Source organism: Triticum aestivum, chromosome 4A (genome assembly GCF_018294505.1).
Source record: "Triticum aestivum cultivar Chinese Spring chromosome 4A, IWGSC CS RefSeq v2.1, whole genome shotgun sequence".
Classification (NCBI taxonomy): Eukaryota; Viridiplantae; Streptophyta; class Magnoliopsida; order Poales; family Poaceae; genus Triticum; species Triticum aestivum.
The window spans coordinates 613,703,661-613,775,749 of NC_057803.1; the positions used below are offsets into that span (position 1 = coordinate 613,703,661).

A 72,089-nucleotide genomic window follows, 5' to 3' on the forward strand; every position below is an offset into this window, starting at 1 on the left:
TTGGTGCGCCCCCCCCCTTGGGCCCCCCATGCGCCTAGGGTTGGGAACCCTAGGGGAGGGGGCGCCTCCACTTGCCTTGGGGGGTACTCCACCCCTTGGCCGCCGCCACCCCTAGGAGATCCCATCTCCTAGGGCCGGTGCACCCCCCTAGGGGGCCTACATAAAGGGGGGAGGGAGGGCAGCCGCACCTCGAGCCTTGGCGCCTCCCTCTCCCCTGCTACACCTCTCCCTCTCGCAGAAGCTCGACGAAGCCCTGCTATGATCACTGCTGCATCCACCACCACGCCGTCGTGCTGCTGGATCTTCATCAACCTCTCCTTTCCCCTTGCTGGATCAAGAAGGAGGAGACGTCATCCGCTCCGTACGTGTGTTGAACGCGGAGGTGCCGTCCGTTCGGCACTTGGTCATCGGTGATTTGAATCACGGCGAGTACGACTCCATCATCCCCGTTCTCTTGAACGCTTCCGCTCGCGATCTACAAGGGTATGTAGATGCACTCTCCTCTCGTTGCTAGTTGACTCCATAGATTGATCTTGGTGAAATGTAGGAAAACATTTTGTTTTCTGCTACGATCCCCAACAGTGGTATCAGAGCCAGGTTTATGCGTAGTTACTATGCACGAGTAGAACACAAAGTAGTTGTGGGCGTCGATATTGTCAATTTGCTTGCCGTTACTAGTCTTATCTTGATTCGGCGGCATCGTGGGATGAAGCGGCCCGGACCAACCTTACACGTATGCTTACGTGAGACCGGTTCCACCGACCGACATGCACTAGTTGCATAAGGTGGCTGGCGGGTGTCTGTCTCTCCCACTTTAGTCGGATCGGATTCGATGAATAGGGTCCTTATGAAGGGTAAATAGAAATTGGCAATTCACGTTGTGGTTTTGGCGTAGGTAAGAAACGTTCTTGCTAGAAACCTATAGCAGCCACGTAAAAACTTGCAACAACAATTAGAGGACGTCTAACTTGTTTTTGCAGCAAGTGTTTTGTGATGTGATGTGGCCAAAGGTTGTGATGAATGATGAATGATATATGTGATGTATGAGATTGATCATGTTCTTGTAATAGGAATCACGACTTGCATGTCGATGAGTATGACAACCGGCAGGAGCCATAGGAGTTGTCTTTATTTTTTGTATGACCTGCGTGTCATTGAGAAACGCCATGTAAATTACTTTACTTTATTGCTAAACGTGTTAGCCATAGTAGTAGAAGTAATAGTTGGTGAGCAACTTCATGGAGACACGATGATGGAGATCATGATGATGGAGATCATGGTGTCATGCTGGTGACAAGATGATCATGGAGCCCCAAGATGGAGATCAAAGGAGCTATACGATATTGGCCATATCATGTCACTATTATTTGATTGCATGTGATGTTTATCATGTTTTTGCATCTTGTTTACTTAGAACGACGGTAGTAAATAAGATGATTCCTCATAATAATTTCAAGAAAGTGTTCCCCCTAACTGTGCGCCGTTGCGACAGTTCATTGTTTCGAAGCACCACGTGATGATCGGGTGTGATAGATTCCAACGTTCACATACAACGGGTGTAAGACAGATTTACACACGCAATACACTTAGGTTGACTTGACGAGCCTAGCATGTACATACATGGCCTCGGAACACAGAAGACCGAAAGGTCGAGCATGAGTCGTATAGAAGATACGATCAACATGAAGATGTTCACCGATGTTGACTAGTCCGTCTCACGTGATGATCGGACACGGCCTAGTCAACTCGGATCATGTTATACTTAGATGACTAGAGGGATGTCTATCTAAGTGGGAGTTCATTGAATAATTTGATTAGATGAACTTCATTATCATGAACTTAGTCTAAAATCTTTACAATATGTCTTGTAGATCAAATGGCCAATGTTGTCCTCAACTTCAACGCGTTCCTAGAGAAAACCAAGCTGAAAGACGATGGCAGCAACTATACGGACTGGGTCCGGAACCTGAGGATCATCCTCATAGCTGCCAAGAAAGATTATATCCTACAAGCACCGCTAGGTGACGCACCCGTCCCACAGAACCAAGACGTTATGAACGCTTGGCAGACACGTGCTGATGATTACTCCCTCGTTCAGTGCAGCATGCTTTACAGCCGGGGCTCCAAAAGCGTTTTGAGCGACACGGAGCATATGAGATGTTCGAAGAGCTGAAAATGGTTTTCCAAGCTCATGCCCGGGTCAAGAGATATGAAGTCTCCGACAAGTTCTTCAGCTGTAAGATGGAGGAAAATAGTTCTGTCAGTGAGCACATACTCACAATGTCTGGGTTGCATAACCGCTTGACTCAGCTGGGAGTTAATCTCCCGGATGACGCAGTCATTGACAGAATCCTTCAAGTCGCTTCCACCAAGCTACAAGAGTTTGTGATGAACTTCAATATGCAGGGGATGGAAAAGACCATTCCTGAAGTATTTGCAATGCTGAAATCAGCAGAGGTAGAAGTCAAAAAGGAACATCAAGTGTTGATGGTGAATAAAACCACTAAGTTCAAGAAAGGCAAGGGTGAGAAGAACTTCAAGAAGGACGGCAAGGGAGTTGCCGCGCCCGGTAAGCAAGCTGCCGGGAAGAAGCCAAAGAATGGACCCAAGCCCGAGACTGAGTGTTTTTATTGCAAGGGAAGTGGTCACTGGAAGCGGAACTGCCCCAAATACTTAGCGGACAAGAAGTCCGGCATCACGAAAGGTATATGTGATATACATGTAATTGATGTGTACCTTACCAGTACTCGTAGTAGCTCCTGGGTATTTGATACCGGTGCGGTTGCTCACATTTGTAACTCAAAGCAGGAGCTGCGGAATAAGCGGAGACTGGCGAAGGACGAGGTGACGATGCGCGTCGGGAATGGTTCCACGGTTGATGTGATCGTCGTCGGCACGCTACCTCTACATTTACCTAAGGGATTAGTTTTAAACCTCAATAATTGTTATTTAGTGCCAGCTTTGAGCATGAACATTGTATCAGGATCTCGTTTAATACGAGATGGCTACTCATTTAAATCCGAGAATAATGGTTGTTCTATTTATATGAGAGATATGTTTTATGGTCATGCTCCGATGGTGAATGGTTTATTCTTAATGAATCTCGAGCGTAATGCTACACATGTTCATAGTGTGAATACCAAAAGATGTAAGGTTGATAATGATAGTCCCACATACTTGTGGCACTGCCGCCTTGGTCACATAGGTGTCAAACGCATGAAGAAGCTCCATGCAGATGGACTTTTAGAGTCTCTTGATTATGAATCATTTGACACGTGCGAACCAAGACTCCGTTCTCAGGAACAATGGAGCGAGCAACCAACTTATTGGAAATCATACATACTGATGTGTGCGGTTCAATGAGCATTGAGGCTCGCTGTGGCTATCATTATGTTCTCACCCTCACTTATGACTTGAGTAGATATGGGTATGTCTACTTAATGAAACACAAGTCTGAGACCTTTGAAAAGTTCAAGGAATTTCAGAGTGAGGTTGAGAATCAACGTGACAGGAAAAACAAGTTCTTGCGATCAGATCATGGGGGAGAATACTTGAGTCACGAATTTGGCACACACTTAAGAAAATGTGGAATAGTTTCACAACTCACGCCGCCTGGAACACCTCAGCATAATGGTGTGTCCGAACGTCGTGACCGCACTCTATTAGATATGGTGCGATCTATGATGTCTCTTACCGATTTACCGCTGTCATTTTGGGGCTATGCTTTAGAGACTGCCGCATTCACTTTAAATAGGGCTCCGTCGAAATCCGTTGAGACGACACCGTATGAATTATGGTTTGGGAAGAAACCTAAGCTGTCATTTCTAAAAGTTTGGGGATGCGATGCTTATGTCAAGAAACTTCAACCTGAAAAGCTCGAACCCAAGTCAGAAAAATGCGTCTTCATAGGATACCCTAAGGAAACCATTGGGTATACCTTCTACCTCAGATCCGAAGGCAAGATCTTCGTTGCCAAGAATGGATCCTTTCTAGAGAAGGAGTTTCTCTCGAAAGAAGTAAGTGGGAGGAAAGTAGAGCTTGATGAAGTATTGCCTCTTGAAGCAGAGAGTAGCACAGCTCAGGAAAATGTTCCTGTGGTGCCTGCGCCAATTAGAGAGGAAGTTAATGATGATGATCAAGATACTTCGATCAAGCTCCTACTGAACTTCGTAGGTCCACAAGGACACATTCCGCACCAGAGTGGTACGGCAACCTTGTCTTGGAAATCATGTTGTTAGACAACGGTGAACCTTCGAACTATGAAGAAGCGATGGCGGGCCCAGATTCCGACAAATGGCTGGAAGCCATGAAATCCGAGATAGGATCCATGTATGAAAACGAAGTATGGACTTTGACTGACTTGCCCGTTGATCGGCGAGCCATAGAAAATAAATGGATCTTTAAGAAGAAGACAGACGCCGATGGTAATGTGACCATCTATAAAGCTTGGCTTGTCGCTAAGGGTTATCGACAAGTTCAAGGGGTTGACTACGATGAGACTTCCTCACCCGTAGCGAAGCTAAAGTCCGTCCGAATCATGTTAGCCATTACTGCATTCTATGATTATGAAATATGGCAAATGGACGTCAAAACGGCATTCCTTAATGGTTTCCTTAAGGAAGAATTGTATATGATGCAGCCGGAAGGTTTTGTCAATCCTAAGAATGCTGACAAGGTGTGCAAGCTCCAACGCTCGATTTATGGGCTGGTGCAAGCATCTCGGAGTTGGAACATTCGCTTTGATGAGATGATCAAAGCATTTGGGTTTATGCAGACTTATGGAGAAGCCTGCGTTTACAAGAAAGTGAGTGGGAGCTCTGTAGCATTTCTCATATTATATGTAGATGACATACTTTAGATGGGAAATGATATAGAACTTTTGGACAGCATTATGGCCTACTTGAATAAGAGTTTTTCAATGAAGGACCTTGGAGAAGCTGCTTATATATTAGGCATCAAGATCTATAGAGATAGATCAAGACGCCTCATAGGTCTTTCACAAAGCACATACCTTGATAAGATATTGAAGAAGTTCAATATGGATCAGTCTAAGAAGGGGTTCTTGCCTGTGTTGCAAGGTGTGAAATTGAGCTCAGCTCAATGTCCGACCACGGTAGAAGATATAGAAGAGATGAGTGTCATCCCATATGCATCAGCCATAGGGTCTATTATGTATGCCATGCTGTGTACCAGACCTGATGTAAACCTTGTCGTAAGTTTGGTAGGAAGGTACCAAAGCAATCCCGGCAAGGAACACTGGACAGCGGTCAAGAATATCCTGAAGTACCTGAAAAGGACTAAGGACATGTTTCTCGTTTATGGAGGTGACGAAGAGCTCATCGTAAAGGGTTACGTCGACGCTAGTTTCGACACAGATCTGGATGACTCTAAGTCACAAACCGGAAACGTGTATATGTTGAATGGTGGAGCAGTGAGCTGGTGCAGCTGCAAGCAGAGCGTCGTGGCGGGATCTACATGTGAAGCGGAGTACATGGCAGCCTCGGAGGCAGCGCATGAAGCAATTTGGGTGAAGGAGTTCATCATCGACCTAGGAGTCATACCCAATGCGTCGGGCCCGATCAAACTCTTCTGTGACAACACTGGAGCTATTGCACTTGCCAAGGAGCCCAGGTTTCACAAGAAGACCAGGCACATCAAGCGTCACTTCAACTCCATTCGTGAAAATGTTCAAGATGGAGACATAGATATTTGTAAAGTACATACGGATCTGAATGTCGCAGATCCGTTGGCTAAACCTCTCCCTAGAGCAAAACATGATCAATACCAGAATTCCATGGGTGCTCGATTCATCACAATGTAACTAGATGATTGACTCTAGTGCAAGTGGGAGACTGTTGGAAATATGCCCTAGAGGCAATAATAAAATTATTATTATATTTCCTTGTTCATGATAATTGTCTATTATTCATGCTATAATTGTATTATCCGGAAATCGTAATGCATGTGTGAATACATAGACCACAATGTGTCCCTAGTGAGCCTCTAGTTGACTAGCTCGTTGATCAACAGATAGTCATGGTTTCCTGGCTATGGACATGGGGATGTCATTGATAACCGGATCACATCATTAGGAGAATGATGTGATGGACAAGACCCAAACCTAAGCATAGCACAAAGATCGTGTAGTTCGTTTGTTGTAGCTTTTCTGAATGTCAAGTATCATTTCCTTAGACCATGAGATTGTGCAACTCCCGGATACCGTAGGAGTGCTTTGGGTGTGCCAAACGTCACAACGTAACTGGGTGACTATAAAGGTACATTACAGGTATCTCCGAAAGTGTCTATTGGGTTGGCACGAATCGAGACTGGGATTTGTCACTCCGTATGACGAAGAGGTATCTCTGGGCCCACTCGGTAATGCATCATCATAATGAGCTCAATATGATCAAGTGGTTGATCACGGGATCATGCATTACGGTACGAGTAAAGTGACTTGCCGGTAACGAGACTGAACAAGGTATTGGGATAGCAACGATCGAGTCTCGGGCAAGTAACGTACCGATTGACAAAGGGAAATGAGTACGGGATTGATTAGGTCCTCGACATCGTGGTTCATCCGATGAGATCATCGAGGAGCATGTGGGAGCCAACATGGGTATCCAGATCCCGCTATTGGTTATTGACCAGAGAGTCGTCTCGGTCATGTCTGCTTGTCTCCCGAACCCGTAGGGTCTACACACTTAAGGTTCGGTGACGCTAGGGTTGTATAGATATGAGTATGCAGTAATACGAAAGTTGTTCAGAGTCCCGGATGAGATCCTGGACGTCACGAGGAGTTCCGGAATGGTCCGGAGGTGAAGAATTATATATAGGAAGTGTAGTTTCGGCCATCGGGAAAGTTTCGGGGTCACCGGTATTGTACCGGGACCACCGGATGAGTCCTGGGGGTCTATCGGGTGGGGCCACCCATCCCGGAGGGGCCCATGGGCTGAAGTAGGGAGGGGAACCAGCCCATAGTGGGCTGGTGTGCCCCCCCTTGGGCCCCCCATGCGCCTAGGGTTGGGAACCCTAGGGGAGGGGGCGCCTCCACTTGCCTTGGGGGGTACTCCACCCCTTGGCCGCCGCCCCCCTAGGAGATCCCATCTCCTAGGGCCGGCGCACCCCCCTAGGAGGCCTATATAAAGGGGGGAGGGAGGGCAGCCGCACCTCAAGCCTTGGCGCCTCCCTCTCCCCTGCTACACCTCTCCCTCTCGCAGAAGCTCGGTGAAGCCCTGCTGCAATCACTGCTGCATCCACCACCACGCCGTCGTGCTGCTGCATCTTCATCAACCTCTCCTCCCCCCTTGCTGGATCAAGAAGGAGGAGACGTCATCCGCTTCGTACGTGTGTTGAACGCGGAGGTGCCGTCCGTTCGGCACTTGGTCATCGGTGATTTGAATCACGGCGAGTACGACTCCATCATCCCCGTTCTCTTGAACGCTTCCGCTCGCGATCTACAAGGGTATGTAGATGCACTCTCCTCTCGTTGCTAGTTGACTCCATAGATTGATCTTGGTGAAACGTAGGAATTTTTTTGTTTTCTGCTACGATCCCCAACAGCTTCCGGGTATGAAGATTCTCTCTCTCTCTCTCTCTCGTTGCTAGTATCTCCTAGATTGATCTTGATGACACGTAGGAAAATGTCGAATTATTACTACGTTCCCCAACAGCATATTCCCTAAATTTCCCTCAATACTAAAAAATGTCACGAACATTTTAAAATGCAATATACATTTTTTAGATTATGAAAATATTTATTACAAAGTTTAATCATTTTTAAATGCGTGTACATTTTTTTAGTTACACAAATATATTTTTACCGTGTTTACAGATTTTTTAAATGTCACATAATTTATTTTTGTAAAGCATGAATATTTTGAAATATCAAAAAAGCAGAATATAAGTTATGTTCTTACATAAAACAAAATAAATAAGATCGTATACTATGTTTATCCTATTTAGACATCTTTGAATAAAAGAAATAACAACATGCTATCTACAATTATTTACTTCAGTCTTCAGTGTTAGGTCGGTGACGATGTGCTGCAACCCACCGGCTCTGGGGACCTCCTATTTGACGCGTCAAGTACTCGGGAACACCTCGGCCCATTAGACGCTGGATCCTACCGAGTGATTTTCTTCTCACCATTTTTCTCTTCTGGTTTAAACAAACGACTGTTGCATTTTTTAATTAAAAAAATTAAAAGGTACAAATGTCATAAATTTTAAATTTTCTCTTGAATGAAAAAATCTGTTCACAAATCATAAACTCATTTGTGAATTTCAAAACATTCCTGAATTAAACTACTATTACTGTTTTCAATAAAATTATTCACAAATTTGAAGAAAAAATATCTGAATTAAAAATTGATCGTATATATAAAAAAAATTCTCAAAATTTGAAACCAATTCTTAAAGTAAAAGAATATCTATGTTATTAAGAAATTTTCTTGTTTTTAGAAAATGTCCACAAATTTCGCAATTGTTCTTGGGTGTATACTATTTTTATCTATTTTGGAATATATTCTCAAATTTTAATAATATTAAAAAATTTATTATTATTATTTTTGAAAATTTATTTAAAATAAATAAAAATGCAGCAGAAACCCATAGAAAGCTGATGGAAAATAAAAAATACTAGAAAAATGGATAAAACATCTGGAAATAAACACAAAAAAAGAAGAAAATTACCCAGGAAGGAAGAGAATCACGAACTGAAGAAAGATTGCAGAACGACGTGAAAGAGAACCAATCTGGGCCATCGGAAAACGCATGTGCGTTTCTTTGCCGTTATGATGCAGTAAATAGCAAATAGGACGGACCGTGGGCGCCAACAATTACCAGGTACATACTTAGCCCGTATTTTTTAGATGAAAGGATCGAATCGAGCCTGTGTAGGGCTCGATCTTCACCCGGCTTTGAATTAACAAAGTCGTCAACCGGCCAGAATTATAAGAGCACACCGTACAACCGAAGATAAAAAGGAAAACGGGGATGCAACCCCAGGTAGCAGATACAAGGCACCGATGAGGCTAAAATCTACGACCAGAGACTAAAAAGAGTAAAACTTGGAGACCTAACAGGGGCTAGACGGGATTGCGCCAAGGAAGGAGCTTGCCATCGACACGCCGAAGGCAAAGCGGAGCTGCTCTCGCCAGAGCCAGCAAGAAAACAGGGCAACCACTCAAGCACACCCGAAGCCACAAATTGCAACTCGCACATGAGGAGCAGGCCACGGACAGTAGGCATAGGAACAGAGCACTTCAAGAAGACACAGCGAGCAATGGGCAACGACGCCACCAGGAGGGCCGAGCCACACCAAGACCGGCGATACTCCTCCAACAACGCGAACAGATCACTGTAGAGGGGACCACTATCCCCTCTCGCCCAGGCCGAGGGCGTCGACCCACCGGACAACCGAACCGCGCAGAGGAGGAAATGAAGTAGCTTGAGGAGGACATCGATCCTCCATGGTAGGAAGTCACCGCTGGACGAAGGATCCGCCGCTAACTAGGACATCAAAGCCTTGCCGCAAGCCACCCTCCATCCCACAACCCAAAACGAGCCTTCAAGAAGGAGGTGCAGGAGCACCGTCGCCGCCCAACCAAGGTTGTGGATTTTCACCTGGGAGCAGGGGAGGAGGAGGGGAAGGAGATGGACCTCAACATCGCCTTCGGGAAGGAGAGCGGCGCCCGGAAGGCCACCGACGATGTGGCCGCCGCCGCCGGCCAAGAGGTTACCCCGATCCAGGGCTCCCCACCCCACCACCACGACGTCGTCCATCGGATCCGGCAAGACATGGCGTAGGAGAGGCCGCAACAGGAGCCAAAGGAGGCTCTTCAGATCTGGAAAGGCCGGACACGGGGACCCGACCACCAGCCACTCGGATCCACCGCCGGCCTGCCGCTCACACGGCCGGGCTGAGGCGGCACACCGCGCCAAGGAACGCTGCACCACCTGGAGCCGCCGCCCCGAGCCCTAGCCCCCTACCCAGCGGCAGAGCGGCAGAGAACCCCGCCGCCGCCCTCATCAGCGCCTGCGCGGGGAGCCCGGCGACGGCAGGAGGGGAGATCCGAGAAGGGGGGTTGGCGGCGGCCGGGGAAGGGAACCCTCGAGTCGCCCTCGGGAGGGTGACACGAGGGGAAGGGGGAAAAGGTTTCCTTCTAATAATTAATATATATGGTTGTATGCATCACAATGATCATACCCGTATCGATTCATTGTACGAATCGCTTGGGAGCGACGACTAGACGGTCACCTTATTTAGTCTTCTCCACACTGTAGCTTTGCTTTGTTCTCTTTTTCTCTGTTTTTCCTTTTATTTGGTTCTATTTGTTTTTTCACTGGTAATTTTTCCTTTTCTCTTCATTATACTTTAATTTTCTTTGTTTTTCTTAATTTCTTCGTTATAGTTTAGTTTTCTTTACATTTTTCTAATACATGAGCACATGTTTTAGAAAGGTGAGAATATTTCCAAAAATGTCACGTACATTTCTTTATGGTACGAATTAGATTTTTACATTATGCAAACATTATTTTATGTGGTACCCACATTTTTAAAAAAAATTGCATGCATTTTTTCGAAAGTGGGGACATTTCTCACTGTCACGAACATTTTGTTTTTAAATTTATCAACATATTTTTAAACCACGCAAACAAAATGGTTATACTATGTTGACATTTTTTCCAAAGTCATGGTTTTCAATATCTTGAGTGAATTTCAGCTTATGAAATATATGCATTTATAACATAAAAAATAATTTTGTTTAATTGTGTATTTATTTTAACACAGTACAGACGGAAGCCCTCATATGAACACACTCACACAACCCTATGAACACCTCGGAGAGACTGAGCCGGTATATCATCTTTAGATTTTACGAAGTCACCGTAGGTCCCTCGTAGTCGACAGGAACGTCTCCTCCCACTAAACATGCATCACCATTAATCCTAAAATAAATCCAGGATAAATGCAAGCACCAGGGTTTGTACCCTGGTGAACTAGGGATATCATTGTCCTCCTAACCATCTAACCGCAGATTGGTTCGCATTTCATTTTATATTGTAAAATGTTCATCATGTATTAAAACTATTCTTCATGTACTTCAAAATTCAACTTGTATTTAAACCATGTTCATGGTGTATTTAAAATATATTCATTCTGTATTACAAAAAATTCATCGTGTTTCAAAAGAATCATTCTTTATTTAAAATGTTCACCATATACTAAAAGTGTTTTATGTATATTTTTTATAATGCTTATATATTTGTAAGAAAGAAGACAAAAATTAAAAAATGGCGAAAATCAAAAAGAATATTCACATAGTTTTAATGAAAATAAATCTTTGTGCTATTTTGTTTCAATGTTCGTGATATTAAAAAAAATATTCATGTACTTCTAACTTTTTATAATACAGGATGGACATTTCAAAAAATGCACGATAAACATTTCTGAAATGCAGCACAAGCATTTTCTAGATAAACAACCAGCATTTCTTAACATGCACGATGAACATTTTAGAAGTCTGAAATAAATTTTTTACAACAAAAACATTTTAAAACAGAATCAATATTTTTTTGAACATGATGGACATTTTAAAAACACACTTCATGTATAAAAAATATCTGCAAATGGAAAAGAATAAAACAAAAAGGGAAATAGAGAAAAAGATTTTTTTTGAAAGAAAATAAAAATAAAGAAAGAAATGATAAAATAAGGAAATAAAATATGAATAGAAAAGAAATTCAAAGTAAATAATTGGACACGAAAACCAACAAAAAATGCTAGGGAAACAAACCGACAAGAACCTGGTCTGAAAGAAAATCATAGGAAACATGCTACTCGGCCATGGCCTACGACGAGGACGCCCATAGGTGATTGGGGCATATATGGCATCTCTAACACTGATCCCCAAATTAGAGACCGTATTCGTCCGTGGACTGGTGGGGAGTGGAGAGTGATGCAGGAGCCGGTCGATCCAATCGTGGTCATATCCATTTCAAAACAAGTTTGAATAAATTTTACAAATTTTATCGAACATGATGTATTTCAGTATAGTTTGAACATAATTTACATAAAACGGATTTCGGCGGTCAGTGGGAATGCCATGATATGGCCGGATCTGGCTTTTCAGCGTCTCTGGCCAACAACAAGGGTTGTGGTGGCTCCTGAATGATAATGGCGCGGTTGCTACGTGGGAGGTGTGCAGGCTAGCAGAGGTGTGATGCATGGAGGTGTGGTGTTCGGCGGTGCTCCAGGTGAAAGCTTGCTGGCCTCACCAACGGCGGAGATGTCGTGGACGTCATGGCACCTACTTGGAGGGTGCCCTCAAGGAGTCCACCTCTATACACCCTTGGATCCAGTACTTCTGGTGAAAGCCTAAGGCCCGGTCGAGTTTGGCGACGGCGTTGGCATCATCGCTTCCCTCTTTGGGGCATCGTCTTGAAAACCTTTGGACCCCGTTTGCGCTCTCCATGTGTTAGACGCGCATGGCATTGCGGTAGGAAGGTGCCCGGCATGCAATGTAGTGGTGTGGCGTGTACTTTGGTCGAGATGATGATGGCCAACAATGGAGGTTCGCCGCAAGGCTTCGGTTGTCTGTTATTTCCCAGTGTACTCAACAAGTCTCTCCTGGGTCTCAGCATGCCATCGTGGAGTCAGAGCTGCCCTTGAGGGGCCTAGGTGGTGACGATGACAAGTGGCTATTAGTCTTCGAGGAGGTGTTGGTTGGCACCAACTCTGGACATTTCTCCCGTGTTTTGTAGTTCTCTTAGTTGGAGTTGTCTGGGTGACTGCATTGGTGGCCAGCTATTTGGCATGGGCCGACATGGGCTTCGATGTTTGTGGTGATGAGAGCTTCAATGGCGGAAGTCGATGGTGAAGTCGGAGTCGTTGGCTCATGGAGGAGTGATGACGATGACACTTGGTAACAACCTCTATTTTGTGTTTCTTCTTTGCAGCGTGTGTGTATCTTCGTTTGGGTGGCCAAGTCGGCCAGTTTTGCCCTTTATGGTCGGTTTTGACAGTTTTATCCCGTTTTCCCATTAATTAACTGGGCAACCTCTTATGTTTAAAGAAAATGAGATCCTAGGGGCCGAGTTTGAAAAAAAAACTGAGTTTTGAGAGGTTTTTTTATGAAGAGTTAAAAATTAAGGAGACGGACTAGAAATGCTTTTTTAGGGGAAACCTGTTGGCACTTTATTCCAAGGATGAAAGTGTTACAGCATTGAGTACATGCGGTAATAAAAAATCTGGAGGTTCATCATCCCATAAGTAAGACAATTGGGAATCATAAGCATGTCTAGCTAGTAAGTGTGCCAATTGTTGGGGAACGTAGCAGAATTTTAAATTTTTCTGTGCATCTACTCCTCTCTCCCTCATTGCTAGATGACTCCATAGATAGATCTTGCTGATGCGTAGAAAAATTTAAAATTCTGCTACGTTCTCCAGCACTGGCATCATGAGCTACGTTCCCTTGTCGGCCAAGGGGTCCTTCCTGGGCCCCCATAGTGGTGGACGCGCTAAGCGCGCGACAGAGTTGGGCAGTACAAGACCTAGTGCGGCCCTAGACCTTGTCCGGAGGAAGAGGGTCGGGCAACCCACAGACCGGGGGCCAAGGCGTGTTGGGAGCCACCTCCAAGGATTCCTCGGTGGCCCTCGCTCTAGCCATCGCGAGGCAACCCTCCAGTACCTCCTTGGCCTGGATGACCGCAATCAACTCTAGGGCAGGGCCTTTCTCCCCTCGAGAAACAATGGCAGAGTCCACCGCAATTTTGGCTAAGTGGCCGAGAGGCACACCCGCCAGGACAGAGAAGTCGGACACATCATCATCAGTCAAAGCAGGAAATAAAGACGGCGAATGAGACGGACCTGGGTCGAGCTTGCGTGCCGCAGCACGCCGCAGAGCCTTCTCCACCACGTTGGGCGAGCCACCAACCGTCGCCACCGCCACGCCCAGGCGAGCGCTCTTACGCGTGAGCGTGGCAGGCGGCGAAGATGAGCGCGGATGCCCCTTGCTGCGTGGAGGACGACTCGGCGGCGCCGACAACAGAGCTGCCGAAGGAGGGACTGGCGAGGTAGGCAGGGAGACCGTCGCGGCCACGGGCGACGCTAGCTCTGGCGAGGACGGGGGGCATACGTCAAGGCCGACGTTGCTGGTGTCACTCTCGGCCCCCAAACAACCACCCACATCGCCGATGGGGCCGGAGGGCTCGGGAGAGGCATGGAGCAACGCGGCCGAGGCACCAGGGGGAAGGGTCGACTCCTCCAGGAGTGCAGTGATCGCGATCAAGTCATCCACCCCTAGGTCTTCCGTGGGCACCGCCGGTCCCGCACCCTGCGACGAGCCACTAGAAGCCAATCTGGCCCCGAGGACTCGTCGTCATCGTCCTTGGAACCAGGAGAGCTGGAGCAGTCCCGACGAGAGCCATCTTGGCCGTCACCATCCGCACCCGCGGGCCCGTCCGTAGAGCGTGCCTGGCCATCGGGCGGACCGGATGCATCCGCAGTAACATGAAAGCATTCTCATCTATGAGCAAAGATGAACATATGCCCAGAAAGGGTAAGGATCCTAAGTCATCTGAGGGACTAGAGGGAGAAGAACCTGCACTAACAGAAGGAACTGGGGGAGTGCTAAGGAGGGAATAACCAAAATCAAGGTAGCTGGATGGATAGGGACATGGAAGGTAAGGAAAGAGCACATCCATTGGAGTGGGGGTAGAACATCGGCAAATAAAAGAGAAGGTAGGTGGGCAAAGGCATGAGGAAGAGAATGGAGAGCTCTTTATGAAGGGTTGAGGAAGCATGCAACAGTCCATTATACAGTTCAGCAGCTATACGCTTAAACGACCATTATACAGTTCTTGTATATGTCAATACGCATGCAACAGTCAAATTTAGTTCGATTATTACAAAAAGAGTTTGCCAATCCGTGTATTCATTATCTTATTGTATGGATATTCATGTCATAAAGTGAAATATAGTTTGCTAGCGCTGACTTGAACCACAAGTATTACAAAATGGCTAAAGTGATTAGCCTGAAAGGAACAAGCTAATAACCCTAACAACAAAAGTGATTGAGCTACCTATACTTGTAGTAAAGAATGTTCATGTAGTAAAGTGAAATATAGTTTGCTAGCTCTGACTTGAACCACAAGTATAACAAAATGGCTAACTGTAGGTCAATTGAGCTGACCGCCTGAACATAAAATAAAATAAAATAGATAGCACTAACATGTATTTTCTAGATCATAATCATTACATAAACAGCGCCGTGCAAGCATCAGAATAGAACGCTAGAGAACATCGTCACTATATTTTGAAAGGTCGTCAAGCAGCAAAAGAAAAAGAAGTAATATGTCACTGCTTAAAAAGTTAAAATTGTTAGCTTAACACGAAAGGGTGTGCATGGTAATTCCTTGAATCAATTATCACAGTTATAACTGAGAAGAAGTAACTGCCGCTCCCTAAATCCAAGTCCGCAGGCACAGGTATCAAGGATAGCCTCTTCCTATCAAGATCAAACTCAAGAATCCCAACCGAATTGAGCAACCAGTAAATGAAATCCCCAACCATCACATCAGTCTTGTTGACAGAAACAATGGCATGCTTGGATGGAAGCGGTGTCGAGATGGGATCGCCCCACGCACCAGTTTCCGACGAGTAAACGTAGGCAACCGCTTCTGTAATTTGTCCCTCCTCACCATCAGTGCCTACCAAGACCACCTGGAAGTGGTCGTCGTCTCCGGCACCGCGAAGCACCGTCCCGCTGATCGGGGCTCCAACAGTTTTGAGCCCCGGTGGAACGGCGACGCGGCGCCGGTCGCCGGTGACAGGGTCCCAGACCAGGACCTGCGTGTGCGCTCTGTTGAGGAGTAGCAGTCGTCACCCTTGTTCCATCGCCAGGAAAGGCGTTCGGGTGGGATCCGATTTGGGGCGTCGAGGGAAGGCTCGAAGCGGGGCTCGAAGCGGACCCTCAGCTCCACGCGGAAGAAACCGAGGAGGGGAGGGTTGAGGCGGTGGTGGCGGCGGAAGCGGCGCGAGAAGGCCGGGTCGGAGGCGACGCTGCGCCAGCGCTTGGAGACGAGGGATGCGCGGGGGAGGGAGGACGGCTGCGGGGGGAGACGGAGGAGGATCTCCGGCAGCAGGTCGTCGTCGTCCAGCAGCTCCGGCGCCGCCGACGGCGAGCGGGCGCTGCTCATCTCGCCCTACTCGTGCGGCTGCGGGGTGTGTGTGGTGGGCTGAGGACCTGAGGCTCGTCTTGCCCTAGTGAATGAAACGTAGTGCAGGCCGTGAAAGCGACGACAAAGCCCACGACGATGGATTTTTATAACTAATAAAGAAGAAGAAAATAATTCTCAAAAAAAGTTGATCAACACTTTAACTCGCCGGCCCTTTTATATTTTATTTTTTTGCGGGGAATATGACACTATTATTCCATAATTAGAGGATTATTATAATCAAGAGGTAAAAGTTCATCTATACAGGGGGTCATCTATGTAGCTAAAACAGGGGTGCTACATTCGTTGCCGCTGTGATTTGCCGACTGATCTGCAACTATATTATGTTCCCGTCGAAGCTTTCAGGGAATAAACTCTCTTCCAACCATCAAACTTTTGATCTCCGCATTTGCATGGTGCCCATAGGCTGAACGGTTCAAGCCATCATCATCTGGTAAAAGTGGGCGTCAAACGATCGGAGTGACATTAAAGGCCTAGAGATTTTTGCTCATCAGATCTTTGTGGAAAAGCAGGCCATCAATGAGAAGATATTCCAAAGATCGCTCTTGATGTCTGGTGTCATAATTCTCTTCTCTAGTGACCTAAAGAGACCTAAGCTGGCAACCGGCGGGACTAGTAGGAAAACTCAGCATCTCACTCGGCAACTATGGCGGTCTTGTCCGACTAATGGTTCTTGATCTTGATGATTATACTCCATTTTGCTCTAGTTCAGCGATGACAACAGTGGCGGTGGTTTCAAGTTGGTTTTGACCAATGCCTTTGGTGTTTTCCTTGCTTTGCTCTACTTCAGAGATGGCGACAGTGATGGTGGTTTCAAGTTGGTTTTGACCAATGTCTGTCGAGCTTTATCCTTTAGTGTTCTTGTCGCTTCTTCGACGCAATCCTTCGACAAACTAATGATTCTACATTATGCATTTGCAATGGATCCTATTTAACACTTTGAACATAACCAGACCTTCATGTAAAATGCAATGGTTTCAACAAAAACAACATCTGCCACATGCTCCAGACGCGTTGTAGAAGCTCTAATAAAACCTCATCGACGCTCTCTGGCAATTGCTCCGCAAGTAATCTTCTAATCTTCATCGGAGAAATATGCATCAACATTCAATACCTACTTACCAACTAAAGCTCTAGCCCATATATTTAGTCACTAAGCAGTCGTAGCTTTCCCCCGCTGCACGGACAAAGTTGAGAGGCAACACGTGAATTATTGGTGCAATATGTTTTGAAGATTCCACAATTTTGCCTTGGACCAGATGCTGCATGCGCTCCCACCATATATATCAACATGTAGTCACCATCAACTATGACAGTTAATCGGATCCATATAGAGGTGTTCGAACGATTAATCACATAGCAGAAACTCAATCACCCCCGCTCCTGATCCGCCCATAAGCGCAGCGCCAGAAACAAGTTGCTTAAGTTTGAGCGACTTCGAGATTGCCTTCGCTCATAAACATTTAAACAAAGCATGACTAATGCCCTTCGTTCCCACCGCTCAGACCCGTCATTGTGAATTGTTTTCGATGTGCAGATGTTCAAGAACAATAAAACAAGGAATGGCATTGTGCAGACATCTCCACAGTTTTTTAATCTGCAGGGATCTAAAGTCAATAGCCACGAGGCCTGGATCCTATTTAGCACTTAGGTCGACCGATGGTGACCAAATGCGTACCGCCCCCCCTCGCCGCTACTGGGGCGGCCCAAGTAGCTCCTTTCTGGTTTTGAGAAAGTAACCTTCCCAGACCTTTTTTTGCGTTTTTCTCTTTGGGTTTCTGCTTTTTTCATTTTTATTTGGATGAGTATTTTATCAAAATGCATGAATAATTTTTAGATTCGACAAATATTTTTTAATCAATGAACTTTTTTGATATCTGGGAGCAATTTTCGCATCCGCGAACATTTGTTGAATTTTATGATTTAATAAAATCCATGAATTTTTCTAAACCCATGAATCCATAATTATTTTTCAAATTTAAGAACATTTTTGATTACGCGGTCATTTATTCAAATCATGAACATTTTTTATTTCCTGACTGGTTTTCAAAATTCACAAACATTTTTTTTCAAAGTCACGAATATTTTATAATTTTTCAACTATTTGTTTTGAAACCATCAACATATTTTGAATTCACAGACATTTTATGTTTTGTTCAAAATTGGTTTTTTGAGATTCCGACTTATTTTGAAGACGAAAGAAAAAACAAAACAAAAGGGCGCGCGGTGGGAGGGTGAGGGGTGCGCGTTGGGCGTTCGCTGGTTCGCCAGCCAGCGCGTACCGCGCTAAACAGGAGGTTCCGGCCGAGCCTGCGTGGCGGCACGTAGACGAAGACGAGAGACCGACCAGACACCGGATCTGGGCCGTCCAGACCTCGCCATCCAAGACGCCCGGCCCGGGCCCGAGCCCGACCCGGCTCAGCACCCCACTATACTCTCTCACCCCACGCTCCATCCCCGACCCAGCGAGACCTCTCCCCCAAGCAAACCCAAATCGGCCGCCGTCCCCTCTCCTCCTCCGCCCACCCACGCCGCCGTCGCCGCCTCCTCTCCAGATCCCGACCATGGTGAGCCCCCCCTCTCCCTCCCGCCCGCCTCCGCCCCTCCCCCTCCCCCCACCCGGCCGCCGAGCTTCCCGGGGTTCCATCCCCTCGGGCCTAGGGTTTCCGATCTGATCTGCTTTGACCGCGCGCGTGACGGCGGTGATTTTTGGTGGTGCAGGAGGGCGGCAGCAGCAGCCTCGACGCGGCGATCGAGTCGCTCCTGAACACGGAGAAGCAGTGCCGCCTCGCCGGGGATGTGGCCGGCACCCGGAAGGCCGCCGTCGACATCGTCGAGCTCTGCTTCAAGGACGCCGCCTGGAAGACGCTCAACGACCAGATCGTCGTCCTCTCCAAGCGGCGGGGCCAGCTCAAGCAGGTACGGCTAGCTCGCCGCACCCCGCTCATCATCCCCCCTTCTCCGTTTCGTTTAGATTGTGTCGAACTTGAGCCTGTAGCTTCGATCCAGATGCTTAACCCTAGATTTATGTGTAGAATTATGCTCAGAAAAGCTTCTCAGAGAATTGGCTGGATTGATGTGTTCGATTTACTTTTTGGGTTGTAAGAATTGGTTGTTCGGAGAAGCTAGATAGTTTGTTTAGGGAGAAATTGGGATTTATGTAATAGAAATATGTTAGTGGGGATATGCGTGAAGGAAGTAGGTCCCAAATATGTTCTGTTTAGCTTGCTTGCCTTTATGTAATGGGATGTTTTTTGCCATAAGGGCTCACGAGGAGGGCATGCCATATTCCATAGTAACACTACTCCCTTGCAGTGTTCACTAATATTGTAAAACTTCATGTCTTAATGGACTCTAGAGTTGCTAACTGATTCCTTCTGTTTCTAATGGACTGTTTCAGTGCCAACTGTTCTATTTTCTTTGTTTATTTATAGCACATGTATGACATCAATCAACAGCCAAGGGAGCAAGATTAGTCATGCACCCTAATTATTAGTTTTCTTCTACTCTGTGTTTATAGTTCTTGTATTTATATACTGTAGGTGCCGACATTGTTGAACAACATCGATGTTAGCGTTTACTTGCAGGATCTGTTTGTCCTTGTGGCTGTTTTTATGCCCATGTGTGCAATATTTTTTGTGTGTGAAGTCACTCTAACCACGACAGCGGGTTCAGTAATTACATCATTTCATACTTGCACAAAATTACTTCTGACCGATACTTTATCACAAAGCACTAAATCAGAATGGTGAAGTGATTGCATGGTCTGATTCACTAAATAACTGTTTTACTACAGCTCTCTCTCTCTCTCTCTCTCTCTCTCTCTCTCCCCAAAACAGTAAGACCATCTTTTGTTAGACCATGTATCTTCTGCTTAATGTTCATCATTCATCTTATTTTTTGACTGATTGGACAATATGCCATTAGCAGTTAAGCACTCTTGTGTCTGCAATTGATGTTGCCATTTGCTTTTGGTTTTGAGTTATGCACATATCTCACCTTCTTGTTCTTTATTATATGCAGGCTATTACTGCTGTGGTTCAGAAAGCGATGGAGTACATTGATGTGACACCAGACGTGGAAACACGTATTGAGCTTATCAAAACATTGAGCAGCGTCGCTGCTGGAAAAGTGAGAAGAACGACTACTTTTTATTGTTTACTCCTGTAATACTTCTTGTCTCCCATAAACTCATTCTTGAGCATGCACTGTAGATATATGTGGAGATAGAGAGAGCTAGATTGATCAAAAGACTTGCAAAAATCAAAGAGGAACAGGGAAAGATTGATGAAGCTGCTGAAATCATGCAGGAAGTTGCTGTAAGTTTGCCCGCGCATTAGAATTCTTGATAAACTGTTCATCCACTATAATCATGACGTGCTTATTTTGCTGGTGCTCTTCTCCAGCATCCTTTTAACTTTTTTCTCAGCTAACAATTTGATCCTCAGGTTGAAACATTTGGCTCGATGGCCAAGACAGAGAAACTTGCATTCATTCTGGAGCAGGTATGTTGCCAACTGGCAATAATAGAACTTTGAAGGGTCACCGAGAAGATTGCATTCATGAGAAACCTTTCTATATCGTGGCTGCAGGTTCGTCTGTGCCTGGATCGTCAAGATTATGTGCGCGCACAAATTTTATCCAGGAAGATTAGCCCTAGGGTCTTTGATGCTGATACATCAAAGGACAAAAAGAAACCAAAGGAAGGTGATAATATGGTTCAGGAAGCCCCTGCAGATGTACCTTCACTCTTAGAACTGAAGCGCATCTACTATGAACTGATGATTCGGTATGCGGTTCTTCTTCTTAGTGTTTCTTAACCATGATAAGTTCAAATATCTTTTCTTGTAATATGTATCAAGTTATTGCAACTTTTTTAGTAGACAAAGTAAATATCATAATGTTTAGTTTACTTGATAATAACAGTAATTACGGAACATAATGTTAATGTATGTCTGGACAATCAAGACAACATACTTAAAAAATTGTCATATACTTCAATCCTTCCACTGACATTTGTTTGTCATCACTGCAACCTGTGATCTGTTTATCATTAGCAAGCTTGTTCAAAATTCTGCCTTTTCCTGTTAGGTATCCTACATGTATATGTTCAATTTGCATGGTCATGCCATGGATACTGCTTGAATGCCTACCTGTAGATTGCAACAATATCTGATTTAGGGGCTACAATTGTGAAGTCAAGCTATTATTGTGCTTTAGTTCCCTATTTGAACTGCTTGATAGGTGGAAATAGATTCCCAGTTTGAACTGCTTGATTGATAGTTGAATTTCTCAATCTGTTGAGTATTTTACATATTTGGTTGTCAATCGTGATTTCTTATTGTCTCTTTTCAGCTATTACTCACATAACAATGATTACCTGGAAATCTGCCGTTGCTACAAGTCGATCTATGAAATTCCATCAATAAAAGAGGATCCAGCAAAGTGGACACCGGTAATCTCTCACTCACCTCTCTGTGATTGCACGTGTGCCTTGTGCATACCTAACTTTATCTGACTGCCTGATTCCATTTGTAGATTCTTAGGAAGATCTGTTGGTTCTTGGTGCTGGCACCTCATGATCCAATGCAGTCAAGCCTTCTCAATGCTACACTAGAGGATAAAAACCTTTCTGAGATCCCAAATTTCAGGTACCATTGCATGCCTTTGAAGTTTAGAATATCTGATTTACACCTGACATGCCTTACCTAATGCTCACTTCTTATGTTTGTGTGGAAACAGATTACTACTGAAGCAAGTTGTTACCATGGAGGTGATCCAGTGGACAAAGTTGTGGGAATTCTTCAAGGATGAATACGAGAACGAGAAGAATCTCCTTGGAGGAGCTTTAGGCACGAAAGCTGCGGAGGATTTGAAGCTGAGGATCATTGAGCATGTATTGCGTTTCTTGGCTTTCACTATATGTTTATTTTGTTGTTCTTTCTTTGTGTTTGTCAATTGATCTTCGGTTCATGCTCTGTCCAGAATATCTTGGTTGTTTCGAAGTACTATTCGAGGATTACCCTGAAGAGGCTGGCGGATCTTCTTTGCCTGAGCTTGCAGGTCTGTATTTCCTACCTTCAGCTAGCAGCACTGCACTACCTTGTTTTCATTAATCCTCTGTTGATGTAGGTATATATGGTGTATGCAGTATCTAATAACTTGTTCCAAATTGTCATTGTACAGGAGGCAGAGAAGCACATCTCGGACATGGTGAACTCAAAGGCCCTGATTGCCAAGATCGACAGACCGATGGGGATTGTGTCTTTCCGGACAGCCCAGGACAGCAACGGGGTGCTCAACTCGTGGGCGTCAAACCTGGAGAAGCTCCTGGACCTGGTAGAGAAGAGCTGCCACCAAATACACAAGGAGACGATGATCCACAAGGCAGTGCTAAAGGCGTGATTAACGTGCATACATTTTGAATGGAATGGCCTCCTTTTAGTGTTTTGTGGGTAGTAGACTTTCTATGGTCTGATTTCACAATGTCGGGGTGGGTAAAATACTATTGTCTAGTCAAACATCATGCATGCGAATTGGTCTTAAAACACTGTAACCACAAGATGATGGATACCATTTGCGGCCGTGGCATTGATGTGCGCCAGTTTCCACAAGTCATGTATTTTCCTGAATATTATTTGTATTCTTTGGTATCTGCTCTTGGGAACCTAGCTGTATCTGCTTTTTCAGAACCAGACCCAGTTTCCATGTGCTGGGAGATTCCCCTGTTCTGTTTTGGATGGTGTGTTTCCGTTGTGATGCAGTCAGTCAGGTGTTACACGGTTTTATCATTGTTATTGTTGGTATAGATTTGTCTGAGCCCTTACAGGTACTTCCTCTGTTTCTAAATATATAAGACGTTTTGCAGTTTAAATTGAACTGCAAAAACATCTTATACTTAGGGACAGAGGTAGTAACATATACACAACTTGGAGCTGCAAGCCCCAAACCATTTGGCCTTCTGCTTGCATCGTCATTGCAGTGCTGGAGGTAAGAGTGGGCTGAGATGATGCAAAATGAGTCCAATCGTTTCCGCTTTGTTCATGTCATTGTTGTTTTCAACTTGTTGGTAGAGATGTTTCTGTCTCTGGCTGCACTCACATTTAAATACTGAGCCGAGTAGATTGGATCTTGGTTAGGGCCTGGTAGGTTTGCAGATGTAGCTAGTGTGCATGAGACCACAACTTAAATGGGCGACGAGCATGGATATAGAGGAGTAATTGATGTTTGCAGATGCTAATGCCATAGTTTTAATGTCACCGAACATCCTCGTCTCCATGTCCAAGTAACTGCATCTCCAAACTAAACTATGGAGGCCTGGTTTCAATGCCTCCAGCTTTCCTTCAGGTAGTTACTGCCTTCTTTCTTTCTTTCTTCTTTATTTACTACTCAATCTTGCGGGGTGTGTTAGTCTGATTGTGCTTTCGACAAAAAAGAAAAAGAAATCTCTGCTTGGTTGTAGCTATATAATAATGGTTGTATTTTCGTTCTGATCGGTTGCACCGTGATCCAAAAGATCAAAACAGGTTGCGTTTACCACTGAGGTGGATCCAGTTTTTGTTTATTTTTCTTTTAGCTAATTGAATCCTTTATATGTGTATTCGTATCAACCATGAGAAAGTAAAATGGAAATACTAAAATACCTTGACTAACTTCTCTGTGCTGTTGTTTAGAGCAGATTATAAAATAAGTTGAGTACAACACACTTCAAATAGAATTCGATGCAAATCGCTAGGATCATTGGGCAGTATAGTAAATTTGCTCATTGCACGTTGTTTTTCATTTTTGTTGGCTACTTGCATCTGTACTTGTATTTATTTTTTCTCCAAAAATTAGAAGAAGCTCTGACTTTTTGTTAAGAACTGATTTGGCTAATGTCTTCGGTTATCATGTCATGCTCATGGAATATTAAAATCCCAATGGAATGGCTTCGTCCGGAATATAAATGACAACAGGTACCTGCTAGAGTTGACAAACCTTCTCCCTGCCCAACTAGCTGCATCAACGTCTCATCTCTCCCCTGTATCTTTCTGCATCTGGGAGCCAGCTAGGATATAATTTCTTCCCGGCACTTCCCAAGAAAAATCCCGAATTGGATCCAAAATTGACGGGTTATCAGCACCACATCATCGATCTTGAGCACCACGGGCCCCCAACTAGCTCTCCCACGGGTTCCAAATAACTACCTTCTCCTGGGACATCACTGCTCCAACATCTGGCATTCCAGGTGTGTTTTAAGACCTCATTCTGATTATGCTACTAATATCTTAGGATAGTGGAACCACTAACCAATGGTACTGCCTTCATTTTGACAATACGCAGGAGGAATGTATTATATGCAAGGATTCTGAATCGTCATCATCGAGGGTAGCACCCTCATCGGGCTACCCTTGCATCGAGAGAATCATAATCTACTGCCGAAAGGAAGATTCAAGGGTCCGCACGCTAGAGCAACTTCTGCCGATTGTCAGCAATGCGAAAATCAGCATCGACCGCTGCTGAGCTATGTTAACCAATATCTTGTTTTCTTTCCGGGACCGGCCTCCTTGGATTAGTGGTATTTTAATTTGTTGAGACGAAGTGTTTTGGTGACGCCGGGGTTAACCAGAAAAGAGCCGCTGGTCACAAAAAGTAGTTGCCAATTGAGTAGGCATCATGTATTCTGGTTCCAGAACCACCACCATGTTTTAGATAATGGGTGTGTACTTGTTGCGATCGGAATTCGCCAGATATATGTGCCAATGTGTGTGATGGTTCTGGGCCGTGGAGGAGCGCTAGGCTACATTGCACGGATACTTGGATACGTATCGGATACGTGATACGGGGATACGCCCGATACAGCAATTTTCTAAAAACTAGGATACGGGGATACGTCTGTATATACATATTAATTATTAAATATATGAAAAACTAACGAGTTTTTTTATAGGAAATGCACTGTTTTATTAAAAAACTTGAAGTCTTCACGATTGCTTAACAAATACTGCATGGATCTCTTGTTGCCTCCTTTCCCTTTCCCAGTATTTTCCAACATCTGGACGTACCTCCACAAAGGCTTCTTCTCATTATCATCTTCCGGAATCACACGAGCAGTAGCCAATACATGGACTGCATCCACGCGACCTCCACTACCTGCGTCACTTCTAACTGAAGAAGACCCTATGGCCGATCTGCACAGTAAAAGGAGGAGATTACGAAAACAGATTAGTCAAACTGATCTAATCTTAAAATCTGAACCTAAAACACCTACGTACAGAATTCAGAGAAGGAGATGGAGAAGAGAGATCAGAGAAAGAGAGGGAGATGAGAACATACCTCCTGCAAGGGAGACACGGATGTCTTCTGCCGGCGACGAGCCGGCGACCGATCAGCGTCGATTGGACGGAGAGTTGGAGAAGAAGAGGAGAGGACTGGAGCTGAGAGTTATGGAGAGTTGGAGACCTGCGGGCTGTGGCTGCTCGCCTGCTCCAAAGAGTCGAGGGGACGAGGTGGCCAGCTGCGAATTGATGACGTGCGGCGGCGCTAGGAGGGGATCGAGGAGTTTTCATTTTTATACGTCGAACGAAGGGGTTGCCGTATCCAAAACGTATCCCAGAGGTATCAAACACTATTTTCTTTTTTTAAAATCAATAAATCACAGGATACTTACGGGATACGTATCGGGCAGTATCTGAGTATCGGGGCAGTATCCGGCAGGATACGCGCACTTTCTGAAGTATCCGTGTAACGTAGGCGCTAGGTAAACCTCCCTGCTCAGCGACTCCTGTATCTCTCGGAATGGATTGGGCATTTAAATTTTAATTTAGCTCCTGAGCCCTCGCAAATACTATACATGTGCTGGATTGGGCTTAAATTGATGTGTACTCCGTGGCTGACACTGATTGCAATTCACTCCTAGTTTACCTCTTGAATTTCAAGATCTTATGTCTGAAACTCTTACATGTTTCCATTAACCAAATCTACTGTCTTTGCCCTCAGCCTCAGAAATTCAGAAGATTTAATGACAGAGTACCGCCATTTTAACTTAATGATAAAAATCACGCTTGTATAATAGAACACATTTTTACGGTCAAAATAATAGAACACATTTAGAATAAATCAGACAACGTCATCCTTCTGCTTGTTCTTTCTTTGTGCGTTCATGCTCTGTCCAGAATGTCTTGGTTGTTTCAAAGTACAATTCGAGGATTACCCTGAAGAGGCTGGCGGATCTTCTCTGCTTGAGCTTGCAGATCTGTATTTCCTGCCTTACTCCTAGCAGCATCACACCTTGTTTTCATTAATCCTATGTTGTTATAGGTGTATATGGTGTATGTCGTATCTAACTTGTTCCAAATTGTCCTCCACAAGAATTCTAAATAAGCACTAGCTTGTAGTCGACGGAGTCTTCCGAGTGAACTTGTCCCAGAAGAGCGAACAGAGAAGAACATCAGACGGCGCCAATGCCCAACTACAAAGGACCGCGCCCTCATCTACCCAGGAAGGTGGACACCGTGCCGCTGTTCTTCAAATCCAGTGGGGACCCCTGCCCCTCGCCTTGGCTCAAAAGGCGCCGGACCGCAGGAAGATGGAATTGCTCGCCCTAGAGCAAAGAACGGACAAGGTTCCGGCCACCAAGGGGGATACTCAGCCCGACCTGCCGCTGCACGAAGTAAACCCGAAGGATATCCACATCGAGGCTCTCTGATACAAGCACGAAGAGGAAAAACTGCACAAGGGAGCTGACATTGAACAAACATACATAGAAAAGAGATGGAGCACCATAATTGGAATTAGCTCAGGCCCACAGAAATCAGCCCTGTTCGTGGCACTACATCGAGCAGTTGCTAGTGAGGACCCCTATCCCCTCCCTGCCCAAGGCAATGATGCCAATCAAGCAAAAATTGACCGGCAACCGAACAAATCATAAGGAATGCCGAGCTTCACTAATTCAGAAACAAAGCACCATGTTCCATCTCCCTCACCGAAGACGCAGCCACCATGATGCCCCACTGCACGCTCCCACCTTGCCCAAGACGGCACCTTCAGGAAGGAGGCGACGCACGCCGCGCCGTTGCCGTCCAGTCTATGCAAGACACGGGATTTCTCCCGGGAAAGAAGCGGGAGGGAGAGGAACCGAACCTCGACGATGCCTCCGAGGATGGGAACGACACCGACCGGTGTCGCTGCTGCCGTGGCCAGAGAACCAGCCAAGGATTTCTCCCGGTCCAAGTTCGCGACTCCTGGCAGTCCACCTTCACCGACGCCCGCGACGAAAGGCCACCGACGACCAGATCCGGCATGAAGGGGGGGGGGGGGGGGGGGAAGGCCGCCTTCAGATCCGGACGCGAGCCAGGAGGACGCACCACCCGCTACGACCGACAACTCCCGCCGTCCCTCGCCGCCCACACGGCCGAGGAGACACTGGGGCAAGACCTGCGATGCCACTCGCTGAAGAAGACGGCGCTGCCTCACCGCCTGAGGCCGCCGCCTCGGCACCCGAAGCCCTCCGCGCGGGAGCAGCCAGATCCTCGCCGCCGCCGTCCTTTGTGGCCACGCGGAGTTCGCCGGAGGCCTCCTCATGCGGCGACGAGGGGGGAAGGAGGAGGGGTGGGAGGACTGGCGGCTAGGGTTTTGTCGCCTCCCGAGTCGCCCCAAGCGGAGCGACGCGGGGCCGGGGGGTGTCTCACCCAGTGTGGTGTTTTACTTGCTTAGTTCATCTTAAACTGCTGGGTGCTGTAACCTGTTGGACCTAGTTTGCCACGCATTCCTGGAGGAAAGGGTGCGCAAAGATCATGCAATATGTGTCTGAAATTCTGATGATTCATAAGCAGTTTAGGTTGTTTCTTGTCCGTATAAAATTGCAAAATAAGTTCAGCAGGTAAAGAACCTTTTCTATTGGTTCTACTATGATCCGAAAGCAGGCAGATGCAGCTTTTTCAACCAGTTCTTTTTTCCTTTGATAGTTAACTTTTGTATGCTTTCGTGGCAATTTTCGTACAACAGATTATAATACAAGTTTGGTACTTCCTCCGATCCATATTACTTGTCGTTTAAATGGATGTATCTAAAAGCATTTCAGTGCTAGATACATTCGTTTGAGCGATAAGTAATACAAACCGGAGGGAGTACAAAAGAATTCAGCAACCTCAAGACCGATTCCATAGAAGTTGGGACCAACCTCAAGACTGATTTTTTCCATACAAGTTGTTGGGGGCCATGATCGATCATCATGTCACGCACTATTAGGTCTGAATTGCATCATCCAGAATAGTACTCCCTCCGTTCGGAATTACTCGTCTCGAAAATGGATGTATCTAGAAGTAAAATACGTTTAGATACATTCATTTCTGCGACAAGTAATTCCGAACGGAGGAAGTATATATGATGGCGGGAGCTGACTAAATTTTTTCCATCTCATCTCCATTCCCAACTAACTCTTGCATCCATATATCTCATCTCTTCCAACTGCAGCTCTGCCGACCAATGCTTCTTTCGGCATCTGGGGGACAATAAGGATCAGCACCACGATCCTCAAGCCCTCCAGGTAATTAGTGCGTTCTTCTTCCTGGGAAATTAGTACTTCTCCGTCGCCCGGGTGTGCGTCAAGATCTCATCTCGAGGTAATTATGCTAGCTGCTACCTCTGTCTGAAATCTCAACTTAGTTATACTCATGAACAACACAACTCGACTGGCCGTTGTTCTTTGTCGTTATTGCTGTCAAAGGTGTATATTTGTCTTGTCTTACGCATGGTTTCCTGCACCATCCAGATCAGACACCAACTGAGATATCATTATGGAGGATACACCAATGTCTACTATAGATTTTTATGATTTAGAGAAAATTACAAATGGGTTCTCGGATGAGCTGCTGATCGGACGTGGGGCCTATGGAAAAGTTTACAAGGTACAGAGATAAGATATATGTGTATTACATAGCAATGATACTGCGTTAGAGCAATCTTATTATTGGTTGAAACGAACACACAGGGGGTTTCCCAAACCACATGAGTATTATTGTGGTTGAGATTGAAAATAAACACATAACAGAAAAAAAGTAGATAGTAGCAAACATGATTAAATGGAGCTAGTAATGGAATTCATGGAATAAAAATCCCCTTAAACATATTCATGTGGTTCTAGTTTTAAAACTCTCTTTCGCTCATTTTTTGTTTTAAACTCGTCCTGACAAAGCCAATAGGAGACCGGTTATAATTCGGACGTGTTTAGTCAAATATTCATTTTGAACTCTCGAATTCAGATATAATGTCTATGATGTGAGCAAATTTTTGCTAATTAAAGGGCCTTCGAGTCACAAAAATGTCCCTAAACAAATCATATTTTTGCTAATTAAAGGATGGTGACCAATTAAACTAAATGGGAGGTTAACCGCCCATTAGAAGTTCCCGTTTGAAAATCCAAATAGTTCCAAATCTGGTTATTGCAATATGTTACCGAAAAGGCTTCCGCCCCACTTTATATATAAAGCAACGACCGACAACAACCCAGTACAAACGCACGCCACCACCACACATGCACACACCCAAGCCAGGATACATAGGCACTGAGCGCAACAACACGACCCCAAGCACTACAAGAGCAACCGGGGACTCCAATAGTGACCATGCCATCATGAAGAAATGAAGCCACATACGATGAACCTTGAGCTTCAAGACGGTGCCTTCAGAAAGGTTATGACACCGGAGCGCCGCCACCACGTGATCTGAGGATCGGAGTTTCCCTAGGAGCCACATGACGGGCAATGAGAGCCGTGACGACGCTTTCAAGAAGGGAACGAGCGACGCCGCCACCGGTCCGTCCGAAGATAGAGCAGATTTTCACCCTGGCCAACACTCGCCGTCACCAAACGCCTCACCCCGGCTACCACGCCGCCCACACGGCCATGGCCGCCGGGCAGCACCACGCTACCACCACTAGGGCAATCGTACCGGCATCCTAGACCTCGACAACACCTCACTCAATACCCGCCGCTACCCCAACCCAAAAGATGAGCAGACCCCGTGGTAAACTAGCTTCCATCGACCTGTCCTGCCGCATCGGGCACGAGACGAGCATGGTCCTGCTGCCGGGCGCGAGCGGACACGGTCCTGCTGCCGGACGCGAGACGAGCTTGGTCCTGTTGCCCTAGCGCGAAAGTTGCTTCTCTTTTCTGCGACTGCATGTCTCTTTATTAATGAGCTTAGCCCAAACCATGTGATGTTGTCTAACAGCCTAAGGGCAACTCTAACTGATCTCCTAAAAATAGAGGAGTAAAACGACGGAGTAAACCTTAGTGGAGTAAATTTACTCCACTGAGTTTTGGCCGTTTCTAGCCGACCCCCTAAACTTAGTGGAGTAATTTTGTTTCATTTGCATCACATATTCGGCCACCGAAACACATTTCCTTACCTTTTATTTCATTCAATGATATTGGAGTACATAATTCACCAATTCTTCGTCACAAGAGCAAGACCAAATAAAACAAGAACTGCAATTAGACATTTTAGAAGATTTCCAACTTCCCTAACTGCTCCCACAAGTTGGATTAATATCTTCTCTATATCTTCATTGTTGATATGTGGATTCTCAATCTTCAACACTTCTTTCTTCTTCGATTCTAAAGTAGACGTTGCTTCGCATCTAATTTCATCTCTAATCTCATATCTAGTCTCATCTCTACCCTCAGTTCTAGCAACAAGTGCACAAACATCTAGTAATTTTCGCGCTATCAATATATTGATGTATTCTTCTTTCCAATACCAAAACTTGCATCCATCATCTTACACACATAGATGAGCACCAATTAGCTACCGAAATTCCGCCGAATCCGGTGAAGAACCGAATCAAAACAAGCACATACCTCATCGTTTTTGCATTTGAAGAACACTCATCTGGGATGTTGCGGCGTGGTAGAAACTCAACGCACAACCTGCCGCATGCAGTCGTCGCATTATATGACCGGCAGCGGCGAGCTGCTGTGCCAGCGCCGAGCCCGGGCGACGGCCAGGCGTGTATTTGCCAGTGAACCTCTGACGGGAGATATTTGAGTGGCTAGAGGAGGAGCTGGTACCTGCATGCGACACGAAGGGGTTGTGGGGGCTGTGCGGTCCGCTTTCCGGCCAATCCATGGCAAGGCGCAACCACCAGCGGCCGGAATCGCCAAATCCGGCGGCGACGGCAGTAGCCGCAGATCCAGCGTTTTTTGCCGGCCATGGGACGAGGCGGCACAAATCCAAGCGGTAGGGGACAACGGCGGAGCCTCTTGAGCATCCCTGGAGGCAGGCGGGCGTTGACGGGGGTGGGAGGGGCAGCACTGAGCAGATGCAACGCGGGAGGGGAAGGGGGAGGCAGTGGAGGAGAGGCACGGCTTTTACTCAGCCGCCAAGCGGCCGAGTAAATATAAGGAGATTTTTAGGGAGAGGAGTACAATTTTACCCCCTTACGGCGGATAAGGGATCGGCTAGGTCCTGGTTAGAGGAGTAAAATCACAGTTCTAGTTCTCTAACCGGTTATAAGGGATCGGTTAGAAATGCCCTAAGACCCCAGGGATGATTAAATTGACAGTTCCATAACATATGGCAACCATTACGCCATGTCTGACAGGGAGTTTACAACGGAGAAGAGGTTGCTGTGAAATTGCTTCATGAGGATCTAGAATACGAAGAGAAGACATTTGCAAATGATTCTGCTAACATTATGAGGATCGACCACCCAAATATTGTACGTCTAGTTGGTTATTATTGTGGAACACAGCGTAAATTTGTTGAGTACAAAGGTGAGCTGCGATTTTCTCTATATACCAGCAGAATTCTGTGCTCTGAATACTTGGAGGGTGGAACTCTTGGAAACTATCTCGGAGGTAAGATGCAGTTCAATGTCAGGCTGTATCTTTTGTGTCTAACTAAAACTAATTCCCTCATTTCAATTTCTCTCTTGTTCTGCTCCTGCTTAAGTATCTCGTGACCATGACTGGCGAACCCGTTACAACATAATAAAGGGGATCTGTGAAGGTCTACATTTCCTTCACCGGGGATTGAGAACTCCAATTTTCCATCTAGATCTAACGCCCAGAAATATATTACTAGACAAGTCCCTGGTGCCGAAAATTCGGGAGCTTGGACAATCAAAGCTCATCGGAACAAATGCAATAATGTCATGTACAGGCACACTGTAAGTAGAACACTTCAGGCTTGAATCTATGTATTTTTCATGGTGAGACTGACATGGTGTTTCATTAAACTGCTTGTACCATGCAGTAGGCACAGGCCACCAGAGTTCTGGGACAGCCAAGTAAGTGAAAAGTATGATGTTTACAGTTTAGGTATCATAATAATAGAGATTATGGCTGGATATACCGGTTACTACGAATTTCGTGACATGAATGATGCCACACAATTTATTGAGATGGCAAGAAAATTATTCCTCTGTATCAGTGACAATTTCCATCTTAATTACTTTAGTATAGTTTATTTATCTACCACCATAAATTATATCCTTATATTCTGATTCGGTAGGTAAATACGAATTGGAGGAAATGGATAAACACAACAACGTCACCATGCCCATCAGCAGAATGGGATCAGGTGGATGCATGCATCAAATTGGCAATAAGATGTGCAGATTTTAAAGCAGACAATAGGCCCACTACAGCAGATATTGTGCATATTCTGACGGAGGAGAGAATGTTACCGGTGGAGTACAGGGCACCATTTGTGATGGGCAAGGTATGACTTATAAGTTCTAATAATACGTACATATAACTGGCAGTATATATCACGCGCTCACTCTTCGCTTCCTAAGAAGTCAGAATCAGTAGTTTCCTTCAAATTTAGGTGAACATTGAGCGACGTGCAAATGATCGTTTCTGTAAATTTTACGCATGGTGTTCTGAAGAGCACCTGAGTGGTTTTTTGTTACAGAGCACTCCGATTGTTTACCATCCAATCTAATAAACTCAAGTGATCCAAACCCAAATCCGTTCCCACGATTACTAGTGTAAATCTGCATATGGACATTCCTCTCTATTTTCAACATGCACATGAACATCTATCCTCTCTATTTACATGAAATTATTTGTACTATAAAAAAGATGATCCACAATGCAAAACGCAGAATAACAACAGAAGAACAGATTTATATAACACCCTGAGAAAAGCCATTTTGCATAATCAGTTTATTCACCTTCTCAACAGAAAAACAAATCCTACTGTTTTTCGCGAAACGACTTTATGAGCATGTACAATATCAAGATGTACACACCAATTTTTGTTCAGATTTTTTTAACATTTCAAAATATGTTTAAAATACATTTTAAAAATCAGGAGCGCCCACTCCCATGTGCCAAAACGTCTCATCCGAACTACTACGTTGTTTTTTTAACAGATTTATTAAGAGGTGTATATGAGACGGAAACGAAGGATCCAGATAGAACATTCCAACGTAACGTCTAGAAAACATAAGATAATCTGCACAGATCGGGTCCATTACGCCTATTTCCCCAACAAATCTAGGCTTCATATGAACCAGCGGGAGGAGGGGATTCGTTACAGCTATGTTCTTGGCAGCACCGCAATGAACAAGACGGATCTGGCCGAGCGAAGTAGAGAGATAGCAGCTGCAACTGTGTGCGGGCGCTCCATAGTTGGCATATGGGGCTCCTATATAGAGTTGATATGGAGGAAGATATAGAGTTGAGAGAAATGTAAGCGGTTGCTTTTATATAATATTAGCTGGCGAACGTTTGTCGGAGAGAAACTGCCAACAAATATCCTAACTACCACACAACTTTTGATCCTACGGTGCAGTTGGGATGCCTTTTTTTACACCGTACCCAAAATAAAAGGAACTAGATGATACCCCGCGCGTTGCTGCGAAAAGAAATGAAAATACGCCTATTTATAGGATTACATGTAGAAATTATAGAAAAATAGTAACATGGAAAGAATGTAAAGAAAAAACATTTGCTAGCTAACTCGGGGATTGGCACTGGCGCAAAATTATTCTCATGTGTAAGAAGTCTCTAATACAAAGGAAATAACACTAAAGCATTCGAACAAAAAAGTGGTTTGAATACTTGTAAAATTCGGCACAATGGTACAATTTATCTTGATCCCTAGCACTCTATATGAAAAATCATCCTCATAATGTGAAAAAATAATCATCACTTAAGAGCAGTGACTGCATAAGAGAATAACTTTCCAATTGGCACTCTATATGAAAAATCACCACAATTAATTTGGAACTCTGTTAAACACAAAATGGCTATCTTTAAGTTTACAACTATCATATACAAAAAAGTGGGCCAACAATAATATATCTATATATATATATATATATATATATATATATATATATATATATTCATAGAAGTATTATAAAAAAACTAAGTGAAACACTATATACTGAAACATGGAGCAGCTGCATTATATTGAACACTAAATTTATATAGAGGATCTTCCAACGAAACAGTGGAAAAAAGTCTCCAAATTTGCATTGAGCATTCAAAGAAATTAGTGGAAAATAAAATTCTGACCTCAATTATGGGATCTCACAAACAAATAATGAATGGGTCACATTTGCCACATAAGGCATGATGATTACTGACTTTGGCCATAAAAGTTAATTGTATCTGCCTGTCAAATATCCCCTCTTCACGGATGCAAACTAATCTTATATTCCAAAACGAATAGTATATCAAAGTATTATAAGGTCCAAAATTAAACCTTAACCACAATATAAAAATGAAACTATTTGTTTTTAATTCAAAGCACTGGCATTGGTTTTTTTTATCCGAGCAAGAAAACAATTTATCTATTAATATTTTCGCCACACTCAGCTATCAACAAATAGAAGCAAGGAAAAACAGCGAGGGAAGAACACGGTGCATTTCGCCAATGCGCGATGTGAGCAAAGAAAGCAAAATCACATAGAGAAGAGGTCACAACGTAGATGTGCACAATAATAATTTAGCATCCCTTCAAATTTGAAGGCGTCAAATTTCTGTTGGTATATAATGACCTATTGAGAAGAGCACTTCTATCTAAGAACATATTTGCTACCACATGTTCAAGTGAAAAGGCAACCCGGTGAAGTCCATGCACGGACATGTGCCTGGAGACAGGAGAGTATCAGAGGCGTGCGGCATGGTAGCATCCGATGATGTACACTGCGGTGTGGCCAGTGGGAAGCAACTGCAAAAGAATAATATGAACGACATGCCACACATAATGATGTCAACCGCGGTATTCACCATCTCGCAGATGAATGTAAGCGCATCGATGCTCACCTGGTATGCTGATGTGATCATCCTGAAGGTGCACTCCCTATGGAAATCATCGTTGCTGATTTAGTCGGGCTTCTCGCTGCCCCCAACGGCTTTCGGAGCAGAGCAGCGACACACAAAGGACTCAACGGCTGCCTTTCTCGACGATCTAGGATGGTCGGACAAAGGACGGCTGCCCAACCCGCGTCCGAATACTCATAGAGACATCAAGAGGCGGTCCCAACACTCATAGAAAGATCAAGAGGCGAGACGTACAGGCAAGCATGGCGAAGGAGGTTCGGATGAGAGCACCAGCGGGTGGCTGGCAATGGAACGGCGGACCAGCAGCCAGCCTCTCATCACTCAGAGAAAATTTGGGGTCGAGGCGGACCGGACGGCCTGGCGGAGGAGGTCTGGAGGAGAGCAACAATGCGCGCAGGTCGACTCAACTCTGTCTTGCTGGAAGATATGGGTGCTCGGAAATTGAACCGCGGCCCGACCTGCGACCCAACAGCCAGGGTGTCATCGGAGGCAAGGCAGATCGACGGTCTTGCGAGAGGATGGCAGCACTTAAACGCAAAGGCGATGCCCACTGAGTTAAATCTAGCGATTCTTCATCAATTGCAGGGTAACGGAGGGGCCGTAATGTGGCTGATTAATGCTGCAGTTTCATCTGGCATATGAGAGGTACGGTTGCGGTGGTGGAAGAGATAACGACGGGGATGAGAGTCGCGGGCGCATGGTAGATGACCGTAAGTGGGAACCTAACAGGCATGGGCTACAGCCCACATACCATATGTTGGTTTCGGGAGCCAACCCAACAGCGACAGATCCAACCCTAGCCCACGTACGAAACTTGAGCGGGGACAGTGCAATCGAAGAATCGAATCGTTATTTTCCACTTAGCGGTGGCAAGTCTCGGTAAATTGCACAAAACATGATCTGACGGCTGCAATCTCTTGAACTATATTCAATCAACGGCTATAAAAATTCGGATGACGTGGCTGCATGAGGATTCAGGAAAATCAGCTAGTGGGGTGCCCCTATTTAGATATAAAAGATGTTGGAAATATGCCCTAGAGGCAATAATAAAAGCATTATTATTATATTTCCTTGTTCATGATAATTGTCTTTATTCATGCTATAATTGTGTTATCCGGAAATCGTAATACATGTGTGAATAACAGACACCAACATGTCCCTAGTGAGCCTCTAGTTGACTAGCTCGTTGATCAACAGATAGTCATGGTTTCCTGACTATGGACACTGGATGTCATTGATAACGAGATCACATCATTGGGAGAATGATGTGATGGACAAGACCCAATCCTAAACATAGCACAAGATCGTATAGTTCGTTTGCTAGAGTTTTCCAATGTCAAAGTATCTTTTCCTTAGACCATGAGATCGTGTAACTCCCGAATACCGTAGGAGTGCTTTGGGTATGCCAAACGTCACAACGTAACTGGGTGACTATAAAGGTAGACTACGGGTATCTCCGAAAGTGTCTGTTGGGTGACATGGATCAAGACTGGGATTTGTCACTCCGTATGACGGAGAGGTATCACTGGGCCCACTCGGTAATGCATCATCATAATGAGCTTAGAGTGACCAAGTGTCTGGTCACGGGATCATGCATTACGGTACGAGTAAAGTGACTTGCCGGTAACGAGATTGAACGAGGTATTGGGATACCGACGATCGAATCTCGGGCAAGTAACATATCGATAGACAAAGGGAATAGCGTACGGGATTGATTGAATCCTCGACATCGTGGTTCATCCGATGAGATCATCGTGGAGCATGTGGGAGCCAACATGGGTATCCAGATCCCGCTGTTGGTTATTGACCGGAGAGTCGTCTCGGTCATGTCTGCTTGTCTCCCGAACCCGTAGGGTCTACACACTTAAGGTTCGGTGACGCTAGGGTTGTGAAGATATGTATATGCAGAAACCCGAATGTTGTTCGGAGTCCCGGATGAGATCCCGGACGTCACGAGGAGTTCCGGAATGGTCCGGAGGTAAAGAATTATATATAGGAAGTGCTATTTCGGGCATCGGGACAAGTTTCGGGGTTATCGGTATTGTACCGGGACCACCGGAAGGGTCCCGGGGGTCCACCAGGTGGGGCCACCTGTCCCGGGGGGCCACATGGGCTGTAGGGGGTGCGCCTTGGCCTAGATGGGCCAAGGGCACCAGCCCCTATAGGCCCATGCGCCTAGGGTTTCCACCAAGGAGGAGTCCTAGTGGTGGAAGGCACCCCTAGGTGCCTTGGGGGGAGGGAAACCTCCCCTTGGCCGCCGCCCCCCTAGTAGATCTCATCTACTAGGGCCGGCGCCCCCCCTTGGCACCCCTATATATAATGGGGGGGGGGGAGAGGAGGGATTTCACACCAGCCCCTGGCGCCTCCATCTCCCCCCGTTACGTCTCTCCCTCGTAGTCTCGGCGAAGCCCTGCTGCTGTGACGCCCTGCATCCACCACCACGCCGTCGTGCTGCTGAATCTTCATCAACCTCTCCTCCCCCCTTGCTGGATCAAGAAGGAGGAGACGTCTCCCGTCCCGTACGTGTGTTGAACGCGGAGGTGCCGTCCGTTCGGCGCTGGTCATCGGTGATTTGGATCACGTCGAGTACGACTACATCATCACCGTTCTTTTGAACGCTTCCGTGCGCGATCTACAAAGGTATGTAGATGCATCTAATCACTCGTTGCTAGATGAACTCCTAGATGATCTTGGTGAAACGAGTAGGAAATTTTTTGTTTTCTGCAACGTTCCCCAACAGTGGTATCAGAGCCAGGTTTATGCGTAGTTCTTTTTGCGCGAGTAGAACACAATTTGTTGTGGGCGTAGATTTGTCAACTTTCTTGCCGTTACTAGTCCTTTCTTGCTTCAGCGGTATTGTGGGATGAAGCGGCCCGGACCAACCTTACACGTACGCTTACGTGAGACCGGTTCCACCGACTAACATGCACTAGTTGCATAAGGTGGCTGGCGGGTGTCTCTCTCTCTCACTTTAGTTGGAGCGGAATCGATGAACAGGGTCCTTATGAAGGGTAAATAGAAGTTGACAAATCACGTTGTGGCTTTAACGTAGGTAAGAAAACGTTCTTACTAGAACCCTAATTCAGCCACGTAAAACTTGCAACAACAATTAGAGGACGTCTAACTTGTTTTTGCAGCAAGTGGTTTGTGATATGATATGGCCAAAGTTGTGATGAATGATGAATGATCTATATGTGATGTATGAGATGTTCATGCTATTGTAATAGGATTCACGACTTGCATGTCGATGAGTATGACAACCGGCAGGAGCCATAGGAGTTGTCTTTATTCTTTTTATGACCTGCGTGTCATCGAGAAACGCCATGTAAATTACTTTACTTTATTGCTAAACACGTTAGCCATAGTAGTAGAAGTAATAGTTGGCGAGCAACTTCATGGAGACACGATGATGGAGATCATGATGATGGAGATCATGGTGTCAAGCCGGTGACAAGATGATCATGGAGCCCCAAGATGGAGATCAAAGGAGCTATGTGATATTGGCCATATCATGTCACGTTTATTATTTGATTGCATGTGATGTTTATCATGTTTTGCATCTTGTTTACTTAGAACGACGGTAGTAAATAAGATGATCCCTCACAATAAATTCAAGAAGTGTTCCCCCTAACTGTGCACCGTTGCGACAGTTCGCTGTTTCAAAACACCACGTGATGATCGGGTGTTTTATTCAGACGTTCACATACAACGGGTGTAAGACAGATTTACACATGCAAACACTTAGGTTAACTTGACGAGCCTAGCATGTACAGACATGGCGTCGGAACACAGAAGACTGAAAGGTCGAGCATGAGTCGTATAGAAGATACGATCAACATGAAGATGTTCACCGACGTTGACTAGTCCGTCTCACGTGATGATTGGACACGGTCTATTTAAACTCGGATCATGTAATACTTAGATGACTGGAGGGATGTCTAATCTAAGTGGGAGTTCATTAATAATTTGATTAGTTGAACTTAATTATCATGAACTTAGTCTAAATATTTTACAATATGTCTTGTAGATTAAATGGCCAACGTAGTCCTCAACTTCAACGCGTTCCTAGAGAAAACCAAGCTGAAAGACGATGGCAGCAACTATACGGACTGGGTCCGGAACCTGAGGATCATCCTCATAGCTGCCAAGAAAGATTATGTCCTACAAGCACCGCTTGGTGACGCACCCGTTCTCCCTGCAGAACAAGATGTTATGAATGCTTGGCAGGCACGTTCCGATGACTACTCCCTCGTTCAGTGCGGCATGCTTTACAGCCTAGAGCCGGGAATCCAAAAGCGTTTTGAGAGACATGGAGCATATGAGATGTTCGAAGAGCTGAAAATGGTTTTCCAAGCTCATGCCCGGGTCGAGAGATATGAAGTCTCCAACAAATTCTTCAGCTGTAAGATGGAGGAAAACAGTTCTGTCAGTGAGCACATACTCACTATGTCTGGATTGCATAACCGCTTGACTCAGCTGGGAGTTAATCTCCCGGATGATGCGGTCATTGACAGAATCCTCCAGTCGCTTCCACCAAGCTACAAGAGCTTTGTGATGAACTTCAATATGCAGGGGATGGAAAAGACCATTCCTGAAGTATTTGCTATGCTGAAATCAGCAGAGGTAGAAGTCAGGAAGGAACATCAAGTGTTGATGGTCAATAAAACCACTAAGTTCAAGAAAGGCAAGGGTAAAAGAACTTCAAGAAGGACGGCAAGGAAGTTGCCGCGCCCGGCAAGCAAGCTGCCGGGAAGAAGCCAAAGAATGGACCCAAGCCCGAGACTGAGTGCTTTTATTGCAAGGGAAGCGGTCACTGGAAGCGGAACTACCCTAAGTACTTAGCGGATAAGAAGGCCGGCAAAACAAAAGGTATATGTGATATACATGTAATTGATGTGTACCTTACTAGTGCCCGTAGTAGCTCCTGGGTATTTGATACCGGTGCAGTTGCTCAAATTTGTAACTCAAAGCAGGGGCTGCGGAATAAGCGGAAACTGGCAAAGGACGAGGTGACAATGCGCGTCGGGAATGGTTCCAAGGTCAATGTGATCACCGTCGGCACGCTACCTCTGCATCTCCCTTCGGGATTAGTTTTAAACCTTAATAATTGTTATTTAGTGCCAGCTTTGAGCATGAACATTGTATCGGGATCTCGTTTAATTCGAGATGGCTACTCTTTTAAATCTGAGAATAATGGTTGTTCCATTTTTTTGAGAGATATGTTTTATGGTCATGCTCCTATGGTGAATGGTTTATTCTTTATGAATCTCGAACGTGATGCTACACATGTTCATAATGTGAGTACCAAAAGAAGTAAGGTTGATAATGATAGTCCCACATACCTGTGGCACTGCCGCCTTGGTCACATAGGTGTCAAACGCATGAAGAAGCTCCATGCTGATGGACTTTTAGAGTCTCTTGATTATGAATCATTTGACACATGCGAACCATGCCTTATGGGTAAAATGACCAAGACTCCGTTCTCAGGAACAATGGAGCGAGCAACCGACTTATTAAAAATCATACATACTGATGTGTGCGGTCCAATGAGTGTTGAGGCTCACGGTGGCTATCGCTATGTTCTCACCCTCACTGATGATTTAAGTAGGTATGGGTATATCTACTTAATGAAACACAAGTCTGAAACCTTTGCAAAGTTCAAGGAATTTCAGAGTGAGGTTGAAAATCAACGTGACAGGAAAATCAAGTTTCTACGATCAGATCGTGAAGGAGAATACTTGAGTCACGAGTTTGGCACACACTTAAGAAAATGTGGAATAGTTTCACAACTCACGCCGCCTGGAACACCTCAGCGTAATGGTGTGTCCGAACGTCGTAATCGCACTCTATTAGATATGGTGCGATCTATGATGTCTCTTACCGATTTACCGCTATCCTTTTGGGGCTATGCTTTAGAGACTGCCGCATTCACTTTAAATAGGGCTCCGTCGAAATCCGTTGAGACGACACCGTATGAATTATGGTTTGGGAAGAAACCTAAGCTGTCGTTTCTAAAAGTTTGGGGATGCGATGCTTATGTCAAGAAACTTCAACCTGAAAAGCTCGAACCCAAGTTGGAAAAATGCGTCTTCATAGGATACCCAAAAGAAACTATTGGGTACACCTTCTACCTCAGATCCGAAGGCAAGATCTTTGTTGCCAAGAATGGGTCCTTTCTGGAGAAAGAGTTTCTCTCGAAAGAAGTAAGTGGGAGGAAAGTAGAGCTTGATGAAGTATTACCTCTTGGACCGGAAAATGGCGCAACTCAAGAAAATGTTCCTGAGGTGCCTGCACCGACTAGAGAGGAAGTTAATGACAATGATCAAGATACTTCTGATCAAGCCCCTACTGAAATTCGAAGGTCCACAAGGACACGTTCCGCACCAGAGTGGTACGGCAACCTTGTCTTGGAAATCATGCTGTTAGACAACGGTGAACCTTCGAACTATGAAGAAGCGATGGCGGGCCCGGATTCCGACAAATGGCTAGAAGCCATGAAATCCGAGATAGGATCCATGTATGAAAACAAAGTATGGACTTTGACTGACTTGCCCGTTGAGCGGCGAGCCATAGAAAATAAATGGATCTTTAAGAGGAAGACAGACGCGGATGGTAATGTGACCATCTATAAAGCTCGGCTTGTCGCTAAGGGTTATCGACAAGTTCAAGGGGTTGACTACGATGAGACTTTCTCACCGGTAGCGAAGCTGAAGTCCGTCCGAATCATGTTAGCAATTGCTGCATTCTATGATTACGAATTATGGCAAATGGACGTCAAAACGGCATTCCTTAATGGTTTTCTTAAGGAAGAATTTTATATGATGCAGCCGGAAGGTTTTGTCGATCCTAAGAATGCTGACAAAGTGTGCAAGCTCCAACGCTCGATTTATGGGCTGGTGCAAGCATCTCGGAGTTGGAACATTCGCTTTGATGAGATGATCAAAGCGTTTGGGTTTACACAGACTTATGGAGAAGCCTGCGTTTACAAGAAAGTGAGTGGGAGCCCTGTAGCATTTCTCATATTATATGTAGATGACATACTTTTGATGGGAAATGATATAGAACTCTTGGACAGCATCAAGGCCTACTTGAATAAAAGTTTTTCAATGAAGGACCTTGGAGAAGCTGCTTATATATTAGGCATCAAAATCTATAGAGATAGATCGAGACGCCTCATAGGTCTTTCACAAAGCACATACCTTGATAAGATATTGAAGAAGTTCAATATGGATCAATCCAAGAAGGGGTTCTTGCCTGTGTTACAAGGTATGAAATTGAGCTCAGCTCAATGTCCGACCACGGCAGAAGATATAGAAGAGATGAGTGTCATCCCCTATGCCTCAGCCATATGTTCTATTATGTATGCCATGCTGTGTACCAGACCTGATGTTAACCTTGCCGTCAGTTTGGTAGGAAGGTACCAAAGTAATCCCGGCAAGGAACACTGGACAGCGGTCAAGAATATCCTGAAGTACCTGAAAAGGACTAAGGAAATGTTTCTCGTTTATGGAGGTGACGAAGAGCTCGTCGTAAAGGGTTACGTCGACGCTAGCTTCGACACAGATCTGGATGACTCTAAGTCACAAACCGGATACGTGTATATTTTGAATGGTGGGGCAGTAAGCTGGTGCAGTTGCAAGCAAAGCGTCGTGGCGGGATCTACATGTGAAGCGGAGTACATGGCAGCCTCGGAGGCAGCACATGAAGCAATATGGGTGAAGGAGTTCATCACCGACCTAGGAGTCATACCCAATGCGTCGGGGCCGATCAAGCTCTTCTGTGACAACACTGGAGCTATTGCACTTGCCAAGGAGCCCAGGTTTCACAAGAAGACAAGGCACATCAAGCGTCGCTTCAACTTCATTCGTGAAAATGTTCAAGATGGAGACATAGAGATTTGTAAAGTACATGCGGACCTGAATATAGCAGATCCGTTGACTAAACCTCTCCCTAGAGCAAAACATGATCAACACCAGAATTCCATGGGTGTTCGATTCATCACAATGTAACTAGATTATTGACTCTAGTGCAAGTGGGAGACTGTTGGAAATATGCCCTAGAGGCAATAATAAAAGCATTATTATTATATTTCCTTGTTCATGATAATTATCTTTATTCATGCTATAATTGTGTTATCCGGAAATCGTAATACATGTGTGAATAACAGACACCAACATGTCCCTAGTGAGCCTCTAGTTGACTAGCTCGTTGATCAACAGATAGTCATGGTTTCCTGACTATGGACACTGGATGTCATTGATAACGAGATCACATCATTGGGAGAATGATGTGATGGACAAGACCCAATCCTAAACATAGCACAAGATCGTATAGTTCGTTTGCTAGAGTTTTCCAATGTCAAAGTATCTTTTCCTTAGACCATGAGATCGTGTAACTCCCGGATACCGTAGGAGTGCTTTGGGTATGCCAAACGTCACAACGTAACTGGGTGACTATAAAGGTAGACTACGGGTATCTCCGAAAGTGTCTGTTGGGTGACATGGATCAAGACTGGGATTTGTCACTCCGTATGACGGAGAGGTATCACTGGGCCCACTCGGTAATGCATCATCATAATGAGCTCAGAGTGACCAAGTGTCTGGTCATGGGATCATGCATTACGGTACGAGTAAAGTGATTTGCCGGTAACGAGATTGAACGAGGTATTGGGATACCGACGATCGAATCTCGGGCAAGTAACATATCGATAGACAAAGGGAATAGCATACGGGATTGATTGAATCCTCGACATCGTGGTTCATCCGATGAGATCATCGTGGAGCATGTGGGAGCCAACATGGGTATCCAGATCCCACTGTTGGTTATTGACCGGAGAGTCGTCTCGGTCATGTCTGCTTGTCTCCCGAACCCGTAGGGTCTACACACTTAAGGTTCGGTGACGCTAGGGTTGTGAAGATATGTATATGCAGAAACCCGAATGTTGTTCGAAGTCCCGGATGAGACCCCGGACGTCACGAGGAGTTCCGGAATGGTCCGGAGGTAAAGAATTATATATAGGAAGTGCTATTTCGGGCATCGGGACCAGTTTCGGGGTTATCGATATTGTACCGGGACCACCGGAAGGGTCCCGGGGGTCCACCAGGTGGGGCCACCTGTCCCGGGGGGCCACATGGGCTGTAGGGGGTGCGCCTTGGCCTAGATGGGCCAAGGGCACCAGCCCCTATAGGCCCATGCGCCTAGGGTTTCCACCAAGGAGGAGTCCTAGTGGTGGAAGGCACCCCTAGGTGCCTTGGGGGGAGGGAAACCTCCCCTTGGCCGCCGCCCCCCCTAGTAGATCTCATCTACTAGGGCCGGCGCCCCCCCTTGTCACCCCTATATATAGTGGGGGGGAGAGGAGGGATTTCACACCAGCCCCTGGCGCCTCCATCTCCCCCCGTTACGTCTCTCCCTCGTAGTCTCGGCGAAGCCCTGCTGCTGTGACGCCCTGCATCCACCACCACGCCGTCGTGCTGCTGGATCTTCATCAACCTCTCCTTCCCCCTTGCTGGATCAAGAAGGAGGATACGTCTCCCGTCCCGTACGTGTGTTGAACGCGGAGGTGCCGTCCGTTCGGCGCTGGTCATCGGTGATTTGGATCACGTCGAGTACGACTACATCATCACTGTTCTTTTGAACGCTTCCGTGCGCGATCTACAAAGGTATGTAGATGCATCTAATCACTCGTTGCTAGATGAACTCCTAGATGATCTTGGTGAAACGAGTAGGAAAATATTTGTTTTCTGCAACGTTCCCCAACAAAAGATGCCACGACAGTTTTGCGAAAAAGCCACACAAGTTCTTTGAATATACTGAAACGGCCAGACGAACATTTGCAAATGCCTTCATTAGTACGTGCCTCGTTCATGTAATAAAGATCACAATACAAGCCACATGGACACCGGCTACGTAAAAACCAACCTGACAATACTGATAAAACAACAGAACGCTAGCCTTTGCATTAAAGACCATCAGGCAAAGAAGTAAAATTACAATCAAGACCAAAACATCCCATGATTTTGACATCAACGCTCGTCACCCGCCTTCACCAGAACAAACACCAAAGGGAAGTATGACGGATCACCTTCTCACCCAAGCTCGACGTTGGTCAATCTCTGGTATGCAACTTTGTGAACCTTCAAGGTGGCTCAACAAAGACGAAGCCATTGCCATTGAACGAATCGGACTAGGACAACACCCTGAACATGCCATCAAACTCCAGATCTGACACCACCACTCGACGAAGATGTCGGAGAACGAAATCATACCTGCCAAATGCCAAGCATGATTCCAGCACATGATCTATATGTCTTTCCGATGCCGCCAAAGCATACCAGTGCATCTGCTCCTGGGCTACCTCCTAAGCTCCACACCATCGCTCAAGTAGACGCCTTCGCAACGATGGAGCCCAATGACACAAGTCCATGATACGTCTATTTTGCATCATTATTTTCTACTGTAATTAACTTTACTTTAGTGTTATATTTGTTATTTTGATGCAATTTTAATGTCTTTTCTCTCTTAAATGCAAGTTATATCAAGAGAGGGGGATTGCCGACTACAGAAATTTTGATGTGAGAAAGTAACCGAAGAGATATCAATTTGATGCAGGCGATGTAATGTTATTTCTATGATACCTAAAAATTAATATAGCAACCTGAAATCGCCTTTCCCCTTTTGTGTACCAGGGAGAGGGATTGAGGTGTTGTTAGAATTTTATCTTTGGTTGCAAACTGATTACCATGCTTTGCTGTAGCACAGTTCTTCCTTTTAATACTCATCAAAGATGCCCCTCAAAAAAAAAAATACTCATCAAAGATGCCACTTCTGGACCTTTTTTGACTAACTTTTTAATTTAATTTTTAAATTTTGAGGCATTTTTATTTAGTTTAATAGAAACCAGCTTACGTTGTCAATCATACATAACCTGTTTTCATCACACTCGGCCTGTTATCATCTCAAAAAAAGGATGCCACTTCTGGATTTTTTTACTGTTTTTTTTCATTTTTATTTAATTATTTTGACATTTTTAGTTTAATTTTTTTGAGGTGATTTCAGTTTAATTTAATATAAAAACCATCTTACATTATCAACCATACATGCATAGCCTGTTTAAATAACATTTTCATCACACTCGGCCTGTTTTCCTTGATGGACCTGAACAACTGCTTACGAAACAAAACTGGCCCAGTAACGTACGGTGAGCTTTTACAAGGTCTGGCCCGTCATATATGCCGGTGAGAGGCAGTGATTGAGAACCCCGGTTCTCGCCGCCGCCGCCGCCGCCGCCTCGGACGCGTTGATCGGGTCGTCGGACCATTGTTTGCAGGTCAGTACGCTTTCCTTTAGTTTCTTCTCAGTCATGGTAATGGGAATGGGAGGATAAACCCTAGCTAGCTAGCTACTTAAAAGGGCACCAGATCGGACTAACAACTAACTGATTCCATCGGATCATGCCAAGATGTGGTGTTAACTGTGGATGATTCCATCAAGATGCTTCTCTGTGCATGATTCGATCGGTCAATCGGTTGCTAGATTGAAATCTTGTCTTGTACATAGAAATGGCTCGATTGGTATGAGATTTCTGCATTGATATCTTGAGTATTGACTGAGGCACCTCCCTGGATTCATGCAGCTAACCCGTTTGACGAAATGTCGGCGCCAGCATCTACTCCCTGTCGTTTCAAGAGCGCGCGAGGCACCTACAATGGCGTCGACAGGCTCAGCGGCCTTCCCAGTGAGCTGCTCCACCGCATGATGTCCTTCCTGCCCATGCCGGAGGCCGTGCGCACAAGTCTGCTCTCGCCGAGCTGGCGCTATCTCTGGGCGTCTACGCCATACATCCGCATCGACCATCACGACTTCATGGATGACAACGAAAAGATGGAGAAGTTCGGGGACCGCCTGCTGCTCTTGCGCGACAGCACTGCTTCCTTGGATGAAGCCCGGATCATTGACCACACGGTTGCTAGTACCACATGTACTGTGTGGATTCGTCATGTCATCATGCACAAAGTTCGTCACCTCCATGTTTCCGGATTGGGCCATCTGGATAGCTCAGCCATGCCTCCTTCTAACCACCTCAAAACAATCAGGCTCCAATTTGTCATATTGGGACATGGGCTCTTTAGGCCGCTCAACTACGACTGCCGAGTGCTTCAACTTCTACAGCTGGAGGATTGCGTTTTGGTTGACCTGAAGGAGATCTCATCCAGGTCACTCAAGGCTCTGCATATCATTAACTGCCTTATCACCGGGAGTATCCTGATTTGTGCTAGCAATCTTACCCATCTCTCTATCCTAGACATGCATAGTCATTCCGGAGCTATATTAGTTAGGGATCTGTCTTCTCTAGTAACAGCCTTTGTTAGTGTAAGGACAATAGAGGGCCATGGTCTACTTGATGGTCTCTCGCATGCCACAACCTTGGAGTTGCATGCACCATTACTTGAGGTATGAACTAGTTATTTTTCTTTTCACATCCATACACGTTTAGATGAAAATATTTGATTCCTTAGTTAGATTTTCTTATGTAGTTGCTTCTCGGGGTTTAAATCTTAGCCTTTTCAGCTTACTTGTTTCTCCTCCTACGAGCTGGTATTATTTTAATAAGCTATCATGGAAAAAACATGAAATGATCAAACTATTCTACTCACTGTCTTCACCATCATTTTGATTTCATCTGGGATGAATATGAAGCTTCTGTTGCAGAGAGGTTTGTGGATATGCCCAATGTTCAGCAACCTGACAAGCCTAGTGCTGGGCAATTGGTGCATGGCTGCTGATTTCGACGCGCTGCTTGGCATTCTCCAGCGCTCGCCCAAGCTGAAGGAGTTGACCTTTAAGCTCGAAAGGGTACTCACTCGAAACAATCTCTAAATACGAGTTGATCTGCTATAACAGTGGAACCCCTTACTGATCCTTCCACCTTAATGTTGGCACTCTGCAGGTGCAATGTATAAGGTACATGCATTCTGGATCTACTTTGCCACCATCAGGAGCAGCGTTGAGCTTGGGCTCCCACCCTTGCATCGAGAGGATCAAGATCTGCTGCTCGAAAGAAGATCCAAGTGTCGGCGCACTGGTGGAGGCGTTGCAACCGGTTGTCGGTGATGTGAAAATCAGCATCAAGCATCTCTATTAATCAAGACATTGTTTTGTTTTGGGCACCTGCCACCTTAGAACAATGCTAAGTTAATGTGTTGAGATGAAGTATTCCTGAGGTAAACGTTCAGTAAACCAGAATAGCCAGTCGACTCCGGCCGGCGGCCGTGGAGGAGGCTGGGTCAAGCTCCCTGCTCCTGTATCTCTTGGAATGGATTGGGTAATTAATCTGTAATTTAGCTCCCGAGCCCTCACAAAGACACTGTGTTGAACTGGGCCTAAATTCATGCGTAGTTTACCTCTTGAATGTCAATATATCTCTTACGCCTGAAATAGTTACATGTTTCCATTATTTGCCAAGTCTAGCCATGATTGCCCTCAGAGATTCAGAACAAGCCAGGCTAATGGATATGTTCCTATGTATGACCCTGATGCTACACAAGACATATTTCTTTCACACTGTAATCTCATGCGTGTAATAGAGGACAATTGCTAATCACAGTTCAGAATGTAATCATCAGATTTAACAACAGGGTGCCACCATTTTTATTTGTGGAACAAAACAATGCGCAGGTGCCCAACATCATAGTTACTCTTGTATCATACAGTACAATGCATTCAGAGTAAACCCGGGCCTCACTATCCTAACGCTCCATTGTTGCTTTGAGATCTGTGCTACACAACTACCTTATTACATGGAATTTTCTCTTTTTTGTTCCTCTCATATAAAACATGTCTTGAACTTCAAACTTTGCAGTACAACATAACTTTGTAACTAGAATGTGAGATAAAACTTTCAGATTTTTTTGTCCGACATAAATATGAAAAATAAGATTTTTTTAATCAAATAAATCTCATTTTGTATATTTATGTTGGACCAAAAAATCTGTAAGTTTTATCCCACATTCTACATAGAAAGCTTTGTTGTGCTGCAAAGTTGAAAGTACAAAAACATGTTCTATATGAGAGAAACAAAAAAGAGAAAATTATTTTCACGAATCCTGATGTAGAAATGAGTGGTTGGATAAGGAGTACCCGGGTGCATAGGCTCTAAAACATGTTTTCGGAGTAAACCAGACAAGACAACGTCATCCTGGAGATCCTTATGGTGCAGACTGACAACATGTTTTCTCCCACGCGTAGTCACACAGTGGGTTGGTATTTCTCTGAATGAAGTATCAGCAGACCAAGCTGAAGGCATCCTTTGGTTATGAAAACATGAGAGGATGCGGCCTGCTTCGAGTTCGAGGCGGCAGGGTCAACAAATGTATACCGATAAACAAGGGCTAGAACATGTACGGCTGAATTTATGATGTGGCACATCGTTCACTAAGAGAGCACATTGCTTTCTCTGGTGTTTCCTCCGCGCGACCGCGGCGTCCAGGGCACCTCTCCCCCTTCGGTGTCGGCGGTGCGAGCAGGCGTGAGTGCCCTCCCCCTCCGACCTGCGCCCCCTGCCTGAGCTGCCTCGTCCGCGCCGCGGAGGAGCGCCGGGTCGAGCTCCCTGCTCGCATTGCTCAGCTGCTCCTGTTCCTCTCCAAATGGATCGGGTAACCTCTAATTTTAGCTTCTGGGTCCTGATAAATGTACGTGTTGAATTCAACTTAAATTGACAAGAGTGCCTAACTGTGGCTCCTAGTTTTTTTTTTTTTGGAAAAGGAGGATTACCTACTGTGGCTCCTAGCTAGTTTGTCTCTCAACTAATTTACTGGGCATCCCTTCAATCCACAAGCAACACCGAGGTATCTCGTTGAACTGGGCTTAAATTGATGCATAGACAGAGTGCCTGGCATTCTTCAATGCTAACATCTGAACTATTTTTTGCGCTGCAGCTATGACACACTGCCACTACCACTACCACATACTCCTTATAGTGATCTAAACGCTCTTATATTACTTTACAGAGGGAGTACCCTTCAAGCCACAAGCAACACTGGTGAATCTTGCCTCCAGTCTGATCAAATCTTGTGCTTGAAACGGCAGCATGTTTCGGTTTGCCAAATGTACAAAATTCAGAACATGCCAGGCTAATGAATATAATCCTATGCCAGACAAAACAGATTTCTCACATAGCAATTCACACTGTAATATCACGAGTGTAATCAGAGGACAACTGCCAATGACAATTGTGAATGCAATCATCAGATTTAACAACAGAATGCCACCATTTCAACTTTAGGAACAATGAGCTGCAGTGCAGGTGTCTGAACATAGTTACTCTTGTATAGTAAAACACATTCAGAATAAATCAGACAACGTCATCTTTATGCTGCAGCCTGAGAACATGTTTTCTCAGTCCGCACTTTATCACACAGTGGAACGGCATTTCTCTTGATGAAGTATCGGCATTACAACAAAAATTCGAAGCCCAACATAAAGGCCTCTCAGGAAGATATATTCCAGTCCACCTGAGAAAACTAAGCATAGACTACAACTCACTTGTAACATACACGCAAACAAAACAAAAGGTGTCCTATTCCTTGATGCGCAATGCCGAATATTCTCGTTTGATTGCGGAGACTTCTGCGTAGACATCCGGCATTGTCGGTCGATCTTTTGGTGTCTCCGTTGAGCATGAGAGACCAAGCTGAACAAGCTGCATAATGCAGCTCAGCATCCCCACCATTGCATGGTTTCCATGGTCCACAACTTCGTCTCCGATGATATTAGGATCAAGTATCTCACGGATCTTTTCGGGGAATGCATTTCCCACAAATTTCTGAAGGCTCAGGCCATTATTGAACAACACATCTGTTGGGCGTTTCCCCGTGAGCATTTCTAGGATGATAATTCCATAGCTATACACATCGCCTGCTGTTGAGATCTTGTTCCCGATGCCATATTCTGCATTGTTTAAATTTCAGTTATCTTAGAACAATGATCATTGAAAACTATATAAGGTTCCTTTTGAATAAAGGAAAAGTGAAACTTGAATCACATTAGGGAGTAAAGATAATGAACATGGACATGTGGTGCTCTACAGTTATTGCCCACTGTTGCTCTACAGTAAATAGTAAAAAAATAAATAAACATGGATTAGATTCAAGTGGAGGCAACATGTGGTGCACATCAAAAGTATTACTAATCCAAACTAGATCACATCAAAAGTATTACTAATCCAAACTAGATCTAGTTTGGATTAGTAATACTTTTGATGTGCACCACATGTTGCCTCCACTTGAATCTAATCCACGTTCATTTCACCCACTGTTATATATAATAACTAATCAGGGTCATAAATCATATGATGAAAGTACTGTATATAAAACCTACCGCGCAAATAAGCAGCATTTTAAAAAATACAGGAAAAGTTAGCAGCATCGCTTTTCAAAAGAAACGCTACTGCTACTTACTATTATCAGTAGCGCTTTCCCAAAAAAAGCGCTACTGCTAACTAGGTATAGCAGTAGCACTCACTTTCCAGTGCTACTGCTACCAGTTAGCTGTAGCGCCTTAGTGGTAGCGCTTATACAAGAGCTCCTGCTAGCTATAAAACAAGCGCTACTACTAGGATTTTCCCTAGTAGTGATAGCATATGATCGTTCAGTTTATTGCTACGCTTTCTTAATGTCAAATACATATTACTTCGACCATGAGATCATGCAACTCCCGGATATCGGAGGAATACCTTGTGTGCTATCAAACGTCACAACGTAACTGGGTGATCATAAAGATGCTCTACAGGTATCTCTAAAGATGTCTGCTGAGTTGGCATGGATCGAGATTGAGATTTGTCACTCCGTGTATCGGAGAGGTATTTCTGGGCCCTCTCGGTAATACAGCATCACATGAAGCTTGCAAGCAAAGTGACTAAGGAGATAGTTACTAGATGATGTATTATGGAACGAGTAAAGAGACTTGCCAGTAACAATATTGAACTAGGTATGGAGATACCGACGATCGAATCTCGGGCAAGTAACATACCGACAGATAAAGGGAATTACACATGTTGTCATAAAGGTTCAACTGATAAAGATTTTCATAGAATATGTAGGAACTAATATGGGCATCCAGGTCTCGCTATTGGTTATTGACCGGAGAGGCGTCTCGGTCATTTCTTACATCATTCTCGAACCCATAGGATCCGCACGCTTAACGTTCGTTGACGTTATGGTATTATATGAGTTATGTGAGTTGGTGACCGAATGTTGTTCGGAGTCTCGAATGAGATCACGGACATGATGAGGAGCTCTGGAATGGTCCAGAGGTAAAGATTGATATACATGACAATGCTATTTGGTCACCAGAAAGGTTTTGGAATTGTACCGGGTAATCATCGGATCACCGGAAGGGGTTCCGGGAGGCCCCGGGAGATTAATGGGCCATATGGGCCAAATGAGGGGAGCACACCAGCCCACGAGGGGCTGGCGCGCCCCTCCTCTGGCCGCGGTCCTTGGGGAGAATAGGAAGGAGGGGAGTGGGCCCTCCCTTGCCTTCCCTGATCTCCTCCCCTTTCCTTTCCCCCGAGAGCAAAAAAGGAAGGGGAGGGGGCGCCATAGGGCAGGCGCCCAAGGGGGCCAGCGGCCACCATTGGGGCGCACCCTAGTTGCCTCCACTCCCCCTCATATATATATATATATATATATATATATATATATATATATATATATATATATATATATATATATATATATATATATATATATATATATCACCCACGACAATCCCCAAGCCGTGTGCGGCGTCCCTCTCCCATGTTTCATCCCCCGTCAAGTTTTTCTACAGTGCACGGCGAAGCCCTGCGGGAACAAGTTCACCACCACCGTCATCACGCCATCGTGCTGCCGGAACTCATCTACTACTTCGCCTCTCTTTCTGGATCGAGAAGGTGAGGACGTCATCGAGCTGAACATGTGCTGAACGCTGAAAGGATCAATATGGTTGACTAAGGGGGGGGGGGGTGAATAGGCAACTAACAATATTTAGCTTTTCTTCACAAATTAGGTTTAGCAAGAAATAGGTTGTCTAGAAGTGCAACTAGGTGAGCAATCTATATGATGCTAACAACAACAACAGCAACAACAACAACGACGACGACGATGACAACAACAACAACAACAACAACAACAACAACAACAACAACAACAACAACAACAACAACAACAAGCAAAGGGTACACAACAATAGCTTGCACAAAGTAAAGGAAAGAGATAACCACAAGTGGAGCCGGTGGAGACTAGGATGTGTTACCCAAGTTCTTTCCCTTTGAGGGGACGTACGTCTCCATTGGAGCGGTGTGGAGGCAAAATGCTCCCCAAGAAGATCCTAGCACTACTAGGGAAAAGCCTATACACAGAATCTTACCAGTAGCGCTGTACAAAATCAAACGCTACTGCTACTTAGTAGCAGCGCGCTTAGATAAACCGCGCTACTGCTATGACTTTAGCAGTAACGCGTACTAGCGAAAAGCGCTGCTGCTATGTTTGAACTGGGCGCACATGGCTAGCCCAACATAGCAGTAGCGCGTATACTGGCCCAGCGCTACTGCCAATCTCCTTAGCTGTAGCGCGCTTACGTGTAAGGCGTTGCTGCTAACGGAAATAAAATAAAGTAAAAAACAAGTAAAAACAGAATGGAATAGCAGTAGCGCGTTTCTCTGGAACACGCTATAACTATCTTAGCTATAGCGCGTTTCGGAAAAACGCGCTACTACTAGTTTGACTCAAATTCCGGCAGCCCGGGCTCAAAATTTCGCTAAGTCCTTTTCCCCCTCTCTACTCCCACCCCCCTGTCCCCCAACTGCTCCATCGCCGCCGTTGCCTTGCCGCCTTCGACCACACCGTCACCGCCCGAGGCCGCCTTCGACCACACCGCCGCCGCCCGCCACCTTCGACCACACCGCCGCCGCCCGAGGCCGCCCTCGACCTCACATCCGCCGCCCGAGGCCATCATCGACCTCACCATCGCCTCCCTCGAGCTCACCGCCGCCGCCCTCGACCTCACCGCCGCCGCCCGAGCCAGAGCCTGCCCTTGCCGCCGACCGTAAGGCTCTGCCTCTACTGTCCCCTACCCTCCTCTCTCTCTCTGCTAGGGCAATTCATATATATGTTGATACTGTGTTGATGTTCATATGAACCCTAGGTTTTTTAGGGCTGTAGGCATTTTATAGCATTTAGGAAAAATGGTTAGCAATTTTTTTAGGAAATTAGCTAGGGCAACTTTTATGAAAATGCCTAAACAGTAATTTCATTTAGCTTTAAACTAATAGAGGGTATATAAATAATAGTAGCATTTAGATTTAAATTAACAGAGGCTATAAACAAAAAAACACTTAGCTATAAAAAAATATTTGGACTACGGACCTGAATTTGTTATAAATAAAAAACATAAGTATTTAGCGGTAAATAAAAAACAGTAGCTATGGCATTTAGCTATAAACAAAAAACAAAATTGTTTTTTCTTTTCAAAAACTTGGTCAAACTAATTGGTGCTATGTAAACAAAAAACAAGACTGTTTTTATATGATATATGTCATTGATGTTCATTTGCATATTCCATTATTGTTGATTGTGCCCAAGTGGCTTCGTTGTTTCCAGGGAATGATGCTAAGTGGCCTATGTTTTGCCGGAATATTGATTCATTTCTGTTTCGGCAAATTTCAGGTTCTTGATTTGTCCACTTTTTAGCAAAGGTCATGCCGAAATTTTCCGTGAATTTCGGCATGACTTGTGCTACAAACTAGGACATATCGAGTGCCCGGGATTTGCCGCACCAGGAAGGAGTCAACATTCCTGCAAAACAATAGGCCTTTTTTATGTCATTATTCATTTTATTAGGTCTAGAATTAATTGACTAGATTTAATCATAGGAAACATGGCTAGCAACGATGAAGGACAGGGTTCTGGTGATTGCGACGACGCCTACCGGGCGGCAGATGAATTTTTTAGCCTTACCGATGATCAACCGATGTTATTGCTGGGCCCACCGGTGGCATCGGGGACTGAGACCGACACGCAGACCAGTGCTGAGACTGAGACCGGCGCTCAGACTCAGACCGGCATCGAGACCGGCGCCGAGACTGAGACCGGCGCTGCCTCAGGGAGCGGAGCCGGTGTAGAACCGAAAGCAAAGAGGCAACGAGTTCCTAACAAACTCAGGACTACTAGAGTGGTGGTCACGGAGGTGGACGACGGCAACTTTGAGCCAACGGTGCCCGAGGAAGCGCGTCGGTGCTACGGCAATCAAATAGGCTGCATCGTACGGACAACCGCCACCATCAATGATGAGAAACTACAGAAGTTAGAAAATATGAGGAGCTCCCTCCTAAAGAAGTTTCACCAGATATTCTTGTTCCCGGGCCGGAATGAGAATGATTATAAAGATCCAAATGAGGACCCGGCAATGAAGAAGATAAACAAACACGCCATGACCAAGTTTAGCGACGCGTTGGCCGCCTGGAAAAATCGAGTGAAAGCAAGGATCATCGATAAGAAGGAACCCTACTCCGAGATTGTAAAGGATAATCCGACAATCACAAAAGAGCAGTTTCAAATATTCAAGGAGGCTTGCGAGGCCGAAGATGCCAAAAAAAGTCTAAGTACATGAAGGGGCTTCAAGAGAGGAACTTTGGGATCCACCACCTCGGAAGCCGTGGTTACGGCGGAAAGAGGTCCAAATGGGCCAAGGAGGACGCGGAAGCCGCGAGTCTGGGCATCCCAGACCCCTTGGCGGAGTTCACCGTCCCGCAGGAGCGTGACGTCCTCAGGGCCCGGCACCTTTGGGACCCAGTGAAAAAGGTTTACGAGACAACACCAGTCATTACAGAGTTCATGAGACTGCTGGTAATTTTAGTTTCTGATCAATTCGACTGCACACGTTAGTCATATTTGTAAACGATCGTTGTGCCTTTTGTAGAGAGAGCAGCACAGGATTTCGGCTGAAAGCGACTCGCCGTCTGAGGCATTGGCGAGGCCCAAGTGGGACACTCCATTTAACCGGGCGTTGAACATATCGAAACGAAAACCGGTGGATACTCGACCGTCGTATGGACGCGTGCACGGTGTCGGAGACGGCACCACGTGGAAGAAGTACTACCGTGAGACCACGGAGGAGAGAAAGGAAAGACGGAGGTTAAATAAAGAAAACATCGACAAGAGGGTTGAGATTGCGGTCGAGAAGAAATCAACTAAGACAGTCGCAACAGCGGTAGCTGCCGCAAAACAGGTGGCTGTAGATATTTCTACTACCTTGGTTCCGGCCATTTTCAATTGGAGCAGGCAAAATCTAGAAAAAGATGCAGCGGACTTTCCCCTTGCTGACTTGTTGGCGGGGAGCAGCTCGACTAGCGTTGCACCAACACCTGCAGCTGCACCTGCTCCCGCACCGGCTCCCGCACCGGACGTGCTAGGCGGTGCTTCATCTTTGGCTGAGCTCGACGCCCTCACGGTATCTGTCACACCGGCCCCGTCAATATAAATGTATAATCTCCCGTTTTCGTTGCCTTTCGGATGTCTCACGTCGCAGACTTTTCTTTGCAGGCCGATGAAACCCCGTGCACCATATTGTACACCATCGGCGACCAGAAGGTGGATGTGGGGAAGGCGATGATAATGGAGCCGAAGGAACCATTGTTCCACAGCCGGCCGATCCCCCCGAACGTCTTCAAGGTTTCCGTGGCCAGTGTTAAACCGGGCCACGAGAATTTGCCTCCTCCAGTACTACTGGGGGATGACGACGAGACACCGCGGTGGCTTGGTGATTGTTGCAATGCTGGGTGGGTCCTGTTATGGCCAAAGAGTCTGCTTCGTCTGGAGGCGGCCAGGAGCACACCCACGAGCATGCAGCCTCAGCAAGGTATGAACATCAACACCCCACCTACCCAATTAGCATCGGGTGTCGGGTTGGGTGATAGTGGACGGGGTAAGGAGGAGGCTCCATTAGTCGCTGATGGCGTCGCCATGGATGAGGATGAGGACGACGATGGCGCTGCTGAACAGTATGTCTATACTGGCGCCTCCTCAGGGTTTGAGCATCATGATGAGTCGGTGCCTGAATTGCCGTCTCAACATATTATGGTTGTGTTGGGTTTCGTAGTAATTTCAAAAAATTTCCTACGCACACGCAAGATCATGGTGATGCATAGCAACGAGAGGGGAGAGTATGATCTACGTACCCTTGTAGATCGCAACGGAAGCGTTGACACAACGTAGAGGAAGTAGTCGTACGTCTTCTTCCCGATCCGACCGATCCAAGTACCGTTACTCCGGCACCTCCGAGTTCTTAGCACACGTATAGTTTGATGACGCTCCCCGGGCTCCGATCCAGCAAAGCTTCGGGGATGAGTTCCGTCAGCACGACGGCGTGATGACGATGATGATGTTTTACCGACGCAGGGCTTCGCCTAAGCACTACAACGATATGATCGAGGTGGAATAAGGTGGCAGGGGGCACCGCACACGGCTAAGGAACGATCACGAGGATCAACTTGTGTTTCTTGATCTGTCTTTGGTGCTAGCCCTGCCCCTCTATTTATATCTTGAGCCCTGGGGTCGAAACTTGGAGTTATAGCCTTCACAAAGTCGGTTTCACCCGATAGGCAAGAGTCCTTCTCGGACTCCAGGGCCAGACGCCAGGGATCCCGGCGTCTGGACCCAGACGCCAAGGACCCTGGCGTCTGGCCCCTGGACTCCACAAAACTTCCTTTTGCGCTTTCCAAAAACCTTATGGGCTTTCCCCTTTGGCCCAAATAAAGTGTTCTCGTACCCAAACATTTTGGGAAACATCCGGAACCCCTTCCGGTGATTTCCGAAACCCTTCCGGTGACCAAACACTATTATCATATATATCAAACTTTATCTCCGGACCATTCCGGAGTTCCTCGTCATATCCGTGATGTCATCTCGGACTCCGAACAACATTCGGTACATCAAAATGCATAAAACTCATAACAACTGTCATCGTAACTTTAAGCGTGCGGACCCTATAGTTAGAGAACAATGTAGACATGACCAAGACACGTCTCCGGTCAATAACCAATAGCGGGACCTGGATGCCCATATTGACTCCTACATATTCTACGAAGATCTTTATCGGTCAGACCGCATAACAACATACGTTGTTCCCTTTGTCATCGGTATGTTACTTGCCCGAGATTCGATCGTCGGTATCCAATACCTAGTTCAATCTCGTTACCGGCAAGTCTCTTTACTCGTTCCGTAATACATCATCTCACAACTAACATATTAGTTGTAATGCTTGCAAGGCTTATGTGATGTGCATTACCGAGAGGGCCCAGAGATACCTCTCCGACAATCGGAGTGACAAATCCTAATCTCGAAATACGGCAACCCAACATCTCCCTTTGGAGACACCTGTAATGCTCCTTTATAATCACCCAGTTACGTTGTGACGTTTGGTAGCACCCAAAGTGTTCCTCCGGCAAACGGGAGTTGCATAATCTCATAGTCATAGGAACATGTATAAGTCATGAAGAAAGCAATAGCAACATACTAAACGATCGGGTGCTAAGCTAATGGAATGGGTCATGTCAATCAGATCATTCAACTAATGATGTGACCTCGTTAATCAAATAACAACACTTTGTTCATGGTTAGGAAACATAACCATCTTTGATTAACGAGCTAGTCAAGTAGAGGCATACTAGTGACACTCTGGTTGTCTATGTATTCACACATGTATTATGTTTCCGGTTAATGCAATTCTAGCATGAATAATAAACATTCATCATGAAATAAGGAAATAAATAATAATTTATTATTGCCTCTAGGGCATATTTCCTTCAGTCTCCCACTTGCACTAGAGTCAATAATCTAGATCACATCACCATGTGATTAACATCGATAGTTCACATCATCATGTGATTAACACCCATAGTTCACATCGTCATGTGACCAACACCCAAAGGGTTTACTAGATTCGATAATCTAGTTCACATTGCTATGTGATTAACACCCAAAGAGTACTAAGGTGTGATCATGTTTTGCTTGTGAGAGAATCTTAGTCAACGGGCCTGCCAAATTCAGATCCGTATGTATTTTGCAAAATTCTATGTCTACAATGCTCTGCACGGAGCTACTCTAGCTAATTGCTCCCACTTTCAATATGTATCCAGATTGAGACTTAGAATCATCTGGATCAGTGTCAAAAACTTGCATCGACGTAACCGTTTACGACGAACCCTTTTGTCACGTCCATAATCGAGAAACATATCCTTATTTTACTAAGGATAATTCTGACCACTGTCTAGTGATCTACTCCTAGATCACTATTGTACTCCCTTGCCAAATCGGTGCAGGGTATACAATAGATCTGGTATACAGCATGACATACTTTATAGAACCTATGGCCAAGGCATAGGGAATGACTTTCATTCTCTTTCTATCTTTTGCCGTGGTCGGGCTTTGAGTCTTACTCAACTTCACACCTTGTAATACAGGCAAGCACTCTTTCTTTGACCGCTCCATTTTGAACTACTTCAAAATCTTGTCAAGGTATGTACTCATTGAAAAAACTTATCAAATGTCTTGATCTATCTCTATAGATCTTGAAGCTCAATATGTAAGCAGCTTCACCGAAGTCTTTCTTTGAAAAATTCCTTTCAAACACTCCTTTATGCTTTACAGAATAATTCTACATTATTTCCGATCAACAATATGTCAATCACATATACTTATCAGAAATGTTGTAGTGCCCCCACTCACTTTTCTTGTAAATACAGGCTTCACCGCAAGTCTGTATAAAACTATATGCTTTAATCAACTCATCAAAGCGTATATTCCAACTCCGAGATGCTTGCACTAGTTCATAGATGGATCGCTGGAGCTTGCACATTTTGTTAGCACCTTTCGGATTTGACAAAACCTTCTAGTTGCATCGTATACAACTCTTCTTTATTAAATCCATTAAGGAATTCAGTTTTGTTTATCCATTTGCCAGATTTCATAAAATGCGGCAATTGCTAACATGATTCGGACAGACTTTAAGCATAGATACGAGTGAGAATCTCTCATCGTAGTCAACACCTTGAACTTGTCGAAAACCTTTTTGCGACAATTCTAGCTTTGTAGATAGTAACACTACTATCAGCGTCTGTCTTCCTCTTGAAGATCCATTTATTTTCTATGGCTTGCCGATCATCGGGAAAATCCATCAAAGTCCATACTTTGTTCTCATACATGGATCATATCTCAGATTTCATGGCCTCAAACCATTTTGCGGAATCTGGGCTCATCATCGCTTCCTCATAGTTCGCAAGTTCGTCATGGTCTAGTAACATGACTTCCAGAACAGGATTACCGTACCACTCTGGTGCGGATCTCACTCTGGTTTACCTACGAGATTCGGTAGTAACTTGATCTGAAGTTTCATGATCATCATCATTAGCTTCCTCACTGATTGGTGTAGGAGTCACAGGAACAAATTTCTGTGATGAACTACTTTCCAATAAAGGAGAAGGTACAATTACCTTATCAAGTTTTCTACTTTCCTCCCACTCACTTCTTTCAAGAGAAACTCCTTCTCCAGAAAGTTTCCAAATTTAGCAAAAAATCTTGCCTTCGGATCTGTGATAGAAGGTGTACCCAACAGTAACTTTTGGGTATCCTATGAAGACACATTTCTCCGATTTGGGTTCGAGCTTATCAGGTTGAAGCTTTTTCACATAAGCATCGCAGCCCCAAACTTTCAGAAACGACAACTTTGGTTTCTTGCCAAACCACAGTTCATAAGGCGTCGTCTCAACGGATTTTGATGGTGCCCTATTTAACGTGAATGCAGCTGTCTCTAATGCATAACCCCAAAACGATAGTGGTAGATCGGTAAGATACATCATAGATTGCACTATATCCAATAAAGTACGGTTATGACGTTCGGACACACCATTACATTGTGGTGTTCCAGGTGGCATGAGTAGTGAAACTATTTCACATTGTTTTTAACTGAAGGCCAAACTCGTAACTCAAATACTCTTCTCTACGATCAGATCGTAGAAACTTTATTTTCTTGTTACGATGATTTTTCACTTCACTCTGAAATTCTTTGAACTTTTCAAATGTTTCAGACTTATGTTTCATCAAGTAGATATACTCATATCTGCTCAAATCATCTGTGAAGATCAGAAAATAATGATACTTGTCGCGAGCCTCAATATTCATCGGACCACATACATCAGTATGTATGATATCCAACAAATCTTGTTGCTCGCTCCATTGTTTCCGAAGAACAGAGTCTTAGTCATCTTGCCCATGAGGCATGGTTCGCAAGCATCAACTGATTCATAATCAAGTGATTCCAAAAGCCCATCAGCATGGAGTTTCTTCATGCGCTTTACACCAATATGACCTAAACGGCAGTGCTACAAATAAGTGGCACTATCATTATTAACTTTGCATCTTTTGGTTTCAATATTATGATTATGTGTATCACTACGATCGAGATCCAACGAACTATTTTCATTGGGTGTGTAACCATATAAGGTTTTATTCATATAAACAGAACAACAATTTATTCTCTTTAAATGAATAACCGTATTACAATAAACATGATCAAATCATATTCATGCTCAACGCAAACACCAAATAACACTTATTTAGGTTCAACACTAATCTCGAAATTATAGGGAGTGTGCGATGATGATCATATCAATCTTGGAACCACTTCCAACACACATCGTCACTTCACCCTTAACTAGTCTCTGTTTATTCTGCAACTCCCGTTTCGAGTTACTAATCTTAGCAACTGAACTAGTATCAAATATTGAGGGTTTGCTATAAACACTAGTAAAGTACACATCAATAACATGTATATCAAATATACTTATGTTCACTTTGCCATCCTTCTTATCCGCCAATCACTTGGGGTAGTTCCGCTTCTAGTGACCAGTCCCTTTGCAGTAGAAGCACTTAGTCTCAGGCTTAGGACCAGACTTGGGCTTCTTCACTTGAGCAGCAACTTGCTTGCCATTCTTCTTGAAGTTCCCCTTCTTCCCTATGCCCTTTTCTTGAAACTAGTGATCTTGTCAACCATCAACACTTGATGTTTTCCTTGATTTCTACCTTCGTTGATTTCAGCATCACGAAGAGCTTGGGAGTTGTTTCCGTTATTCCTTGCATATTATAGTTCATCACGAAGTTCTACTAACTTGGTGATGGTGACTAGAGAATTCTGTCAATCACTATCTTATCTGGAAGATAAACTCCCACTTGATTCAAGCGATTGTAGTACCCAGACAATCTGGGCACATGCTCACTAGTTGAGCGATTCTCCTCCATCTTTTAGCTATAGAACTTGTTAGAGACTTCATATCTCTCAACTCGGGTATTTGCTTGAAATATTAACTTCAACTCCTTGAACATCTCATATGCTCCATGACGTTCAAAACGTCTTTGAAGTCCCGATTCTAAGCCATTAAGCATGGTGCACTAAACTATCAAGTAGTCATCATATTGAGCTAGCCAAATGTTCATAACGTCTGCATCTGCTCCTGCAATAGGTCCATCACCTAGCGGTGCATCAAGGACATAATTCTTCTGTGCAACAATGAGGATAAACCTCAGATCACGGATCCAATCCGCATCATTGCTACTAACATCTTTCAACACAATTTTCTCTAGGAACATATCAAAATAAACATATGAAAGCAACAACGCGAGTTATTGATCTACAACATAGATATGCTAATACTACCAGGACTAAGTTCATGATAAATTTAAGTTCAATTAATCATATTACTTAAGAACTCCCACTTAGATAGACATCCCTCTAATCTTCTAAGTGATCACGTGATCCAAATCAACTAAACCATGTCCGATCATCACGTGAGATGGAGTAGTTTCATTGGTGAACATCATTATGTTGATCATATCTACTATATGATTCACGCTCGACCTTTCGGTCTCTGAGTTCTGAGGCCATATCTGTATATGCTTGGCTCGTCAAGTATAACCTGAGTAATCCGCGTGTGCAACTGTTTTGCACCCGTTGTATTTGAACGTAGAACCTATCACACCCGATCATCACGTGGTGTCTCAGCACGAAGAACTTTCGCAACGGTGCATACTCAGGGAGAACACTTCTTGATAATTTAGTGAGAGATCGTCTTATAATGCTACCGTCAATCAAAGCAAGATAAGATGCATAAAAGATAAACATCACATGCAATCAATATAAGTGATATGATATGGCCATCATCATCTTGTGCCTGTGATCTCCATCTCCAAAGCACCGTCATGATCACCATCGTCACCGGTGGGGCACCTTGATCTCCGTCGTAGCATCGTTGTCGTCTCGCCAATCTCATGCTTCCACGACTATCGCTACCGCTTAGTGATAAAGTAAAGCATTACATCGCGATTGCATTGCATACAATAAAGCGACAACCATATGGCTCCTGCCAGTTGCCGATAACTCGGTTACAAAACATGATCATCTCATACAATAAAATTTAGCATCATGTCTTGACCATATCACATCACAACATGCCCTGCAAAAACAAGTTAGACATCCTCTACTTTGTTGTTGCAAGTTTTACGTGACTGCTACGGGCTTAAGCAAGAACCAATCTCACCTACGCATCAAAACCACAACGATAGTTTGTCAAATAGACTCCGTTTTAACCTTCGCAATGACCGGGCGTAGCCATACTTGGTTCAACTAAAGTTGGAGAAACAGTCACCCACAAGCCACCTATGTGCAAAGCACGTCGGGAGAACCGGTCTCGCGTAAGCGTACGCGTAATGTCGGTCCGGGCCGCTTCATCCAACAATACCGCCGAACCAAAGTATGACATGCTGGTAGGCAGTATGACTTATATCGCCCACAACTCACTTGTGTTCTTGTGACGCCCCGATTCAATCGTACACTAATCATGCACGCAAATGTGTATGATCAAGATCAGGGACTCACGGGAAGATATCACAACACAACTCTAAAAACATAAAGAAGTCATACAAGCATCATAATACAAGCCAGGGGCCTCGAGGGCTCGAATACAAGTGCTTGATCATAGACGAGTCAGCGGAAGCAACAATATCTGAGTACAGACATAAGATAAACAAGTTTGCCTTAAGAAGGCTAGCACAAACTGGGATACAGATCGAAAGAGGCGCAGGCCTCCTGCCTGGGATCCTCCTAACTACTCATGGTCGTCGTCAGCAGCCTGCACGTAGCAGTAGGCACCTCCAGTGTAGTAGGAATCATCGTCGACAGTGGCGTCTGGCTCCAGGGCTCCAGCATCTGGTTGCGACAACCAGGTAGAAGGGAAAGGGGAAAAGAGGGAGAAAAGCAACCGTGAGTACTCATCCAAAGTACTCGCAAGCAAGGAACTACACTACAAATGCATGGGTATATGTGTAAGGAGGCCATATCAGTGGACTAAACTGCAGAATGCCAGAATAAGAGGGGGGATAGCTAGTCCTATCGAAGAGTACGCTTCTGGCAGCCTCCGTCTTGCAGCATGTAGAAGAGAGTAGATTGAAGTCCTCCAAGTAGCATCTCCAAGTAGCATCTCCAAGTAGCATCTCCAGTAGCAACGCAGTAGCATAATCCTACCCGGCGATCCCCTCCTCATATCCCTGAGGGAGAGCGACCACCGGTTGTATCTGGCACTTGGAAGGGTGTGTTTTATTAAGTATCCGGTTCTAGTTGTCATAAGGTCAAGGTACAACTCCAAGTCGTCCTGTTACCGAAGATCACAGCTATTCGAATAGATTAACTTCCCTGCAGGGGTGCACCAACTTACCCAACACGCTTGATCCCATTTGGCCGGACACACTTTCCTGGGTCATGCCCGGCCTTGGAAGATCAACACGTCGCAGCCCCACCTAGGCAAAACAGAGAGGCCAACACGCCGGTCTAAACCTAAGCGCACAGGGGTCTGGGCCCATCGCCCATAGCACACCTGCACGTTGCGAGGGCGGCCGGAAGCAGAACTAGCCCCTTAATACAAGGCAGGCTTACGTTCCAATCCGGCGCGCGCCGCTCCGTCGCTGACGTCTGAAGTGCTTCGGCTGATACCACGACGCCGGGATACCCATAACTACTCCCACGTAGATGGTTAGTGCGTATAGGCTCGTAGCCAACTCAGATCAAATACCAAGATCTCGTTAAGCGTGTTAAGTATCCGCGAACACCGAACAGGGCCAGGCCCACCTCTCTCCTAGGCGGTCTCAACCGGCCCTGTCGCTCCGCCACAAAGATCCACTCGCGGGTGCTCCACCAGCCGACCCGACTCTAGTCTCCACATGTATCATGTATAAAGTATATAGTATATACCCGTGATCACCTCCCGAGTGATCACGGCCCGATAGTATAGCACGGCTGACGGACAAGAATGTAGGGCCACAGATGAATTTACTAGCATCCTATACTAAGCATATAGGATTGCAGGTAAAGGTAACAATAGTAGTATCAAGGACAGGCTATGCATCAGGATAGGTATAACAGAAAGCAGTAACATGCTACACTACTCTAATGCAAGCAGTATAGAGTAGAATAGGCGATATCTGGTGATCAAGGGGGGGGGGGGGCTTGCCTGGTTGCTCTGGCAAGAGAGGGGTCGTCAACTCCGTAGTCGAACTGGGCAGCAGCAGCGTCGGTCTCGTAGTCTACCGAAGAGAAGAGGGGGAAGAAACAATGAATACCATGTAAACAGATGCATATCGATGCATGACAAGACAAGTAACGATGCTAGGCGTGCCCTAGCATGGTATGAGGTGGTACCGGTTAAGGGGGGAAACATCCGGGAAAATATCCCCAGTGTTTCGTGTTTTCGGGCAGAGGAGCCGGAGGGGGAAAGTTGCAGGTTCGGTAGGTTAGGGGTGTGTGGCGGACGAACGGACTGCGTATCCAGATTCGTCTCGTCGTTCTGAGCAATTTTCATGTACAAAGTTTTTCCATCCGAGTTACAGATTATTTAATATTAATTTTTAAAGTTTTAATTCATTTTTAGAATTAACAGAATTAATTTAATTAGGAAATGCCATAATGACATCAGCATGACATCAGGGTGATGTCAGCAGTCAACAGTCAGTTGACTTGGTCAAATTGACGTGTGGGTCCTGCATGTCATAGGCTGAGACCACTAATCAGGTTTAATTAGTTAGATAAATGATTAGGTTAATTAAGTTTAATTAAACTAGATTAATTAACTTAATTAAGTTATTAATTAACTAATTATTTAATTAATTTCATTTTTTTAACAAACGTTTTGGGGTGGGGCCCTTTCGTCATAGGCCCAGAGACCTTAGCGGTTCGGGCGCGGTTACGGGCGCGGGCGCATGGGCGTGGGCGCCCGATCCTGGTCAGGCGCGCCCCAGGCAAGGCCAACAGCACGGTCGCCGGCCAGGGGAGGCAGCGGAGACCGGTGGGCAGCGCGGTGAGGCCGCAGCGGCAGGCGGAGCAAAGGCGGGGCAAGGCCTAACGGGGACGCGCGCGCACGAGCGCTGGCCGACGAAGTCGACCACAGGCTGGAGCAGAGCGAGGCGCGCGGGACAAGGATGACGCTGGACGCGGCACGGGGCATGCGGCGAGAGCGGGGTAGAGGATAAGGAGGGGGCCTCACGAGGGGTTGCAGGGCACGGGGCAGCCGGGGTCGAGGAGGAAGTCGGAGACGACGGCGACGTGGTGACGAGGTGCAGCGGCGTGGCGGCGTGCGTCTACGGTGTCGGTGACGGCAGGGGTCGAGGAGGAGCTCCGGTGGACGCGACGGGGATCCGGTCGATGTCGCTGACTTGGGGCCGCTCCAGTCGGTCTCGGGCATGAGAAGGTCGTGGATGACATCGAGGAAGCCATTGGGCTGCACGAGCAGCTCGGGAAGGCCGCTGGCCATGGCCACGGCGAGGTGGTGGCTGCGCTCGACCAACGAGGAGGAAGAGGGGCGCGGCGAGCTGCTAGGGAGGACGGAGGGAGGAGAGATGACCGGGCGACGGGGAAGGGCAGTGAGGCGGTCAGAGTCGCCGGCGCGGCATCGGACAGGAGGGAGCTCCTCTCCCGTGTGTGTGTGTTGTGTGGTGGCGGCGGGGTAGGAGGATGAGGGAACGGGGTGGGGATCGGGGCAAAGTGGGGAGGGGGTCGCTAGGGTTCAGTCGCCCGAGGGGGCTATAGGCGCCGGCTGGGCCGGCCTGGTTGGCCCACAGGCCAGCTGGGTTGTGGCCCAGTGGGGGGGGTTCTTTCTTTCTTTCTTGTTCTGTTTTCCTTTCTTCTTCTTTTTTTATTCTATTTCTTTTTTAGTTTTGTTTTACTTTAGTTTTATAAAATTTAAAAGCGACAACTAATTTGGTGTTATTAAATAGGTCACAGCCCCAAATATTCTGGCACTTTAAATAAAGTGTTTTGCATGTGCTTATTATTTTAAAAGCATTTCAGATAATTGTTTTATCGCTCTTTTAGTTTATTTAGTGCATTTAAGTATTTTATTAGAAGATGATTTCTTCACCAACATTTATTACGGGTTATTTGACACGTTAGGAACAATTTAGTTTTGACTTTTGAAAATTTTAATTGTTTTAACTTTAATTCAGATTTGAATTTGGATCGGTTCTGAACTAACGCGAGATTATCAACAATAATCGAGGTGACGTGGCATCATTGCCAGAGGGTTACTGTAGATTGATTACCCGGGCGTCACAATTCTCCTCCACTACAAGAAATCTCGTCCCGAGATTTAAGCGGTGGAGTAAGGGGGGAAAGGTGTTGGTAGCGAAAAACCTAACGAGTCTTCTCGGTCTTGGCTGCCCTTTCGAAGAGGTTGATCCTTTTCGTTGATGTATTCATATCTCTGCTTTAGGTCATCATGATGAAGTCGGCATCCTTTCTTCGGGAATTCCATCGTACTTCCAAAAGAATAAAGGGTGGGTATTCCGGGGGAACGAACTAGGTTAACTATCTGGTCAATAACATCGGGGAAGGTGGTGGGAAGTAACTCTAGAATTGAAACTTAAGAAAGTAACGAGAGCAAAGTAAGGAGGTATCATGGGAAGTTTCGAGCGGGCAGGCAATCGTTTGATGCCTGTTACAAGGCGCGAAAGGGTTCAAAGCAACGGGAATAAGTATTGTGTCTGATACCAGAATAGATCACTAGGAAGGTGGCTCGTGAAATTTCATACGAAGCCAAGCGTGAGGAATAGCTTTAGGAACAGGGGTGTACAGGAGAGTCAGGTTTCGATCCTGTGGAACTGTGGGTTATGGGCCCACCATGTGGGTTAAAAGTAGGAACGGCGGAGACATCTTGCGTGATCATGCAAGCAAGGTATGTCAGAGGATAGCCTATCAGTTATGTCGGCAACTACATCGGTACCAAGGCGAGGGACAAGGAGAACCATTTTCCGGCTCGTTGAAACGAGGCGGACCAATAGGCAAAGTTCTCGTCCATCGGTGGTTACTGAAATGTCATCAACAATAGTAACAGGGTCTTACTGACAGAGTTGTACACCGAGGTGTTTACATAAGCAGGAGAATAATACTGCTTAGAATTGCTTAGAATATATAGACCTCAAGAAAGGTTAAACCAACCAATGGAAAGGAAAATAAGATTATCAGATTAAGCAGAACAATGGAAAGGAAAATGTGTTTAAACACATATATCAGGGGGTATATCCTTCCCAAGGGCAAGCAACGCATGATATTCATGACGGGATATAACGTAGAAAACCCCTTTAGGAAAGGGAAGAGAAATTTTCATGACATTACCCATACAGCGGTGTTTGGATAATTGATCAAGAAGCATTTAACATTGGGCCTTAAATGTTCTTGTTGAAAATCGGAGTACCACAGACATGCTTCGAGATAGCATTGACATGGTCTTCAAGCAAAAATCGGATTTTGGATACACAAAGGATCCATCAGGATAAACTCATTAAACAGGCATTCAGTTTCCTCATGGAAAAATGATTAACCCTGTTACAAAGGAAACTATAACACTAGGTCCTCTGGTCCGGTGTGCTAGGCATGACATCACCTTACCGGGGCATATAGGGACCAATGTTATAACTCTTGAAAATATGTTCCAACCATCATATCTGACTGAGATTCAGATCTGATTGGTGTCAAGATACCTTAGACTCGGGATGCCTGAGAAGAAAAGGTGCAACACAATTGACGAGTTGACATTGTAAGATTTTAAGGAAATGAACTATGGAAGCGAGTTCCGAAACAAGAGTTCATCATTTAACCAAGGAGAGGACGATGAGGTGGCTGATGGACTCAGTGACAATTCCTCAAGATTTCCAAAAGGATGGATTTCCACAATTATGTGAACAAGGGGATAACATTTGTCAGTTCAAATGATATAATGTTGTATGCTCTAGGAAAACATACACCATCAATCATTAGTTGAAAGGTGTGCCCGAAGTATGACCTTAGGCAGCAAGCTCAATGTTAGAGTGACGATTCAATAACCAACAGTCTAAGGACGAACTGTCGATCGTTAACTTCAAAGCAATAGGGTTGCTAGAAGTACAGAACTCAACAACATCGGTAGCATATTGGTATCCTGGTAAAAACAACAACACGGGAACCAAGGAAGAATGGTGATGGTGAGAAGTATCATCATACCAAGAATTTCTAAGAGGTGGAGCAATTCTCGTGACCTTCTTGTCACAAAAGATGGTAATACTCCAAGGTAGGACATACGACAAGTTGGATTACCAGGAACTCAAGGTATAACACAAAACAAGAACAAGTTTTGTGTTGGAGGGAATGCAAGAATGTTGTGGATGATAATTCAAATCATCGGGGTCAAAGGATGCTATTTCACATCATGATATTGATTGATATCCTAGAAGAGCTCAAAATGTAGATGATGATCACGACACCTTTGTCGAGAGGTTTCATGAAGATATAATTGCTCATCGACAACATCAAGCAAGAGGAAGGATGGAGCGAAAAGTTATTGAAACCACGGATATAACACAAACTCGGAATCAAGCTTGATGTTCAAGGCAACATGATATGACGAGGAAAGTCGACGTAAGCTTAGCCCATCGTCAAAAAAAAATTGTGCTCTGGGAATAAAGAGCAGGTAGCACAGTTAAAATTTAGCACGATAATGATATAGCCGGCCAGGCTAGGAGTGCCTTGAAGGATTAATAAACTCATAAGCAACAAAGATTACTTAGAGTTATTGAACCGTAGTGCAGACTCGGTTCACATATCGGTGTTCTCGGTTGACCACAACCCAGAACCTAGGAAAATTGGTATCGGTGAGAAATAACAGCTGACGAAGAACCCATAAAAAGTTATGCAGTTCCATGATATTTTCGAGATACCAGAGTGTAATACTCGATGGTAGATCAGAGTAAAGGTTGGACAGGTGCAAAGATCTGCAGAAGACAAGTACTTCAACTTGTCCGAGAAATGGTATTTAAAGGAGAACATGGCCGGAACAACGATTGCAAAATGCCAGATCTTAGATATAAGATAAACTTATACCAAGGAAATATTTATTTGAAGAGAAGCTTTAATGATACGATCTACATTGTTTCCATGGGCATGAACACAAAGGTTCAAGGTCGACTCCCACTTCCTCAATGCATAACCTTACATTGACCTCTCGTATTTCGAAAATGACATTAGTTGTGGGAAGTTTTGCCTGGCGCAATACCAAATAAGTATGACCCGTGAAATCTTTCGGGTTTGCACATATTAGGGAAGGCATTGGTTCAACCCATCGGGGCTTCTTAGGAACATATACCACAAGCTTCAAGAGTAAATATCACCAGCTCGAAAGCAGAGCATGGTTGACAAACGGAGAGGATACCATTTACCAAAGGCATTATATATCGGGTAAAGAACTCATAAGAATTTTGGTTGTGAAGGACACTGTCGGATAATAACCCGGCAATGGGTATGGCGATCCACAACAGGACTGATGTGAGTACCGGTACTCAATCAGAGGAAGAAAGAATGCAAATGCATCGGATTATAGAACATCGAAATAATTTGATGCTTAGATAACAAAGGAATTATGATTGCCAAAACGAAGGATCAAAAGCAGACGCTCTGATCATAGATGGATAGCCGAATAGACATAGGGGGTTACAATCAACGGCAACTTGATTGGTCGAGACCCAGCTCATGTTTAAAAATGGCGTCTGAGACGGAAGGATAAATTCTAGGATCTGATTGAGGATTGCAAGCATTCGCAACATATTGAATCAATGGACTCAAAAGATAATGACAATGGATGCCAATAAGATTACCAGACTTATGGGATTAATCATAATGAAAGCAAACAAGAAATTCCAGAGCAATAGGTTGCTGAGGATTTTCAGAAGATCGAATGGTATTTCAAAGACTTTTGCGAAACACATGATCAACTGGGGGATGAGCGGATACTCGATAAGTGCGAGAATTAACCGTAGGGGTATTCAGGTGACAAAGAACAGCAGGGCAGTAAGCTCAAAGGATTATCAAACAACGACGAGTGTTATGGGGTATCTTGAAATAACAAGACCAACTGGGGATGAATGTAAGAATAACAACTGCAAGTAGTTATCCATAAGGGTTTATGGT

The 72,089-nt window shown here is 45.2% G+C and overlaps 2 protein-coding genes and 1 long non-coding RNA gene across 3 annotated transcripts; 2 read left to right on the plus strand and 1 right to left on the minus strand.

Moving 5' to 3' along the window:
- The first annotated feature begins 18,502 nt into the window (after positions 1-18,502).
- LOC123087573 (26S proteasome non-ATPase regulatory subunit 12 homolog A) lies at positions 18,503-22,970 on the plus strand. Its single transcript, XM_044509617.1, has 11 exons — positions 18,503-18,806; positions 18,961-19,158; positions 20,263-20,370; positions 20,454-20,558; positions 20,688-20,744; positions 20,832-21,028; positions 21,595-21,694; positions 21,778-21,890; positions 21,982-22,135; positions 22,225-22,302; positions 22,426-22,970. The coding sequence occupies exons 1-11, from the start codon at positions 18,804-18,806 to the stop codon at positions 22,642-22,644; spliced, it is 1,332 nt and encodes a 443-aa protein (XP_044365552.1). The 5' UTR covers positions 18,503-18,803; the 3' UTR covers positions 22,645-22,970.
- Positions 22,971-25,140: 2,170 nt separating this feature from the next.
- LOC123087574 (uncharacterized) lies at positions 25,141-25,839 on the minus strand. Its single transcript, XR_006441432.1, has 2 exons — positions 25,555-25,839; positions 25,141-25,409 (listed from the first exon to the last, which is right to left on the minus strand). It is a non-coding gene; the product is annotated as an uncharacterized lncRNA (long non-coding RNA).
- Positions 25,840-46,753: 20,914 nt separating this feature from the next.
- On the plus strand, positions 46,754-48,862 carry LOC123082607 (F-box/FBD/LRR-repeat protein At5g22700). Its single transcript, XM_044504907.1, has 4 exons — positions 46,754-46,848; positions 47,155-47,972; positions 48,231-48,374; positions 48,469-48,862. Exons 2-4 carry the CDS (start codon positions 47,172-47,174, stop codon positions 48,661-48,663), a joined length of 1,140 nt encoding a protein of 379 aa, XP_044360842.1. The 5' UTR covers positions 46,754-46,848; positions 47,155-47,171; the 3' UTR covers positions 48,664-48,862.
- Positions 48,863-72,089: the final 23,227 nt, after the last annotated feature.

Bases quoted from the DNA above. Each gene is read 5' to 3' on its own strand.
- LOC123082607 (XM_044504907.1), top strand. From the start codon at position 47,172: ATGTCGGCGCCAGCATCTACTCCCTGTCGTTTCAAGAGCGCGCGAGGC. The intron at 47,973-48,230 runs GTATGAACTAGT...CTTCTGTTGCAG, and splicing joins TGCATGCACCATTACTTGAG to AGAGGTTTGTGGATATGCCC. The intron at 48,375-48,468 runs GTACTCACTCGA...GGCACTCTGCAG, and splicing joins TGACCTTTAAGCTCGAAAGG to GTGCAATGTATAAGGTACAT.
- LOC123087573 (XM_044509617.1), top strand. The intron at 20,559-20,687 runs GTAAGTTTGCCC...TTTGATCCTCAG, and splicing joins AAATCATGCAGGAAGTTGCT to GTTGAAACATTTGGCTCGAT. The intron at 22,136-22,224 runs GTATTGCGTTTC...TGCTCTGTCCAG, and splicing joins AGCTGAGGATCATTGAGCAT to AATATCTTGGTTGTTTCGAA.